Source organism: Notothenia rossii, assembly GCF_949606895.1.
Source record: "Notothenia rossii genome assembly, chromosome: 2".
Taxonomy (NCBI): domain Eukaryota; kingdom Metazoa; phylum Chordata; class Actinopteri; order Perciformes; family Nototheniidae; genus Notothenia; species Notothenia rossii.
This window is the reverse complement of record NC_136904.1, coordinates 63,428,485-63,500,573: the sequence shown is the minus strand read 5'-3', so window position 1 is coordinate 63,500,573 and position 72,089 is coordinate 63,428,485.

Sequence of the window (72,089 nt, the reverse complement as noted above, 5' to 3'; positions counted from 1 at the left end):
GGTTAGTCACAACATCGCTGTTGTTCCTGAAGAATGTGAACCATTTCCTGAGGTACTTGTCTGAGTCAAAGCTCCGGGGGTGCAGGCTCACCCAGTCTGATATGACCCACATCATCAGAGAGGTGACAGCCAACATGAATGACTTGAAAAAGTCTGTCACTGTCCACCAGTTTAAGGTGAAGAGGAACAAGCTGGATCGTCTGCCGAGCCAGGCGGAGCTTCTCGCCGCCATGGCGGCCGCTGAGAAGCGCATCTCTGATCTCCTTGACCTGATGGCTAGCAATCCGACCTCAATCACCCAGTACCTGCTATATGGCTATCTAACCCTCCACTGGAGCCTCCTGTATGGCCACCGTCCGGGTGTGTACGCAAACATGACCAACACTAAGGTCTTTGAGGCGGACAGAAGGGGCACTGCTGAGGGCTACATTATCCACGTGCAGGATCACAAGACTGCCAAGACATTTGGCGAAGCACAGCTGGTGCTTACAGTAAAGGAGTTTAGCTGGGTCATGCGGTGGATGGGGATAAAAGAGGGCTTGTCGGGTCCTCAGAATGAATTCTTCCTTTTCACAACGGGGAAGCACGCCTCCAAGAACCTGAACGCTCACTTGAAGAGGGCTTGGGCTGATGCTGGGCTAGAAACAGCCGTCACCTTCACCATCTTACGCACTGCCCTGGCTGACAATATCAAGCACCAAGATCCAGAAAGCAGGTCCATTCTCGCCAGGTTTATGTGTCACGACGTAAGCACTGCAGACCGGTTCTGCGCGAATACGCCTGGAATAAAGGAAGGATTGAAGATCCGCTTCATGTTCAGGGCGGCAGCAGCTGCAGCGGCATCATCAGAAGGAGGTCTACCGCCGTCAGATACCTCCGAAGAGGGCTCAGGGGCGGAAAGCAGCGATACCTCTTCTTCAGGGCCGGTTGATACTCCTGATGAGGGGACAGGGGCCGTGGACTCAACCTTTTTTCCCCGGTGCACCGTACCGGTTAGACGGCTAATATGGCCCAGGCCCCCGCTAATCATGTTTTTATTATGTTTATTATGTACAGTGGGGCAAAAAAGTATTTAGTCAGCCACCAATTGTGCAAGTTCTCCCACTTAAAAAGATGAGAGAGGCCTGTAATTTTCATCCTAGGTGTACCTCAACTATGAGAGACAAAGTGAGAAAAAAAAATCCAGAAAATCACAAGAGCTGTCAAAGGACACCAGAAACAAAATTGTAGACCTGCACCAGGCTGGGAAGACTGAATCTGCAATAGGTAAGTAGCTTGGTGTGAAGAAATCAACTGTGGGAGCAATTATTAGAAAATGGAAGACATACAAGAGCACTGATAATCTCCCTCGATCTGGGGCTCCACGCAAGATCTCACCCCGTGGGGTCAAAATGATCACAAGAACGGTGAGCAAAAATCCCAGAACCACACGGGGGGACCTAGTCAATGACCTGCAGAGAGCTGGGACCAAAGTAACAAAGGGTACCATCAGTAACACACTACGCCGCCAAGGACTCAAATCCTGCAGTGCCAGACGTGTCCCCCTGCTTAAGCCAGTACATGTCCAGGGCCGTCTGAAGTTTGCTAGAGAGCATTTAGATGATCCAGAAGAGGATTGGGAGAATGTCATATGGTCAGATGAAACCAAAATAGAACTTTTTGGTAAAAACTCAACTAGACGTGTTTGGAGGAGAAAGAATGCTGAGTTGCATCCAAAGAACACCATACCTACTATGAAACATGGGGGTGGAAACATCATGCTTTGGGGCTGTTTTTCTGCAAAGGGACCAGGACGACTGATCCATGTAAAGGAAAGAATGAATGGGGCCATGTATCGTGAGATTTTGAGTGACAACCTCCTTCCATCAGCAAGGGCATTGAAGATGAAACGTGGCTGGGTCTTTCAGCATGACAATGATCCCAAACACACCGCCCAGGCAACAAAGGAGTGGCTTTGTAAGAAGCATTTCAAGGTCCTGGAGTGGCCTAGCCAGTCTCCACATAGAAAATCTTTGGAGGGAGTTGAAAGTCCGTGTTGCCCAGCGACAGCCCCAAAACATCACTATTCTAGAGGAGATCTGCATGGAGGAATGGGCCAAAATACCAGCAACAGTGTGTGAAAACACTTGTGAAGACTTACAGAAAACGTTTGACCTCTGTCATTGCCAACAAAGGGTAGATAACAAAGTATTGAGATTAACTTTTGTTATTGACCAAATACTTATTTTCCACCATAATTTGCAAATAAAGTCTTTAAAAATCCATTTCCATTTTCTAATAATTGCTCCCACAGTTGATTTCTTCACACCAAGCTGCCTACCTATTGCAGATTCAGTCTTCCCAGCCTGGTGCAGGTCTACAATTTTGTTTCTGGTGTCCTTTGACAGCTCTTGTGATTTTTTGGATTTTTTTCTCATTTTGTCTCTCATAGTTGAGGTATACCTAGGATGAAAATTACAGGCCTCTCTCATCTTTTTAAGTGGGAGAACTTGCACAATTGGTGGCTGACTAAATACTTTTTTGCCCCACTGTATATTGTCTATACTGTTTTTGTAAAAATCGTGTGATAATTAAATAAATAATAAAACATGAGTATAACCTTGAAGGTTCCCAGGGGCAGATACAGTGCCAGGTATCCATCCATCCATCCATCCATCTTCTCCCGCTTATCCGTGGTCGGGTCGCGGAGGTAGCAGTTCCAGCAGTTAGCCCCAAACTTTATTTTCCCTGGCCACATCAACCAGCTCTGACTGGGGGACCCCAAGGCGCTCCCAGGCCAGAGAAGAGATATAATCCCTCCATCTGGTTCTAGGTCTACCCCTTGGTCCCACCTAACTAGGTGCCCGAACCACCTCAACTGGCTCCTTTCGACGCGAAGGAGGAGCGGTTCAACTCCGAGTCCCTCCCGGATGACCGAACTTCTCACCTTATCCCTAAGGGAGACACCAGCCACCCTGCGGAGAAAACCCATCTCGGCCGCTTGTACCCGCGATCTCGTTCTTTTGGTCATGACCCATCCTTCATGACCATAGGTGAGGGTAGGAACGAAAATGGCGCGGTAGACAGAGAGCTTTGCCTTCTGGCTCAGCTCCCTTTTCGTCACAACGGTGCGGTAAAGAGACTGCAGTACCGCTCCCGCTGCTCCGATTCTCCGACCCATCTCACGCTCCATTGTTCCCTCACTCGAGAACAAGACCCCGAGATACTTGAACTCCTTCACTTGGGGTAAGGACTCATTCCCTACTTGGAGTGGACAGTCCATCGGTTTCCTGCTGAGAACCATGGCCTCAGATTTGGAGGTGCTGATCCTCTTCCCAGCCGCTTCACACTCGGTTGTGAACCGATCCAGTGAGTGCTGAAGGTCGCAGACCGATGAAGCCATCAGAACCACATCATCTGCAAAAAGCAGTGGTGCAATCCTTAGTCCACCGAACTGCAGACCCCCTCCCCCACGACTACGCCTCGAAATCCGATCCATGTATATTACAAACAGGATTGGTGACAAAGCGCAGCCCTGGCGGAGGCCAACCCTCACCAGAAATGGGTCCGACTTACTGCCGAGGACCCGGACACAGCTCTCGCTTTGGGATTACAGAGATTGGATGGCCCTGAGTAGAGACCCCCTCACCCCATACTCCCGCATCACCTCCCACAGTGACTCCCTGGGAACCCGGTCATACGCCTTCTCCAAGTCTACAAAACACATGTAGACTGGATAATCGTACTCCCAGGCCCCCTCCAGGATCCTTGCGAGAGTAAAAAGCTGATCCGTCGTTCCACGACCAGGACGGAATCCGCATTGTTCCTCCTCAATCTGAGGTTCGACAATCGGCCTGACCCTCCTTTCGAGTACCTTAGAGAAAACTTTCCCGGGGAGGCTGAGTAGTGTGATGCCTCTGTAATTGGCACACACCCTCTGATCCCCCTTTTTGAAAAGGGGAACCACCACCCCGGTCTGCCACTCCTTCGGTACTGTTTCCGACTTCCACGCAACGTGCCAGGTATCAGACTATTTTATGTTTACCCATGATTCAGACACCTTCCCTGGCTTGTAAAATGCGGTGATGCGCCCTGGAGGTATCATACTATTTAAAACATGTATACCCAGGATTCAATCCCTTTTCCTGGCTTGTAAAGTGCGGTGATGCGCCCTGGAGGTATCAGACTATTTTAAACAACTTTTCCCTGCCTTTCAAACACTTATTCCTGGGTTATACATGTAGCCTGTCATTTTTCAAGATATCATTTAACATTGAAACTCTCCTGAAAATGCACAATGTTAAATGATATCGTGCAAAATGACAGGCTAAAACGCTCTTCCAGATGTTTAAAAACACTTTTCCCGACCATTTTAACATTATTTCTGGCTTGTAAAATGCGGTGATACGCCCTGGAGGTATCAGACTATTTAAAACATGTATACCCATGATTCAATCACTTTTCCTGGCTTGTAAAGTGCTGTGAAGTGCCGGCTGTTGAATTAAAACAGTTTAATGCACTTTTAACACTCATGTACCCAGGATTCAGACACCTTCCCTGGCTTGTAAAATGCGGTGACGCGCCCTGGAGGTATCAGACTATTTTAAACAACTTTTCCCCGCCTTTCAAACACTTATTCCTGGGTGAGGGAATGCTCCGGTTTTGGGACAAAATTAACATGGGATCACTCTGGTCATTGTACGTACTTCGTCTCACTGGAATATTAACGGTCAGATTGAATACAACATCGACCCCATTTCTCCGGCCAATGACGGGAGAGTTTTGAAAGTGACAAAACACTGTTCCACACATTTAAAAATGCTTAAACAATTAAACAAGTTAGAGAAAGAACATAAGAAAGTTTGACAAAGATGAGGCTGTTAAACGGCCAGCAGATCCGCTGTGTGTAGAAATAGAGAGAGAGGCGCTGAGCTGCACCATGCAGCGATCAGGTGATACGGAGCATAGAGCGAGAGAGCTGCGGTCCGCGGGGCTCGGCCTCCGCCCCCTGTCTTCACAACTCTTATTAATCCCGGGACCGGACAATTTGTTATTTGTTCCTACCGAGTTTTGCTTCCCAACCCTGCCACTGTGCTTCCCGCTCCGCCCCCGTATAACTGTACAAAAAAGCGGCGAGATGCATTTCCTTAGGAATCAACAGGCAGAACCGAAACTAACTTTTCTAAATGAACAATGGCGGACAGGTACAATTTGCGAATGAGTTCTACCTTTTTTAAACTGAATTTATTAATAATTTGTCAATAAATGAGGGCGAAAAACGTCACTTGTCTGCCAGACAAGTCAATGAAAGATATACTTACTGATATTGTAAATAACACGTCCCAGACGGTGGGGCTCACTGAGAGACTAAGGTGAGCTATAGGACTCTCTGAGTGTTTAGATAGTTAAAGGTGACCTATCATGCAAAATGCACTTTTGTACGTCTTTTATACATGAATATGTGTCCCCGGTGTTCCAGGGAACTCACCAAGTGTCAGAAAACACAACCCTTTCTATTTTCCTACATACCCAAATCTCAAAAAAAGGGGCTGCAACGGATCTGATACAGACTGATCCAGATTTGAACACTTCTATGACGTCACAGAAGTTGCGCTACGGCTATTGGGCCAACTCCACCAATCAGGAGGAGACAGCCACGGACAATTGCCATTCGAAAGGGCTGGATACGCTGTAGTACATATGCCAAGCCTGTAGATGATGCTGTTCTCACAGAATCAGCCAATGAAAAGACAGTGTTAAATTGAGCGAAATGAGGAATGGCTAAAATGCATGATCTGTTTGGTATTCTGAAAAATAAAAAGAATAAATATGCCTTATATAGGTATGGTCCTACACTATATTATTCAAATATAGCATGATAGGTCCACTTTAAATGTAGTCAAAGTTATCTCAGTGGGTCTCAAACGGTTTGGTCACAAATTAAACCTGAGTCTCTCAGAGCCCTTTTGTGAGCCCTTCTGTTCAATTCGCCGGGAATATACATTGCTCTGATGGAGAGCAACGTGTGTGCGCGCCCAGAACAGCAGCCGCCTGTCTGCGTTCAGAAGCTGCGCAGATCGCACTCCTCCCTGGCGATTGAGGTAGGCTGCCTTGGCCTGAATCAACACATGTTTGATTGTACAGCAACGGGCTAAGTACTGGAATACTCCCCAAGACGGAGAGCAGCTCCAGCACATTTACCTCTGACGCACGGGGTCGGTGCACATGCGAATTAACCACCTCTAGTCTGGAGTCTCCTCCTGTGGGGAAGACCCAGGGGGATCACCACGTGACCAGCTGACGTCATGCTGAGCAGCTGTATCACGGAGAGGGCTGTCACCACACCATGTGACACGCCGGAGGAGAGCTGTCAGTTTCTCCACTCTCTGCCGCGAGAACCGCCAGAGCCGCGCTCTTATGCTGGCTGAGTTTAATTCCACTCCCAGATAAATGATTGTTTGGGAGGGAAGAGGACAGATCTTCTTACAATGTATGAAAAAACCCAGGCTTGACAGATGCGATACGAGATGTACCATCTGTAAGCAACTTCCTCCCTGGAGCGAGCCCGCAATAGCAGGTCGTCCAGATCCAGAACCACACTCTCATCCCTCCTCTGTGTAGTGGCTCCAGCCTTCTCTACACACTTTGAAAATGTGCGAGGAGCCAGGGAATATCTGAACGGCAGACGATTGCCTGATCTGATATTCCCTGAAATGAGAAACGCAGGAATTTCCTGTTTTTCTGTATGATATGTACGTGGAAGTATGCATCCTTCAGATGGAAGTGAACAAGTCGTCCTGGTGAACACATTCCAGCACCTGTTTGATCGTCAGCATGTGGAATACTGACAGATCGAGGATGGGTCTCATTCCCCCAGTCTTTTTCGGGGATTAGAAAAATAACGGGTGTAAAAACCCCTGATTTTCCTCCCTTTGAGGAAATAGCCTCTTTCAACAGGAGTTCCTGCAACTCTGAATGGAGCGCAAGACACTGTTCCTGGGATGACAGGAGTGTTTCCTGTATCCCATTGAACCGGGGGGGGGGGGGGGGGGGGGGGGGGGGGAGAGGCGAACTGCAGGGTGTACCCTCTGCTGATCAGCCTGCTCATCCATCTGTCCATCAGATACACGCGCTCACTCTGAGAAACACTCTGAGAGCGGGCGCACATGCTCGAAATGTTCTGTGGTCGTCATGGCGACGAGCCATGCCAGTGAGCCACCACACGCTACGTTTCACTCCGGCTCTCATCATGAGGCGCTCAGGGTTGAATGGAGGTGTGTGCAGTGCTGTCCACATGAGGCGTTATAACGGGGCTCATGGGTTTATTATGACCGTGTGTAGGAGGCGTATCTCGGACAGAGGAATGCCACGAGCTCTGCAGGTTATTAACCAAGGTTAAAACCGGCAGGCTTCTGCAGCGAGCCCTAAACTAAAGGGAACAATCTATTTGACACAGCTGAAGCTCTGGCCTTCCTTAAAAACTAACTAATTTAATAAAAATCATAGTTGTATTACAGACAATGCACTGTTTTTTGAGAACAAAAATTCGTAACTAAGGTAATCTTTACATTCTGACGAAAAATAAAAATGATTATGAATACAAATAAAATAAAAGAAGCCTCCCGTGAGTTACTACAAGCTATAAAGTAGATTTAAAAAATGTTTTATAGAATAAAAGCTCACTGCGGGACGTTGTAGAAATGCGTGTGTGCACCACGACAAAGGAGCCTGATTCCCTTTACACTGGGGTTTTTTGCGTGTTGCCGACACGTAAATGTAAGGCAAGGCAAGTTTATTTATATAGCACTTTTCAACACAAGGCAATTCAAAGTGCTTTACAAAAAATGAAAGACATTAGAAAATGGCATTTAAAATCAGTCATTAAAAAGAAAAGTTAATAAAATAAACATTAAAAGAAAAAAAATACATGGATAAAAGTTACAGTGCAGTCTAAGATATGAATAGTTCAATTAAAAGCAGCGACAAAAGCAAAAGTCTTCAGCCTGGATTTAAAAGTAGTAAGAGTTGCAGCGGACCTGCAGGTTTCTGGGAGTTTGTTCCAGATATTTGGAGCATAGAAACTGAAAGCTGCTTTTCCATGTTTAGTTCTGATTCTGGGGACAGAAAGCTGACCAGTCCCTGAAGACCTGAGAGATCTGGATGGTTCATAATTTAGCAGGAGGTCAGAAATGTATTTTGGGCCTAAACCATTCAAAGCTTTATAAACCAGCAGCAGTATTTTTGAAATCTAATCTTTGACACACAGGAAGCCAGTGTAAAGACTTCATAACAGGAGGTATTTGATTCACTTTATTAGTGTTAGTGAGGACTCGAGCAGCAGCATTCTGAATCAGCGGCAGCTTTCCAATAGATTTTTTAGTGAGACCTGTGAAGACACCATTGCAGTAGTCGAGCCTACTGAAGATAAAAGCATGGACAAGTTTTTCCAAATCCTGCTGTGACATTAGTCTTTTAATCTTAGATATGTTCTTTAGGTGATAGTAAGCTGATTTAGTAACTGTTTTAATGTGACTGTTGAAACTCAGGTCAGAGTCCATGACTACACCTAGATTTCTGGCTTTATCTGTTGTTTTGAACATTGCAGACTGAAGCTCAGCACTAACTTTTATACGTTCTGCATTGGCTCCAAAAACCATTACCTCAGTTTTATCTTTGTTTAATTGGAGAAAGTTCTGACACATCCAGTCATTGATTTGTTCAATGCACTTACTCAGTGTTTGAATTGGAGCATAGTGTCCTGGTGAAATTGTTACGTACATTTGTGTGTGTCATCTGCATAGCTATGGTAACTTATTTTGTTGTTTTTCATTATCTGAGCCAGTGGTAGCATGTAGAAGTTAAAGAGAAGAGGCCCCAAGATGGAGCCTTGAGGTACCCCACATGTCATATTTGTCAACTCAGATGTGTATTTACATATAGAAACAAAGTTGTTTCTGTCCTTTAAGTAGGATTCAAACCAATGTATAACTGTTTCCGAAAGTCCCACCCAGTTTTCCAGTCGGTCTAGTAATATGTTGTGGTCAACAGTGTCAAACGCAGCACTGAGATCTAATAATAATAACACTGAAGTTCTGCCATTGTCTGTGTTTAAGTGGATGTCATTGAAGACCTTTACAAGAGCAGTCTCAGTGCTGTGGTTTGGACAAAAGCCTGACTGGAACACATCGAAACATTTATTTAAATGCAAGAATTTACCCAACTGTTGAAAGACAACTTTTTCATGATTTTACGTAGAAATGGCAGGTTTTATATTGGCCTGTAATTGTTCATTACTGAAGCATCTAGATTATTCTTTTTTAAGAGCGGTTTAATGACTGCAGTTTTCAGGGCCTGTGGAAAAATACCTGAGTGAAGAGATTTGTTTAATATATGAAGTAGATCTGAGGCCATGCAACGAAAAACATCTTTGAAAAATCCTGTTGGAATAATATCAAGGCAGCAGGAGGAGGATTTCAGAAGTTGAATAATGTCCTCTAGGTTTTCATCCTTAATCTGATGGAATTGTGTTGTGATGTCTGAATTGATATTAGGTGGACATAGGGACAACACATTTGCAGTACCTGATGCAGAGGCACTGACTGCTTGTCTGATTTTCTGAATTTTGTCAGTGAAGAAGGAGGCAAAATCATTGCACGCCCTGGTGGATAGAAATTCAGAGGTTACTGACACTGGGGGGTTAGTTAGTCTGTCGATGGTAGCAAACAAGGCATGTGCGTTGTTTTTGTTTTTGGTAATGATGTCAGAGAAGGAAGACTGTTGTGCATTTTTCAATTCCAAATTATTAAGGCCAAGTCTCTCTTTATAGATTTCAAAGTGAACCTGGAGATTTGTTTTTTGCCACCTGCGTTCAGCTTTTCAACATTCTCTTTTTTCTGTTTTCACGGTCATGGCCTTTCTACATGGAGAAATGTTCTTGCCAGACACTTCCTTTACCTTAGTTGGAGCAATGGCATCTATAACATTTTGAATTTTTGAATTAAAATGATCTAATAGCTCATTTAATGAGATGTTGGCAGGAAGGTAAATTCAGAGTAAACATTTCCTTACTATTTTCAGTTAAATATCGCTTTGTGGTTACCTCTTTTTGAAAAAATTTGTGAACAGAAATAGAGCTCTCAAAGAAAACACAGGAATGGTCAGAGAGTGCAACATCAGTCACCACAACCTTAGAGATATTCAGACCCTTTGAGATGATTAAGTCCAGAGTGTGCCCCTTATTGTGCGTGGGCTCCGTCACATGCTGAGTCAGTCCATAGTTATCAAGAACACAAAGCAGTTCTTTAGCCCCTCTGTCCTGGGGGTTGTCAACATGGATGTTAAAATCACCAACAATGACTAGACGGTCAAAGTCAATACACACTATAGACAGCAACTCGGTAAAATCCTCAAAAAAGCTTGCACAGTATTTGGGTGGTCTATAGATATTTAGGAACAGAGCTCGAGAGGAGCATTTCAGCTGAAGGGCCACATATTCAAAAGAAGCAAAGTTCCCATAAGATGTCTTCCTGCATTGAAGGGAATCATTGAACAGAATAGCAACTCCACCTCCTTTCTTATGCATTCTTTCCTGACTCATAAAACTAAAGTTGGGAGGGGTTGATTCGATAAGAACAGCTGCACTGTTATTTTGTTCAATCCAAGTTTCCGTTAAAAACATAAAATCCAGATTGTGCTCAGTGATAAAATCATTGATTAAAAATGTTTTTCCTGCCAAAGACCTGACATTTAATAAAGCTAGTTTAAGTTCGTTAAACACACTATCAGTCAGGTTTTTTGTAACAAGCTGTGGCTGACATGGAATCACTGCTAAATTTGATAAACTCACACAAACGTTTGAGCGCTTCCTGTATCTAAGATGATTCACTGCTCTTAATCTATTAACTATCAACACAGATATCGGCAAAGTTAAAGGCAGGCAGGGCCCCGGCATGTCCTGGAAAAAGTTGAGAGTGCCATACGCCCTTGAGCCTGGACCCAGCAAATATCAGTTTGCAGCGTTTTGTACACACACATCCCTATCAGGCTTTGAAGGGGAGGGAGGACCCGCCACCCTGCTCCTCTCATCATAGGAGGGCAGGGTGAGGGCTACACTGTAGGAAGGGGGGTTTGGAAATCTGCTTCCATCTTCCTTGTATTGTTTTGGTTTGGATGATTGTGTTAGGCATGGTGATGAAGCCGGCTGAGATGGTGCGTGTCTCTGCTTCGGTGATTTTGGTGGGAGTCGTTGAGCGGCGGGGGTAAAGAACATGCTGCCAACCCTGCGTATCGCCTTCATGCGGTCATTGAACTCCAGGGGGGAGGGCGAGGGTGAAAGGGTGAGCGGAGAGTAGAGAGAGCTGGAGGATGAATGAAGAGTATCCTCAAAGGCGTTGACAGGGGGGATGACGGGCAGTGGATACTCCTCCATTTGTGTCATAGGTCTCCCATAATCAGAACATTCCTCAGGCGGGTGCAGTGATACTTCTTCAGGGTTTTCTGCACGATGTGTTGTGTCTTTCTCCTGTTTTGATTCCTCTTGTTGCTTGTCCTTGGTAGAGGGAACAGATTGATGACGCAGGCAGTTGAATATGTTAGAGATAAACAATTTAACTCCTGACTTGTTCAGGCAAACTCCATTTGCCTTATAAAGATGTCTGCGATCCCAGAAAAAGTTAAAATTGTCAATAAAATTGACAGAATGGTCAGTACAGGCAGTTGAAAGCCACGTGTTCAGTGCAAACAGTCTGCTGAATCTCTCCACTCCTCTTCTGGCTGGCGGTAGAGGGCCACTGATGAACATCTCCGCATTTAGAGAGCTGACAGTTTCCAACAGACATTTAAAGTCTTCTTTCAGCATTTCTGACTGTTGTTTCACAACATCATGTAGTACCACATTATTCACAGTCGGATGTTCAGCCCCAATATGCAGGATCTTCTCACCCAAGTCAGAGACCATATCCTTGGGAAAACAGATTACTTTGGTGTTGTTCTTACTACACAGACCTTTTACATCTCTTACAGCAGAGTCAACCACAATCAGAGTTTCAGGCCCAGTCGTTAGCTTTCCCTCTAGCTTTTTACTTTTGGAGTAGCTGTTGGTCCTTACCCTGCTGTGTGAGGAGGACAGGTTATCCAGGTCATCAGAAAGAGATCTCCGGTTCTCGGTCAGCGGAGCGTATCTGTTCTGGATTGGCACACTTGGTGGTTTAGGAGGATTGTTTGTAGTTCTCCCTTTAGCAGCTGTCCACGGCTGTTTCCTAGTATGAATAGGGGTTGAAGAGGCGCTCTTCCTGGGTGATAACAATGCAGGCCAGCCAGTCGCATCATAGATTTCAGAGCGTTTGGCTCTGCCTGTTATTCGTCCTCTCAAATCCCATGGAAATGATTTACTCTTAGGCTTTGCACCCAGAGAGTTCCAGGGAGGACTACCCCTTGTAAATGTATTACCCAGTACACAGCCCTCCTGTTCCTTGGAATCCTTGTAGCTGCTAACTAGCTGTGAGTTAGCATACTCTTTTCCATTATTTTGCAACACTGGTAAAGTGGTGTCATTCCCACGACATAGTCCATTCACTTCCACGTTCACTTCCAACCGTTGTATTTTCATTTCCAACACAGTCATCTTCTGTAGAAGTTTGTGGAAGTCATCTGTAGAGAACGGAAGCATTTTGCTACCAACTAGCTTAAGCTAAATAGCATGCAGTAGCCTACCAGGCTTTAGCTGTCGCTAGGCCACGCTACTGTAAGACTGAGGTCGTCGTAAAAATGTTGAAATATGGCTGAAACCCTCGGTCTATTTACGGAGATTAACTGTCCCAGTGATAAGTTAATGTCCAGGAGCCGCTGCTCGAAATTTTCCGAGAATAAGAATAGGAAAATCAGCATAAAAAGTAAGCAGAGGCAAGAGCAAGCAGAAAAGCGTCTGCACTGTAAGAAAGCGAGAGAGTCTGTAGAACTGGGGTAAAGCAAAGAAAGTGTCTGACAATAGTGACTTTTGAGGCGGCCAGAGAGTCTCTCATCTCTCGGTCCTATCCTCCAGGCAATGTATTTTCAATTCATCCATAAAAAATAATAATCGATTATTATTCGCCAGGGCTGCCGAATAATCGATTTTGATCATGGACAGTTTCTGGCAACCCTACTGTTAACTCCCCTCACTTTCCTCCAGAGGCAGAAAAGGTCTGTTAACTTTTTGGAGATCCATAGAAAAGGGGGGGAAATGAAAAAAAAGTATCCGAAAATAGGGCCTCATAATGCGGGTAGAGTCCCCTATCAACTCCCCTCACTTTTCTCCAGAGGCAGAAAAGGTCTGTTAACTTTTTGGAGATCCATAGAAAAGGGGTGAAAATGAAAAAAAAGTATCCAAAAATAGGGCCTCATAATGCGGGTAGAGTCCCCTGTCAACTCCCCTCACTTTCCTCCAGAGGCAGAAAAGGTCTGTTAACTTTTTGGAGATCCATAGAAAAGGGGTGAAAATGAAAAAAAAGTATCCGAAAATAGGGCCTCATAATGCGGTTAGAGTCCCCTGTCAACTCCTCTCACTTTCCTCCAGAGGCAGAAAAAGTCTGTTAACTTTTTGGAGATCCATAGAAAAGGGGTGAAAATGAAAAAAAAGTATCCGAAAATAGGGCCTCATAATGCGGTTAGAGTCCCCTGTCAACTCCCCTCACTTTCCTCCAGAGGCAGAAAAAGTCTGTTAACTTTTTGGAGAACCATAAAAAAAGGGTTAAAAGTGATAAAAATGTATCCGAAAATAGTGCCTCATTCAATTCAATTAAATTCAAAACCTTTATTTATTCAGGTGAAAACCCATTGAGATCATTGACCTCTTTTTCAATGGTGACCTGCTGCAAGTAGGTTCCAACATGAATACAAACATGACATAAAAACAAAGAGGACATCATATGGCATATTTACATTGACTACAGTTTGTATAGCTAATAGCATTTACAGATACCAACAGTTTCCGATTGGATAGCATTTAATACAACCACAGCATTCGATCTCAGGCAGTAGCCATTTACAATACGCCGTGAGATCAGGCAGCAGATGTAGGATGGAAGTTTCCCTAACATTGCTTTGTAAATAAAAAGATACCAGTGATCGAGCCGCCGTACAGTTAGTGAAAACAAACCTGCCCTTGCATACAGGGTACAATGATGGGTTAATGCTTTACAGTTTGTCACAAATCTCAGTGCACTGTGATAGGCGGCATCTAACTTGATCAGGTAATTGGCCGGTGCATTCATATAAAACAGATCACCATAGTCCAGCACAGGTAAAAAGGTCATAGTGACTTTTCCTGGCCTCAAGTGAGAAACAGGACTTGTTTCTCATAATGCGGGTAGAGTCCCCTGCCAACTCCCCTTACATTCCTCCAGAGACCAGTTCAAAAACTTAAAGAACCATGCCGGGGGGTCTCCGGTCAACAAATGAATCCGAGCCAGAGTGCACATGGAGCGGATACATTCCTCCATGAAATCAGACACCCGTTTTTTTTCTGAGTCCTCTCAAAAACCGGGTTTCCGATTTCGTGCAGACAGTAGTCTGAAATTGATGAATGAATTTTTTTTTATGGAGTAGGGGAGGCTTGGTTTCCCCTCTCCGTTGTAAGCTGCAACGGGGGAGTGGAAAAGTGTCTGGGGCTTCGGCCCGAAGCGCCGAAGGGTTGAGCTTTGTTGACCCCCTTCTCCGTTGGCAATTTTTTAAAACTTCATATTTGATTATTTTAAGATATAATTGACCGTTTTCTTTAATTTTTTCTTCTTTCCAAGGGTGGGGGTGCATGGCAGGCCGCCTATGAGCTCCCAAATTCGGCCTGGAAACTGGTACAATTGTGCTCCGAATGACCCGGAATTCGATTTATATAGCCCCATGATAGTGAATAAAAATCATTTTCATGGGAAAAAAATTGTTAAAATGCCTGATTAAAGCATATGCAGGACCCCAGTGAGCTCCAAACTATGTGCATTATGTTAGGGAACCATATTAATGACAGAATAAATCATTTAAATGCAAAAATAATGATTAGAAATCATTTTTAGGGTGACAACTGTGGAGAGGAGCCTGAAAATGACTCTCCAGCACCCCGGAGAAGCAGGCTGCGAGACCCACAGAGAGCACACCCAGAGGACAGGCTGCTTCATCTCACTTTATTACCCAGGAAAGGAGCTTGAATCCTGGGTACATGAGTGTTAAAAGTGCATTAAACTGTTTTTAACAGCCGCTGATGTGGACAGAAATCTGTCCATTTCGTCCACATTTGACTCGCAAAATGGACAGAAATCTGTCCATTTCGTCCACATTTGACTCACTAAATGTACAAAAAGGTAAAAACAGCAGAGTCACTGCTGTTAGAGTCTCAGACTCACAGGCACACATGCAGAGATCCAGGGTGATGTACATGGTTTTTCTACCCAGCAATAAGTCTCTGAAACCTGGGGGAAAGTGGTGTGAATAGAGGCAGAGCGCAGCCAGAGAACAGGCTACTTCACAGCACTTTACAAGCCAGAAAAAGTGATTAAATCCTGGATATACATGTTTTAAATAGTCTGATACCTCCAGGGTGCATCACCGTATTTTACAAGCCAGGGAAGGAATCCTGGGTAAATATTGTTTAATTGTTTAAGTGTTTTTAAATGTGTGGAACAGTGTTTTGTCACTTTCAAAACTCTCCCGTCATTGACCGGAGAAATTGGGTCGATGTTGTATTCAATCTGACCGTTAATATTCCAGTGAGACGAAGTACATACAATGATCGGAGTGATCCCATGTTAATTTTGTCCCAAAACCGGAGCATTCCCTCACCCGCTGCCACAGTCATGCTTAGTTAATCATGATTACAACACTTGGAATTGCTGTGACTGGTCACAGGTGCGACTTTCGTCTTAGTCTTGCACAAGTGACCTTTCTTAATCCTATGGGACTTATAGTTCAAAATAAAGGGGAGATTTGTCTAATCTAGTTTTGTGAAAAAGGCTTTAGTGATATATAAAGGTAAGTTCTGAAAAAAAAGGTATAACAGAGCTGAGGGAGAAAGATCATCTTCACTGCGTTGATCCTACCTAGTAAGGAAATTGATAGTGTTTTCCAAAACTCTATTTTTGTCTTAAATTTATCTAGAATGGCCACAAAGTTTGCGTCAAATAGCGAGTCAAATTTGTTTGTGATCTCTATTCCTAGATAGGTGAATTTTTCTGAAGCCAATTTGAATGGAATGCTCTCTAGCAAGCTTGTGTCTTTACAATGTACAGGCATCACTTTGCTTTTGGTCCAATTGATTTTATATCCAGAAAAGGAGCTAAACAGTTCTATGGTCTCTAATAAAATAGGCACCGAAGACTGTGGTTCCGTTATAAACATCAAAATATCATCTGCGTATAGTGAGATTTTATTTGTAGTGTAGTTTGTATTGTAGCCATGAATCTCTGTGTTGGCTCGGATTCTTTCGGCCAAGGGCTCTAATGCAAGAGCAAACAGTAGAGGACTAAGTGCACATCCCTGCCTTGTTCCCCTGTGCAGTTTAAATGGTTCAGATATAGTCCGGTTAGTGAGGATTCTAGCATTTGGATTGGTGTAAAGCAACTTAACCCACGAGATGAATCCTGTTCCAAATTTAAATTGTTCAAGAACTTTACATACACTGTAAAATATTACCTTGATTTCGCAATATTTAGCTGTAATATTTTACAATAAATTACTGTTTTACCACTTTACAGTCTTTACCTGTAATGTTCACAATATAATACTGTAATTTTGAATTTCGCAGTGAAATCAATACAGGCGCAGTTAATTACTGTGAATGTACAGGATAAATGATTACCAGGATTTCACAACATGTTACTGTATTATTTCATAGTAAATTACTGTATTAAGACCATCCTCTGTGATAACACAACCAATTAAGAGATTTTCTTGCTTTTATTTTGTTTCATTTTTGGTTTTGTTTTGGTTTTGTTTGTCTACCCTCCCTCCCAAATGTAAACCTTCTTTGGGTTCAAGAAAAACGCTATAGAAATATAAAGTATTATTATTATTATTATTGCTCTTGCTTGGCTTTAAATACTCCTTTTAAATATGTATTTCTTTGGTGCAGGTTTTACTTACATTGAAAGGGGCACCGCTGCATGTAAATTAAAATAAACTATGCAACATATAAATCTATGTAAAATTAAAATTGTTGTCTTGGCTTATTGTTTTCAGGTGCTTCCTGGGCATTAATCCTGAGACGGGCTCGAAAGCCAAAAAGAGGCATGGCAATTTAAACCCCCATGTCAGCACATTCTTCAGAAAAACTGTTGACTTTGAGTGGATGTCTGTGTAGACATGTGTTAAGTGCTCCCCTCCTCCTCCTTCTTTTCTGTCTCCCTGCTGCGCAGGTGCACCTGGTCTGCCCCTGGCTCCACCTCTGCCCAGGTGCACCTGGGCTGAAGTCGAATAGTCCATTTAGCTTAGGAAACTTCCTAACCGAGTGAAATTACCCGGAAGTCCCTCAGTGGCAGCCATGATAAGTGCCGTTCGAATTCTCTAGAATGATAGGAAAGGAGGTTTCAAACTTCCTTTATAACCTCCTTTAGCTTAGGAACCACTGGACCTCCCTAACCGAAAGGAGAGGAGAAAATGCTGCCCCACAATGCCTTGCAGCCGCAGCATTTGAGGTCACACAACAGTCGGCCATTCACGGACACAAACGATTATGACGGAGAAATTATATCATGAAAGTTACGGTGCTTATTAAGCATTTTAAAACGTATGTGGTAAGTTGCCAAAGTGCTTTTTTTTAACGTTCATCAGTATTATAATCAAAAAAAGAAATATGAACGTTAGTTTTTACTGAAATGATCAAATAAAGTAAACATTTCACTGAGTTGTGTGGGGTTTGTTCAACTTTTAAAAGATGTTTGAATGGTGATATAGGTGTTAAAGACTAACGTTTATAATAAATACATTTGTATTGATTTTAAGATATTTTCATAGTTCATACAATCATACGTATTGGGAACATTTGTATTCATGTGGACTGCAGGGAGAGGTTGATAGCATAAGTTTGACTTTTTTATTTCAATTCCAACTTTGGTCATGAAGAATATGTTTCTCTGTTGTTCATAAAGCATAAAGCAACAGCATCAGAGCACGGTGCAGTCTCTAGATGAGTCCGTCGTTATTATTATACATCCATGTTGTAGTCTGCTGTATAGAAAACTATAGTTTCCATAGTTTCCCCACAGCAGCAGACGCACAAAATGACGTCCGCTGGTGCATTATAAACACGTCGGATAGTGAAAGTGCATTCGGATTCTCTAAAGTACCGCAGTCTCTTCTCCTAAATCCTTTTGAATTCTCCTATCCACTATCCCTTAACCCCGTGACCTTTCACTCAGAGGTCAAGGAATAGGAGATAGGGTTAGAACTTAGGAGCTGATTTTTAAACTATCCGAACGCAACCCTTGCGTCCCTCACTTGCGTTGTTTCCCTGCGACTAGTCCCTCCCACCGGGGAAGCATGGAGAGATGCAAGGAAACCACGAGAAGCAGGGAAATTCGTTTTAAGAGCAATCAATGGGACGTCCTTTCCTCCGGAGCGTCACGTGAAGCGACGTCCGTTTGTGATGACGCTGCACAGCTGATCGTCTGACAGCAGCCAGCTCTGTCCCCGTTGTTTCCACACACACACCCGCCTCTGTTAGTAGCCTACCTATATACAGTCTATGGTTAGTACACATTTACTGACACAAACATTTGTATCATCTGTTGTAGACCCAAATAAATAAAAATAAAATAAGAACTCATTCTCAAAAAAGATAAACGCCATTCTTAAAATGTATAAACGAATAATAGTTTGATTAATATTGAAAAAGAGATATGTTATCTATCAAAACCCAGTTAGATTAACATTCTGCACACTGCACACTTTGTTTGTTTGGATATGTCGCACATTAAAATTTGAATAGCACTTAATGACTGACTGAATGGAAATGGCAATAAATGAAAATGTAAAACGAAAAAAGCGATCATGAAAATGTTTCCAAAAAATGAATTAAATGATTTTTGACCACTTTGTTGTTCAGATATATCACATATTTGTAACTAAATGATACATGAATTGAAACAAAACACGGTATAAACTGAGGAGTGACTCACGTGAGGTTCATGTATTGTCTTAACTCCGCTGAGAAACTGCTCTCATGTCAAGAAGCATCAGATCAGTGCATGCACTGCATCGTCCAATCAGTGAGCGATACACAGTAAGGGGCTGGGCGAGTGTCTGAGGATTTCATCAAAGGATGGTCTGGTGGTTCCTCGATTATAGCTCCTCCATTATCGCTCCTCTCTCCTCCGCAAAAATAAGGCCATTGTGACGCTACTCAAGATGGCGCAGACAAAACAACTTCCGATGAGACCGAGACCGAGGAGTGAGGAAATGAAAAATAAGAGAAGTGACAAGGGCCCTAAGTGTGTCATTCAAGCTCGGGAGGGTGTGTATGTGTGGCGCGAGCGGGAGAGAAAGCGCGCGCACCGGTTATGTGTAGTGTTGTTGTTAGCGTCTGGTGCTAGCTAGCTGCGCTAACGGACATAATGAGCTGTCAACAAGGTGGAGGAGAGTCGTCTCCTGTCAGACTCAGAGACTGATAACTACAGATCAGTTGAGGTAAAGGACTCTGAGTGTTTAGATAGTTAACTTAGTCTAAGTTCTCAGTGGGTCTCAAACGGTTTGGTCACCATTTATGTAAACACTATTTCCATTTGAAGGGGGAGTGATTAGTAAAATATGCATGAATAATAGATACAAAATGTTAACTAGGTGAAAAAAGGTAAGATAAACTTTAAAAACTTGTTGAGAGCTAAAACTAGTCTTTGCTGCTGCCTCAAAGAGGAGCAGAGGGGGAGACGGGTAAGGCTGCTTCAGAGGCCTGGGGGGTATACTACGAAGCAGGATTTTCGTTTAGTAAGATAACTTCTGGGATTTCCGGTACTACGAAGCTGGTTCACTTTTTAGCGGGCTAGATGTCCATGGTGACTTATCCTGGAACCTAGTCTGTGCTCCGATGCAGGATATGTTCCAGGATAAGAGATCAACATCGTGAAAGCACCACGCCTGCTGACCAATCAGAGCTCAGTGTGCGGAGGAAATACAGTTTAAACTTCCGTTGCAGGAAATTCGGCCGGCCAAAATCACAGACTGTGTGAAAGTGAAAATGAATAGAATATCACCTCCCATCTTCAGAGCAATCGGACTATTATAACTATTATTATTCTATTATGTTAAGAAAGCTTAATTAAATATCTGCCACAACATAAGTAACCGGATCAAAGTACAGTACGTAACCTACAGTCCGCGGCACTGTGAGTGCGGACGTCGATGTGTCCCATTATCATTCATATCACATCATAATGTATCATATATTTCCTTATCTGAGTCAGCCGAGCCGTATCTGGCCGTGCAACACTCACAGTGTCACATACTGTATGCAGAAGTATTATTTTAAGCAACACATTAAATTGACAAAACACTCGAGTCAAATGTAATTAAAGTCAGATCGTGTCTTAGACGGGGCAGTGATATCATAAACCTGAACGTACGCATTCAAACACTTGTTCTGTTACCAGCTGTATTCACCTTGCAGGTGCAGCTATGTGGCTTTTATCCTGGATAAAGTGTTTAAGTCATGGATGTTTAAACTTTAACTTCTTCATATTTGACTAATATTATAGTTGACTTTTCATTCAGGAAGTATGACGCTGCGCTGTCAGTACGCTTCTCCATGTTTGTGATTGGTCGAATGCTCCAGATACCGCCCCTTTCATGTGAACGTGCACCTAACTAGATAGGACACGGCTTTTATATACAAACAAACAAAATGTCATTTTTCTGTCATTGCAGGTATTGGCAAGGATTGTGTGTCTCGAGTGGCAAGGTATTATGCCCTCGACGCTACAGCCAGACCAGAACTCAGGGGTGGTGCTTGTAAGGTGGCAGAAAATGATGCCAAGAAGCAGCACGTGATGGATCACATCAAACATTTTACATATAGGGCTTGCCATTATGGAAGAAGGGGAGCACCTGGCCGGAAATACCTACCCTGTGACCTCAGTGTGAAAAGAATGCACGAGCTATTCGACCAACAAAACCATGATGTAGTCAGCTACTCCCTGTATTACACTGTTTTTCGACAGCACTTGAACCTTGGATTCGGGCATCCTACCACAGATGCCTGTTCTTCATGTGCCAGGTTTCAACTGAGAGTCAAGGACCCCAGCTTGACTGAAGAAGAGAAACGCAGTGAGTCTGCATCCTACATCCTACACAGGAGACGAGCACGGGTGTTCTATGATTTGCTGGGGCAGGTAGATCATGATGCAGTGACCCTTTGCTTTGACATGATGCAGAATTTGATACTCCCTAAAACCGCCATAGGTCAGGCATACTATTCCAGACGGCTTTACATGTATCTCTTTGGTGTCGTTATTCACCATGGGACGGGAAGTAAGCAAGCAGTGGATGATGTTCATTTGTACACATGGATGGAGCATGAGAATAGAAAATGTAGCAATATGACTGCTTCAGCTCTGGACCACTGTTTACGTCAACAGTTGAGTGGTGCTCTTCACCGTGCTCAGAGGCTGCGATTGTTCAGCGATTCTTGTTTTGGTCAGAACAAAAATATTAACCTGCTGTCCATGCTGTTTTCCTTTATAAAGGAGGCCTTTCCAACAATCAGTACTGAGTATGTGTTTCCTATAAGGGGGCACAGTTTTCTGCCCTTGGATCGTGTGTTTGGGAGGATTGAGCAACAGGTTCGAAAGAAGGATACCATTCTTATGCCAGAGGAATAATATCAGCTTTTGCACAGTCATGGAAATGTACTGTATGGGCCCAAAGCGCATTACGTCACCCGGCGACCCTCCAGGAGTCCGGAGAAACGTAAGCGCATTTACGCCCGGGGAGGGGGTCAGATGCCCACTGACCCACACCCCCCTCACCAGTCCTGTGTTGCCCCAGCAAGCACAGACGCTGAGAAAGAGCCAGACATATCCAAGAGATAAAACTTTATGAAGGGACCTGGCGTTGACCAAGACGCCGCTGTGCATATATCCTCCACACTCACACCGTTGAATAAAGCTGTCGACGCAGCCACAGCTCGTAAGCGTGTGCAATGCCTCCGCAAAGCCAGCCTGCCAGGCGTTTCTTGGACAGAGCTTCTCCAGTCACCCCGCCCCCGAAGCACACAAACAGCTGTTCAGTGCGTCTCAGGGTAGCTGTGCGCTCTAAATAACATGCTAACGCGCGCACCGGGCAGAGGAGGTGTAATTTAGCTTCCCTGGCCCCACCATGGGGTGGAAGACTAAATCCCCCCAACTGAATAGCCCTCGACCTGAACGCACTCCTTAGGCTCTTGGGCACAAAGGAGGGGTTCGGTCTGAGTGTCGCCCCGCTCCGGTCACCCCGAAACAGCTCGGGTGCACCGAGCGGTTAACTCTGACACTCTTTTGGCTGACGTTAAGGCAAGTAGCAACGCTGTCTTCCACGACAGTGCTTTCAGGGAGGAGAGCTTTAGAGGCTCAAATGGCTCTGTGACCAGAGCCTCGAGCACCAGCGGCAGGTCCCACTGTGGGGTGGAGGCGCGCACTACTGGGCGCAGCCTCCTGACCCCCTGTAAAAACCGCAACATCAGTGGATGAGAAAAGGCTGACCTGTCGTTGAATCCCTCATGACAGGACGAGATGGCTGCTGCATACACTTTACAGTAGAATGAGCAAGTCCTCTGTCCACCAATAACTGTAAAAAGGACAAAATAGAGCCCAACTCACAATATAGGGGCTCTATTTTCCACACCATCGCTGGAATCCCAGCCACTTCGGCCTGTAACAGGCTGTGGTGGATCCTGCTCTAGCTGCCTGGATAGACTGAATAACGCTGTCAGACAATCCACCCTGTCTAGACCTGTCCCTCTCAGAAGCCAAGCCTGGAGAGGAAGGCCCACAGTGGGTAACGCCCCGATTGCACCTGCCTCTTGAGACATCTCCCCCCAGAACTGGGGAATCGCCCAGGGCTGGCCCACCTTCATCTGAGTACCACGGAGCCCCAACGCGATCCGGCTCTGCCAGAATGACTGCCAGACGTTCTCGCCTCACTCTCCCCAGGAGAGGGAGAATGAGACGCAGCGGTGGAAAGGCGTATAGCAGCTTCCTTGGCCATGGCTCGTGTGCAAATGCGTCCACCCCTATAGGCGGGTCGTCGCTCAGGGCCATGGAGAACCACAGGGCACAGTGGCTGTTGCGCCGGCTGGCGAACAGATCCACTTCTGCTCTCCCGAACTGGGCCCAGATCTGCTTCACCACCTCTGAGTGAAGCGTCCATTGGCCTGGTAGGGGGCCGCCCCTCACCATGTGGTCCGCCCCCCTGTTCTCCAGTCCCGGGATATGGAGGGCTCTCAGAGATAAAACCACCTCTGAAGCCCATAACCACAGCCTCTCCGCTGTGGCCAACAAGGCGGTGGAGCGGACTCTGCCTTGCCTGTTGATATAAGCCACTGTGGTGCTGTTGTCGCTCCTGACCAATACATGTCTCCCTTGAATTAGGGGCAAGAAATGCTGGAAGACTAACACTACCGTGTTTCTGTTAGAGACCAGCGCCCACCTATAGCCCTCTTCAGGCAGGTCCCTCCCCATCCTGTTCCTGTGAACACTGTGATGTAGGAGGTTACCTGTCCCAGTGGAGACCCCCTCCGGAGGCGCCCGGGAGACCCCAGAACCGGAGGTTGCCCTCCACAGAGGAGGGGGGATGGTCACCAGCCGCCGTTTGTGCCTCTTGGGATCCAAACACAGGCTGGAGAACCACCTCTGCAGGCGGCGCATATGCAGTAACACCTGCGGGACCACAATGTGAGCAGCCGTCATGAAACTCAAAGTCTGCATGACAGTTAAAGCTGTCACTGTCGCCCCCTGTCGCAGCCTGTGAACCACCCGGAGACGGGACGCACTTCTGCTCCCTGACAGGGTGGTGCGTAGCGCGCCTGCATCAAACACCACTCCCAACTACAATGTCTGTTGGTGAGGTATGGGGGTGAGACGAAACCAATCTCCTTCTGGGAAGACAGATTTCCTCTCGCATGCCCATAAAAGGAGGGTGGGACGCTGCAAAACTGGAGTGAATAGCCCCGTTTCAGCGTCCTGTCCATCCACTTTGTTCGTACACAGCTGAGTTTCCATTCCCCATAACATTGTGTTAATGGACTTTGTTTTAGCAACTAGTTTTCTCCTTAAGAACTTCGTGGTCTCTGTGTATGCTGTGGATAACATTAGTGTTCACAAGAACAAGATACACTCCCGTGTTTTGTTTTAGTTGCTCTTCAGATTGAAGTGGCCAGTTTTATATCGACTATATGTGTGATCTCCTTTTTACATCTCGTTGTGTCATTTGAGTTTATTTGCTGTGTGTAGATTCAAGGATTTTGGTTATCTTGTCAATTTGTTTGGTTATCTAGGCACAGCTGTGTGTGACTCCCTCTGGTACACTGGTATGTGTTTTCCTAATGTAGAGAGCATTGATTAATTAATAAACTACACACTGACTCTAGATCCTGACCAAATCCTTTTTTGTTGATCAAATGTTTTTCAAAAATGTATTGTATATTATATAACAGCTGCACATCACAGACCGGAGTCTCTGCTACTGTGGACCACGAAGGAGGCGATCATCATCCCCATCCCCAAAGACCCTGCATGGCATGGAAATCTCCTCCTCCTGGAAAAATTATACACCCAGCATCTGCTCCCTGTGTTGGCCAGTAGAGAGGAGGACATTTAAATAAACATACTCTTAACACCCTCGGACACTGCGTTGTGTTTCGTATGTGTGATGGGGTGTTATGCAGAGGGTAGGAAAACAGGACACAGCAGATTGGGATTGTGGTGGAGATGCTGAGCAGTTATTTAATTGTTGCATATAATTATTATTACACTGCGTGCTTCTTAGTTATTCCATCTTTTGCTGTAACATGGATCTGTATGTAACTCTATATTTACTTGTTATCTACCACACTTCCTTCTACATCATACACCATCATTATACATGATGGTGTATATAGGATATATATATATATAGATATTTGTATACATATCTGTAAATTGTATAATTTTATTTTTCGTATTTGGGATTTCTCTTTTGTCCACTCAAATACAATTGGCCCTTAAACTTCCACCCATAGATGAGCTGCTGCTGTTCCTCATGCACCTGTCAGTGGGCCTACATCTGAGGGATCTAGCAGAACGGTTTGGCATTCACCGCACCACAGTCAGCAGAATTATTTCCACCTGGACACACTTCCTATACCAACTGCTTGGAAGCAAACGTCTGTGGATCCCATGCGAAGTTGTCAGAGCTCACCTTCTACCAGTGTTCAGCTTTCTCTGACACACAAGTGGCGCTTGACTGGACTGAAGTATTCTGCCAGACTCCATCATCTCTCCTGCTGCAAATTGAGGTGTTTTCAACCTACAAGTCACATGCTGCTTTCAAGGCCATGATCGGCATGGTCCCCCATGGTGCCATTACATTTGTGTCTGGCCTGTATGCAAGATCTATGAGTGACCGGGAGATTTTCAAGCTGTCTGGCATCGTGAGCCTGATCACACCAGACATGGCAATAATGGTCGACAAAGGGTTCCTTGTGGACAATCTGGTTAAGTGCAAAGTTTAACGGCGGCCAACCTTTCTGTAAAAAAAAAAACAAATGAGCAGGGAGGATGTCAGGCAGACTCAATCCATTGCACGTCTGAGGGTCCATGTGGAGAGGTGCATCAGAAGGGTCAAAGAGAACAAACTCTTTGACAAAGCCATACCACTGTCTGTGTGTGGAAGCATTGAGGAGCTTTTCAATGTGGCTTGCTTCCTGGTCAACTAACAGAACGGACCACTGGTGAAAGCATGGGCAAGCCTGGGCAGCAATGATTAAAAGATTTGTTGCTCCCAAACCAATTGTGTATTTCATGTGGTCATTACAAAAAGCAGTTATACCATACTATATTTAGGTACTAATGAATTATATCCTCAAAACAAACGCACACATAAATAACATAGGACAATACATTATATAATAAATCCACAATATAACATTTGACAGATTAATTTAATAAACTTATACAAAACATAGATGGATGTTATATCGGGGGGAAAAAATACATACAGTATTTAAACATTTCAATTAGTCTCTGCATATTTAAGTAATGCTACTTTATGTAACAGATGAACAGATCAATGCAAAATAAGTAAGTTAGCATCCACAACTTTTGTTAATGAATAACATAATATGACATTAAATGTCTGCCAATGAACACCACTTTCTTCCTCACATAGGTCCTTTGAGTAAAGGATCTTTTGACTTATAGAACACAGTTGGTTCTGGTTTTAGCAATTGAAAGAACTATATACAGGAACATATTCATGTTAGATCAGTAATGTAGTGTGATTTAGTGTGGTACACTAATGTAGTGTAGTGCATATCAGTCCATGTAAAAATAAAAATAATCTCCCTTCTCCCTAATGGTTGTAGCCACCTCGCAGTCTCTGCAGATACGCTGTATAAGGATATCCTCCTCTGCAAAAACGACTAAATCGCACCACTCTGGAGGACATCTGGGTCTGGCAGCTCCCCCCGCACGGCCTTGTAACGTGTACTCCTTTGAACATGTTTATATGATTATTAGGACTTATTAGGGTATTCGTTATTCTCGCGTCCCAGGAGAGAAGCTTGGACAAATGAGACCAATGGAGTCTCTGGCATAAGGTTCAAATGGGTACTTTAATTAAAATGGCGCAGTAATGTTACAGGCAGAAAATGGTTCAGAGAAAACAGCTGTGTTCTCGGGGTCTCGATACCGAAGAAGAGAGCCCAAACATGCACATCAGCTCCTTAAGTATCCTCCGATGGCCCCTCCTCGTGTGCCGGTTGGCGCTGTAAGGGGTTCGCCCGCCTCCGATCTTCAATGTCCGTTGTTGCGCAAAACAGAGGTCTCAGCCATTGTACATTCAATACATAACTATCCACGCCTTTTCTCCTCATATTCTCTTTCATGACTTTTCATGTATTGCATTTTAACGGCTGTCATTCGTTACTTAATAATACTGGAAATACTTCACGGCAGTTATCATTTACGGTAGTTCCCGATGTTGTCATATGCTACCCACGTCTGTAAACAAAACGCATTAAAATAAACTGTACCTTCATTTCATTTCATTTCAAACCTTTATTTATGCAGGTGTATCCCATTGATATCATTGATCTCTTTTTCAAGGGAGACCTGCTCAAGTAGGTTCCACATGAAACATAAAAACATAAACAGAACAACAAAAAGGACATCATACAGCTTCATTACAGGGTTTACAATTTACATAACTATCCACATGTGCAGGTACCAACAGCTTCCGATTGAGTAGCATCCAACCGAGCTTTAAAAACTAGGGCCGGGACTCGATTAATTTTTTTTTCTAATTAATTAGAGGCTTTGTAATTAATTAATCGAAATTAATCGCATTTTTAATCACATATAAATATTTGACCTGAGAACATTGAGAAGCAATTTTTTTCACATGGATTTTTAGTATACCATTGAATAATGACTGAATACATACAGTAAGCTTAAGCAACAAAGCATTGTTTATTTTTTTCAAGGTGGTACTTAACCAAGACCAACAGAAAAGTTTTGCCATAAAGTGTTGCAATAGCATATTTAGGAATATAGTACATTTCAGAGATTCAGGTAGCCTATAGGTAGGTAGACCTTCTGTAAACTATAACACTTTGTTTTTTAAAGTAAAACACAATACTTTCAAGTACATTCAGAACATTGGAAACCCTGACTATTAAAAAAAATCTCTCTGTTGCTTCAGATGCCATAACAGACTTTGTTGATTTACCAACAGTTGATTTAAAAAATCTAATCAATTTCAGTCCAACTCTCTCAATAACCTTGGCCAAAACAATAAACAGTTCAACATAAAGTGCCAGTTGCACCAACAACGTAATAAATAGTTCAACATAAAGTGTACCATTTAAAATAAAATAAAAAAGTGCCCGTGATTGACCTCAATCCCTCCTATTCTTCCAATATCCTGATGAAAAATGAAATCTCTCTGTTGCATAGGCCACTGTTTGATCAACGCGAATTGGGTGTGGGTCCTTGTACTCCGAGTCGGGCTGACGTCCACGCTAGCTTCCACGCTAGCTGCTATATGTTTTGCATTGAGGTGATACTTGAGGCTTGATGTGCTGCGGTGATATGCGAATTCCTTTTTGCATAATTTGCAAACAACCGTGCTCTTATTGATGCTTCCATCCGTCCGTTTTTTAAAACAAAATGTCCCATCCACGGGGCCAACCAAAGCGGTCTCATCAGCTTCTTCGTTCATGTTTGACTATTGTTCACTGTGGCATGTTGTTGTCTGAAGTCATGAACGTTAGTTGGTGCTCCAGTATAATCGGTACCCCTGAAACTCATCCAGTGAGAAACGTTCCGCGGTGCAAAAATAAGTGCGATTAAAATGCGTTAATTTTTGTGTAATTAATTAATCTTAATTAACGCGTTAAAGTCCCGGCCCTATTAAAAACATTTAGTGGCACCAGATTGCTCAGTTTCCATTTCAATTGCAGACTATTCCATGACAGTGGAGCTGTACATCTAAATGCTATCTTTCCTAAGACAGTCCTAGCAGTTGGCACATTTAATAAAACTACAGCATGCGATCTCAGGCAGTAGCCACTTACAATTCGTCGTGAGATCAGGGAGCAGATGTAGGATGGAAGTTTACCTAACATGGCTTTGTATATGAACGTGTACCAGTGACTGAGCCTCCGTACAGTTAGCGAAGGCAAACCAGCCCTTGCATACAGGGTACAGTGATGGGTTAATGCTTTACAGTTTGTCACAAATCTCAGTGCGCTGTGATACGCAGCATCTAACTTGACCAGGCAATTGGCAGGTGCATTCATATCAATCAAATCACCATAGTCCAGCACAGGTAAAAAGGTCACAGTGACTAGCCTTTTCCTGGCCTCAAGCGAGAAACAGGACTTGTTCCTGTAGAAGAAACCTAGCCTAACCCTCAGTTTTTTAATTAGGTTATTGACATGACGTTTAAAAGTGAGACAATCATCAAGCCAGATACCAAGGTATTTGTAACAGGTAACCACTTCAATTTTTATTCCTTGTGTAGTTCCAATATCTAAAACAGGCTCTGGTGTCTTTTTAGCTTTTGAAAAGAGCATTACCTTGGTTTTATCAACATTTAAAAGAAGCGTTAGTTCAGAGAGCTGAGTCTGAATAATGTTAAAAACAGCTTGCAATTCAACAACAGCCTCCTTAATGGAGGGACCTGCACAATACATCACGGTATCGTCCGTATAAAAATGTAAGGTTGCTCCATCGACATTTTCACCTAAACTATTGATGTAGATGGAGAATAAAAGTGGACCTAAAACAGAACCTTAAGGAACACCATTAGTAATGTTTAACCACTCAGAAGACAGCCCATCAAAGTGAACACATTGGGACCTTTTCCAGAGAGGTAGTTCACAAACCACCCTACTGCATGGCTGGATATGCCAATACTGAGTAGCCTCTACTTTAAGATGTGATGATCGACGGTATCAAACGCTTTGGACAGGTCAATAAATAGAGCTGCACAACTCTGCTTATTATCTAAAATACTCGCCACATTCATTGTGGCAGTGATGGTGCTATGTTGCTTTCTGAAGCCTGATGTTTAGACAGGATGTCATTTGTACATAAAAACACCATTACCTGTTCACTCACTAGGCGTTCAAGAACCTTAGCCAGAGCTGATAATTTAGAGATGGGCCTATAATTATTTAACAAAGTGGCCTCCGCACCTTTTAGGAGAGGCAGAACATACGCTGACTTCCACAATTTTGGAATTGTGTTTGAACCGAGGGAGAGGTTAAAAAGAGTAGTGAGAGGTGGAGCAATAAAAATCTGCAGCTATCTTTAAAAAGAAAGGTTCTACGTTGTCCGGGCCAGCCGGTTTCTTAGGATCTAACTTGGTTAAAGCTTCACGAACAACATCAACAGTAAAAGGAGTAAAACTAAAAGGGTTTACCAAAACACGTTTTTCAGAGTCACAGACTGTGGTGTTCACAGAAGCAGAGTTAGTGACAGAATCAAACAGAGAGCCACAGGACACAAATTGCTCATTAAAACAATTTAACATGGTGGCCCTGTCCGATATAGTGCCAGATGCTGTGGTAATGCACGGAGGTAGCTCATTACGGATATCAGCGGTGGATATCAATTTTATGGCTTTCCAAAATTTTCCAGGATTATTCAGGTTCTTTGTGGTAACTGACAGATAATACCTAGATATCGATTTTATGGCTTTCTAACATTTTCCAGGATTATTCAGGTTCTTTGTGGTAACTGACAGATAATACTTAGACTTAGCACTTTTTATTTGTGATGTGAAGCTATTTCTTAGCTGCCTAAAGCGTAGCCATTCTACCTCTGAGCCTGATTTCCTAGCCTTTGCCCAGGCCTTGTTTATCTCATGTAGGAGACAAGATAATTCAGCAGAAAACCAAGGATTGTCTCGCCCCTTCACTCTAAATGTAAGCAGGGGTGCATGTCCAGGGCCGCCCCTGGCCAACTTGGGGCCCCAAGCGACATTGTGAGATGAGCCCCCCCCCCCCCCCCCCCCAACCGACAGGAGTGAAAAAAAAATGTTTTGGAAACAAAGTAGGCTACTTTGCAAATATGATTCCTGTTTATTATTATTATTATCAACGGTTAATTTTTTATACCGTGAGGTAAATGGTAAATGTGCATGTATGTCGTTCTGTATGCCACTTCACTTCAAGACAATGGTACTTGCGTACCATGCTGCGAATGGATCAGGCCCTTCCTACATCCAGGACATGGAACTGTACACCCCAGCACATGCACTCCTTTCTGCATCAGCCAAACAGCTCGCTGCATCCGCACTGCGAGGGGGACCCAAGTTCCCATCAGCAAAAACATGTGGGTTTGCTATCCTGGCTCCAAAATGGTGGAATGAGCTCTCCATTGACATCAGGACAGCAGAAAGCTTACACATCTTCCGGGGGAGACTGAAAACTCATCTCTTTCGACTCCACTTCGAGTGATAGAATTACTAACAGAGCACTTATATACTAATAAAGGTCTGGCTTATCTAAAACCAGTTGAGTAGCACTTGAAATGTTTTAGCTCTATGAAACCTGATGTACTTATATGATTCTGTTTTCTTCAAGTTTGTATCTTGTTGATCGAACGCACTTATTGTAAGTCGCTTTGGATAAAAGCGTCAGCTAAATGCAATGTAATGTGATGTATGCATTTACAGGTGAATACGTCTGCAATTCCTGCCAAATACTAGCCTCAAAAAGATTAAAATATAATTAATGCAAATAAACTACTTCTACTGATAATGATAATGATAATCAATTCATTAATACAAATACTATATTGTTTTATTATAATATAGTTGTAATATAGTCAAGACAAAACATGGTTATGACCAGTGTTGGGACTAACGCGTTACACAGTAACGCGTTACTGTAACGCCGTTATTTTTGTCAGTAACTAGTACTCTAACGCGTTATTTTTTTAATTCAGTAACTCAGTTACCGTTACTACATGGTGCGTTACTCCGTTATTTTTTTTATATAGTCTCGGCTCCCAGACGTTGGTGAGCGGCGCCAACAGCGAGGCGAACAGAGATGAGAACTGTACTTAAGTACAGTCAGTGGCGGCACCAGGGTATGGCTGGGGTAGGCTACAGCCATACCAAGAAATGGCTTAGCCCTACCTTAGCCCGACCATGAAAAAGTATGTTAAAGTAAGCATGTTGTTAACACGGATTGCGAAAATCTACCGGTCGTGTCCACAACACACAAACTGATCCTGCTGTAACAACAAGTGCACGTTACTGACGCAATATGGTTGATACCATTCGGGCTTATGCTAGAGGGGTGCAAGGAATAGTCTAAGTAGTGGGGGAGTTTATACACTAGGTGTGGAAATTATTTCGCGTTATAATATCAGCGCGGCCGCGGTCAGATCAAAAATGCCTCCGAATGCAATTTGAATAGACCTACAGCCAATCAGAGCAACGAAACGTTGGGTCTGCTCAGAGTCATAGAAATATAAGATTTCTCTCTAGGGATCTGGGTCTGCTGCGTCATGCATTACTGATACGTCACGTTCACAGTGAAAAGTCCCCAAACTCGCGCCGAGTAAATTGCAGACAGACAGCAGAACTTCTAGGATTAATTGTGATATAGTGTGTATGTCATTACATTACAAATACTGATTTGAGAACCACCACTGTATGGGTTAGCCCTACCATAGATTACCCAACAAAGATAATCTGGCGCCGCCACTGGCTGGGACTAAGCTAGTAGCCTAGCTAAAACCACAGACCCAGACTCATCCGACGCCACTCCAGCAAGAGTGACTCTGCTAAGCAACAGCGGCTGGATTTTAACCGAGGGACTGCTAGCCAGGGAAAAGTTGATAAAGCCATTGCCAGGTATGTTGTAGAACACATGCAGGATATTTCTACTATTGCTATTTCTTGATCAACAGATTGTATTATTCTCCAATGCAATAACAGTACTGAAATGAAGGCTATAAGGGCATTAATGGGAGCCCTTTTTTTAAGTAACTAATACGTTACTGTTCTCAGTAACACGTTACTTTTGGGCGTAAGTAATCAGTAAAGTAACTGAGTTACTTTTGAAATGAAGTAACTAGTAATGGTAACTAGTTACTGGTTTTCAGTAACTAGCACAACACTGGTTATGACATGCTCAAAAACTGATATTTCTTAAATCTGTATTCAAATAGTTCCCTCTGTCAGCAATGTATCAACAACTACAAACACATTTCTATCAGTATTTCTCTGTGTTGTGGTTGACAATTTGACTTATACAACATTCGCAAGTTGTACATTTGACTCATACAATAACCCACCTTCGAGTGATGCTCTAGTTTCTTCATGTTTTGTTTTTTGCGCCGGACTGAAATTGTCTTTTCACTGACATCTCTTCACCTGCACTAGTGGCCGTATCAAAGCCGTGATTGGTCAGATCTCGATTCATTGCAACGGTGTCGGGTTACAGACGTGCTCCCCTAGTCACCTCTCACTCTCGCGGGGGGTGCGCGGAGAACTGAGCGGAGAACTGCGCGCAGCAGCTGAGGTCCTCTGGGCGGGGCCCCCTGCACAAGGCGGGGCTCCATGCAGCCTGCGTGATTGGCCTGTAGGGAGGGGCGGCCCTGTGCATGTCTATCTATAATTTCCATAAAACCAAGATACAAATAAGACCATGCAGTTTCTACATCAGCACACAGATCGATTTTACCCCAATCAAAATCAAACAGATCATGTACAAAACCCTGCTCCACAAAATGTTTTTTGTCTCTCTTACTGATAATGCGAGGTTTACCCTTTAGGACTTTTGTGTCCCTAATTATGGCTACAACACAGTGATCACTCAGATCATTTGCAAATACTCCCACAGATGAGTATTTATGGAGAACATTGGTTAAAATGAGATCAATTAGGGAGGATTTATTTGGGGACTTAAAGGTGACCTATCATGCAAAATGCACTTTTGTACGTCTTTTATACATGAATATGTGTCCCCAGTGTTCCAGGGAACTCACCAAGTGTCAGCAAACACAACCCTCTCTATTTTCCTCCATACCCAAATCTCTTAAAAAGGGGCTGCAACGGATCTGATACAGACTGATACAGATTTGAACACTTCTGTGACATCACAGAAGTGGCGCTACGGCTATTGGGCCAACTCCACCAAGATTTGAGTACTTCTACTTTTACTCTAGTACAAGATCTGTGTGCTTCTACTTTTACTCAAGTACAAGATTTGAGTACTTCTACTTTTACTCTAGTACAAGATCTGTGTGCTTCTACTTTTACTCAAGTACAAGATCTGAGTACTTCTACTTTTACTCAAGTACAAGACCTGAGTACTTCTACTTTTACTCAAGTACAAGATCTGAGTACTTCTACTTTTACTCAAGTACAATATATATACTTATACCACCTCTGTTTATAGCCTATGAAAAAAACTATTAGAAATAGAAGGCTAAAGCTAACGTTAGCAGATAGTGACAATGTATGCTAGCTAGCTAGCTCAACGATTCCTTAAATAATATTGCCACAGAAAAACTTTTCAGTTCACATCACGCTCTGCCGCTCCGACAGGGAGCTCTGCTCTGAACACCTGAACAGCCCGTTCTAACAGCTGTTCACCAGCGGTCCAGTCTATGCCACAGTGACTCCGGACGCACAGTTAATATTAACGAACGCACCCGTAGGTAATGTAGCTGCTGAAGCTAGACCATCATCTCGGAGCAGCAGAGCCTTATTATACATCCATGAGCAGAGCCGACAGGCAGGAAGACTCGAGCACACAGCTCGTACTTCATTATAATATATAAAAAAAGAACACCATGCGTGTCATGATGGCACATAACAGCTCACGGCCGCAGATTACTCCGGGTCCCAGCCCCCCCCCATACCCCAAAAATATTTGTATTGCAGATCTACATGAATCACACAAACGACTTATTTTGGATTCAAAACGGCGAATTTCGCCGAAAGGTGACAAGTTTGCATCACTGAACATAGACAGAGCACAACTGAAACATAACATCTGGAACGATGTAACAACATAATACACTTGTGGGGATGCTTGGGATGTGAGGAGTGAGGGACACGGCTTAGAACGGGTGTGTCGCCTGGCAGGACAGGAGAGTGTGTGCACCAGTCTGCCTTGATCTATGAATTAATGTCCGTGACACTCACTGCTGCCCACAGTTGTTTTATAGAAGGAAATTCCTTCACTTCATGAAAGTGTTTTAACCACACACACCTCTACTACACACACATGACGGGTGTTATTTTCCCCATAAGGAACAAGTCGCTGCAAATTATCCCGCTTATTACACGGCCACATTCTCAACAAAGTAACGACATGACTCCCAATATTAATTGAAATGCTTTTATGGATTTAGAAAATGTCTTTTATTGATTTAAAAAATAGTTGTATGTTTTGATTTAAAAAATAGTCGTATGTATTGATTTAAATTGACATGCATCCGCTAAGAAAAATAGTCCGTTGTTACAGTTTTTTAAACAGTCTGAATGAAACGGCAGCTCTCAGCTGTGTATTTACACAACTAATGGCCCATCAACCACAGCTCTCTCCCCCCCTCCCCCCTTGATCTTTCTTCTCCAGCAGCTAAATTAACGGTAGGTTACTCTGAGTGACGAGCTTACAGTTAGACACAACACTGTCATTGCAAGTGACCCTCAGTTAGTTGACTTTTATGTTCAACTGCTAAATTCGTTACTGATAAAAAAGGGCTTCTACTGTACCTAATTACCTTAACACTAGAACCGCCAGAGGTTTTTGTATAGGCCTACCTAAACCTGTCAAATCCCGCTATTAGAATGCAATTTTTAACAACATAGGGTGCTACATAACACACTTTCAGGAAAAGTCACAGACTGGGAGACTTTAATATTTTATTGAAAAAAAGTTACATTGCACACACACAACACACATCACACAAATTGACCCGATTGGCGGTTCTAGTATTAAATAAACTCACTAATTAATTAAACCAGTTCAATACGCATTATTCTTATTCTTATCATTCTTTATGAGCGCAGAAATACTCTTAAAATCAGATCTGTTTTTTAAATGAAATCTGACGGCAGGCAGTTAGCTCTGATCACCTATGACAAATGCGCCGCACCTAATCGCTGGCCATTCAGTCACAGACACTGTTCGAAATGGGGGGGAGCTAGGAGGAGCTTGGCTCCCCCGAAGAGGGAGGGAGCTCCCCTGAAGGCTGACTTTGAGATAAATAGGGGGAGCCCAAAACAATCGTGCATATTTGTGTCACACAGATTAGAAATGTTGAGTTTCTGTAAATAACAGTTCTTGAAATAAATAATAGTTATTGTTCATTACAGTTTCTGAATATTTGTTTTATATTTGTGAATATGTCTGGGTGTTGCCATCTGTATGTGGCGGCGCTGCATTCTTACTTACGTTGCTATGATTATGGCGGTGATGCCGGCGCGGTATTTGAAATGTTGATATTGATATTTTTTTAACTCTGGCTGTGTAATAAAAAAATATGGCAAAACGAAAACAGCCAAGCGTCACAGCTTTTGGATTCACAAGCAAAGAAGCGAAGGAGTCTAAAAATGACAACGTGAACGGAAAATAACTTTTAGTTGGCCGGCTGTAAGCGTCGTTAGGGTCGAGCTTGACAGCTCCACACCGAGGGAGAGGCCTCAACAACGGCCACATCCGCCGGCATAGTGACACCGTCTGTATTAGAAGAGTGTTTTTATAGCAATTGATCGCATCCGCGCTGCTGCGCCAGTCAACAGAGCGTGCGTGTGACATATTTAGTAGCAGGATGTGCTCTGAAAAATAGGGCTCCCCGAAAGCAAATGGGTAATTCGAACACTGACAGAGCTCCCTCTATACAAATCAAACTGTAGACGGTGTGAAAGCACCTATTGTTTTAAATAATGGTCGGAATGTGACTTGTGACTCTTCTGAATTACCGTGGGACAGCACATTCTAAACTAAAATGTTCAATCAATAAAGTAACATCTTATCTTATCTTAATAATATCTTCATATTAATAATAATAATAAATCATACAGTATGTGTCCGAAAGGGAGCAGAAGGAAGCAAACACAAAAATATACAAAAAATATACTGCATATTAAAGCAAACGATTGTAAAGGTAAAAGTATGAGCATAACAAATAAAGAAGTGTAATGTAAACATTTACATTATAATTATGATTATTTAATATATAAAGACTATATATTATTGAATTACAAGATTAGATATACTTTAGTTGATCTAAAATATTGATGTGTTCAAATGCTCTTCAAAACACAACTGAAAGTCCATGAAACTTGTCTTTCTGTATTTGTGAATGAAGCGCCATCTCCTGGTTAAAACCTGAAATTGAAAATCTGGCAACGCCCTCTTGGAAAATAGTGGGAGGGCTTAACATTCCTCTATACTGGTCTTAGGCAGGTCGTAGGCAGGAAGCTGTAAGATGGAGTCTGAAATGAAGTGCTACATCTGTAAACATACATACCGCTCAATTATCAAATCACAATTAATTCGCTTCCATCGCATCTGTTCTCTCCCCCTTCATACGGAAGAAGCACCAAAACTCTGTTCGAAGCTCTCTTGCCCTGTGGCTATTCGAAGCGCTTTTTACGTACCATCAAAAGAGAAGTGTCTGAACAGTTTGCAGTAGAGGAGACTATTGAACCCGAATCATCATCTGACACCAACCTTATCCCTTTCATCACCACCTTTTCCCATCACCTGAGTTCCTTCAACAGGTCCATCAAGCAACATTTTCGCTCCATGCAGTCCACCGTCCCCTCACTCACCCCCTCTAATACTATTATGGCATATCGTCGGAATAAGAACCTAAAATATATCTTGGTTCACACAGCTCTGAACAAGACCGTCATCATACCCTCAAACCTTGATATCTACTTCACACACCTCAAATTCCTCGCCGGCACAGTCCCTGGCCAGGGGGCCCTGATCCGGCAGCCTTTTACCCTCCTCTCAACCAATTTGGTATATGCGATCACTTGCAAGCATTGTAAGAAGATTTATGTAGGAGAAACTGGAGCAACTTAAAAAAAAAAAAAGACTTTATAAACATCTTTACCAAATTAAGAAAATCAACAACAATAAATTACTGTATGCCCACTTCATCCGACACACTATCTCCAACCTGTTGATCTCGGGTCTCGAATCAAACCCCTCCTTGTCCTTCGGCCAAAGGAGAGCAGCTGAAAGAAGATGGATTTGGAGAGTTTCCTCCAAGTCACCTGCTGGTTTCAACGACGCCTAGCCACCGCCCCTGGTCGGAGTCGAACCATGGCCTCCCAGTCACAGTAACGACAGCTTATCCCCTCAGCTACCCTTCCAGTATATGAAGTTGCCCCTAACCCTTATCCTAACCTCAACCCTTACCTTTTACCTTGTCAGCATTTACTTCTCCCTGTCCTAAACCCAACCACTCCCCAGTTTTCTCCTCCCCCTTAGCATTATTTCAACCCCTCTTTCCCGTTTTCCTCCTCCTTCCTACCCCTTAGTTTTTATCTATTGCAATCAGCTCTCTTTGTGTGTTTAAATGATTATTTTAAACTAAATAGCAACAGTGGTTTTATCTTTTAACAGATTCAATGTGAAACATGTGCCCGTGCTCTCCCCTGTCAGCACTAGATGGTGCTGGGTGACCAGCACCATCATGTTTCAGAGTTGCCTTTTATTGTGGCCAGCCACACCTGTGCAATAATCATGCTGTCTAATCAGCATCTTGATATGCCACACCTGTGAGGTGGGATGGATTATCTCGGCAAAGGAGAAGTGCTCACTATCACAGATGTTTTCCGATTTGTGAACAATATTTGAGATAAATGGTTATTTTGTGTATATCGAAAATGTTTTAGATCTTTGAGTTCATCTCATGAAAAATGGGAGCAAAAACAAAAGTGTTGCATTTATATTTTTGTTCAGTGTATATGCTGCTTCTAATAAACATGTTAAAGAAACACATGAGTTGTCTGACTGAAAAAAGGTGGTGGCGTTGCCATTTATGTGAAAAATAAGTTTTGTGTAACCAAGATGGTTTCCAAATCTATGAGTAAACAACTAGATTTTTTAGCCTTAAATATCGAAGTAGCAAAGTCATGGTGGTGGGCTGCTACAGACCCCCCTCAGCTGTCAATGACTCTTTATCTTCTTTGGCAAAACTTTTATCTCAACTTGAATACAAGGAAATAGTGCTGCTTTGTGATTTTAATTGGGACTGGTTAACTTCTGTGTCAGAGGATTTAAAAAACCTTTGTATCTCTCTGAATGTTACTCAGATTATAGACAGTCCTACTCGCCCTAACATTAAAGTGGACCTATCATGCTATGTAAGGGATAATGTGCTGCGACGCGGTCATTATGTGGAAAAGAACACCGACAGGCTGATCAGGAGCCCGACGCGATATTAACAACGTGTCACGTGTTCTGAATTGACCAATCAGAATCGAGTATTCAACTAAGTCATGTAATACATTTGAATAATATAGTGGAGGACCATACCTATATAAGGCATATTAATACTTTTTATTTTTCAAAATACCAAACAGATCATGCATTTTAGCCATTCCTCATTTCACTCAATTTAACACTGTCTTTGCATGGGCTGATTATGTGAGAACAGCACCATCTACAGGCCTACCATATGTACTACAGCGTCTCCAGCGCTTTCGAACGGCAATGTCCGTGGCTGTCAGTAGTAAGATTCATCCCGCTTTCGTCTCATTAGTATGCATAAAAAAGTGACAGGTCACACCTCCCTCCATTATGCAAATGAGCTAAGTCCCGCCTCCCCTTTGATAGAGGTGTGAGATCTCAAGTAGGTGTGATATCCCAAGTAGGTGTGAGATCCGTCGATAGGAGGGGGTTGATGTGTATTCACAGGTGTGAAAAGCCCCCACTGTTGCGCCTTATGGTGTATCATAAAAAATGTTTCAATCACATTAGTATGCATAAAAAGTGACAGGTGGGCCCGCCCCCAAGTCTATTAAAACAAAATGCCGCTTCCATCACATTAGTATGCATAAAAGTGACAGAAGGGCCCGCCCCAATTATGTGATGTCAGAAGACCGAGGGGGTGGAGTGAGATAAAAAAAAAAGAACCCCGTGCAGATAAAAAGCCAGTCATTTCCAATCATCAAGTCATCTTTCCAAAAAGAAAAAATGGCCAAGAGACGCCTCGATATGGGTTTAATCAGCGAGACGCCTGTGACAACTTACCGCCATCCGTCCGGAGCACCAATCAAGAAACGGATGCCGTATCTGTGCCGGGTTCAAACACCTCCGGTCGAAGATCTTGAAGAGAAATGGCTTCTGGAAAATGAACATGTTTGGGGATACGTATTCAACTATATGGCGAATGAACTGCATTTCTACAATCTGAAGAATGGAGAAATGTATGGACCTCACAGTGTTAAAGCGACGTTGACCTCAACAGATTGGGCTGTGTTAACTCTGGTGTCTTCCAGAGATCTCCACGCAACCATTGTATCGGAAGAAGTAGTGCATCAAGAAAATACTGTGAAACCAGCGGTGTACAAGATATTTGCAACAAAAAGCAAAGAAACGCAAACAAAAAGCGAGATCAGAGAAGAGTTTTCACCGTTACCCCCAATGTGGAGGAAGAAGAAGGAAATATCCCCCCGCCGCCAGAAGTGAAAAGAGTCCTGACAAGCACCGTCTGGGAAACTAAAAGCGGACCATCTGGGCGATGGTATTACCGCGCAAGCCGTTTGCTGATGCAGGGGGGAGGGGTTCTCTCTAAAACACAGTGTCCTGCCATCTCTCTCTGTTTCTGCTGATGTGTAAAATATACAAAATAACGTTTTATATACTTACTCTCTTGTTAAAAGGTGATGAAGTTTGTAGCGTAAGCCAGCCATCAGTATTCTAGTTTTAAGGATCGAAGGATCCAATGTATTTTTTAATGGAGCAGAAATAGAACTAGTCTCCCAGTGCAAGTATCTTGAACAGAGAGTGTCATATTGGACTCGCACTTGACTTTTTAAGAAACATATCCAGAAAGTATCCAATACCATGAAATTCAACTTGCAACATTTTAAACAAATTAGACCTTTTTCTTAACTGTCAATGCTGCAAAGTCATACCTCCACTGTATGATTCTATCCCACATTGAATACTGTTTTACAAACTGGTCGTTTGCTTGTGCCACACACCTGAAACCCATAGAACAGCTGTTCAAGAGAGCTATCCAGGTGTTTGACAGAAAGCCACAGTCATACCACCACTGTACCATCCTTGAAAATCACAATTTCTTGAGTTTTTGACATTTTTTATGTCTTTTAAAAGTATGTGTTTTTAAAAAAATAATATTTACATTGGCTGGCCCCCCTCCCCTTGGGGGAATTCATCCACAGAAAACACACTGGACGCAGCACTAGGTCAGAAACCAGAGGAGACTGTGAAGTCCACCACAGACGGACCACCTTTGGACAAAATGTCCTCTCCATTAAAGGCAGCTCATTGTGGAATAGCCCCCCCAACTGAGATATGGGATTGTCCCACTCTCAATAGTTTTAAAGGTCAACTTAAAGAACTGTTGAGCAACAAACAGACGTGTAATCACCGCTAAATAAATGCACTTTAACACAGGGGTATCTCCTCTTGCACTTTATGTAGCGCTTTTATCTTATCTTGCACTTTATATATCATAGCTGCTACATTGTACTGCCATATGGTAAATGCTTGTATGCTGCTCATGCTCTTTCTGCATATCATGTATTTTATTTTTGCTGTATGTATATATATAAATGTCATGTTCTTATATGCTGTATGTGACGGGGCTACAGATGGAAATTAGCTCAAAGCTAAAATCCGGCTCATTTACACTTGTAGGCATTATTTTTGTTTTAAAGTGTTCATCAATGTGCACTATGGTAGCCCTGAAGAAAATTAAACATTAAAATATGTTATCGATGTCCCCATTCCCAGTTTTGTTTTGGGAATAATTGCAATGTTTACTATGTTTTGGTAGCTCTTAACAAAACATAATTTTTGTAAAAGACTGCGACTCTAAAAGGCAAGTTTGTGATTTTAACACTGTTTCGATGAAACAATACGTTATACAATATTACAACTTTTTGCCATATTTTTAACACAATATACTTGTACCTTTTTATTTTTTTTGTGGTTGTAGGGCTTCAAGATATTTTGCATGTCATGCATAAACACGGTGTCATCTTTTCCTTCAAACTGACGTGCTGCCCGTTTTACAAAACAAGTTATTTTTTCTGCTTCTTCATCCTCTGAATTTTCCTCCCCCGTCCCTCTTCCTTCAGCCAGCACAACAAGAATCAAGGTGGATCTGTGAAATGAAACACCTCTTCCCAAAGCGTGACTTCCCTATTGAGAGCATGTGTCTAGGGCAGTAGGGTCTAAACTAATTGGCCAGATAAACTAACATGCAGAACGTACGGTATGTTTGAAGACTAACCATTTATCCAGTTCAAGCTGTCTTTAAGATGTGACATTGCGCTCTGACTATTTCCCGTAAAATGGTGACAAACTATTACTCATTCTTAAATTTGACCTCTTGCTGCTTGGTTGAAAATGATAGTTGAAAAATAACTTTAAAAAAAGAAGACTCAAACAGCGAGGGACATTATACTGGTGAAAAACTCTCAATTCTACAGATGACTCCCCCTCCACTCAACGCAATAAGTCCCTCCCTCCACTCAGCAAAGCATCTAAAACTAAGGACCACACTAAGACGACAGTTTGAAAACTAGCTATGGATCTGAGAAAAACCAAGTCTCCCCCCGCGAGTTGCAGCCAGGAACAAACTCCTGGACTACCATCATCACCACCATTCTGGACACCCGAATCTTGCAGTACTGCTGCTGCTTATTTTGCTCCTTGGGCCAAGACGTCTCTGTTTATGGACACAGTGAAATCAGTGTTGGTTGATATTGTAAAGGGGGTGATACATCGGTACAGAGAAGAAATATGCAACGGATGCCGAGTCAGTCACCCCGGCCAGAGGCAACACGATTGTCTGAATGACATGCCCAATTTTTATTCTTCAGAAACAATTACAACGTGTTAATGAAAAGACTCTGGCTCAGCGACTTCATTACTGAGATCGACCAGACTCTTATTGATAAAGAAATTTTCACGGATGATTGGAGGATCCAAGGCGCTTCGGAGGCTTTTCTGCACAATCTCAAAAATTGTAGACGCCTCAAGGAGAGACTTGAAAAGATCCATGCCGAGTTGGATGGAGAAGAAGAAGACTAATAACCTATGGTTGGTTGAAGCCAGGGATGTTTTCTTTTTCGATACATTGACTTTTTCTTTAAAATAAAAATGGGGAACTACTATGCAAAACGCTCGGTATATATTGATCAGAATGTAGTCAATACCCTTTTAATAAGTGTGGTGATGAGGAAGATTGAAAACAGAGTGAATAGTGATCCCCGTGTAAACAGAATGGCTGAAGTTTGTAAACTAGAAGACATTTTGGATATCGTTCGTTCTGGCAGTACTATTCCTGGTCATTGGGAAACGATTGTAAACGAAACATTTAAAGTGGTCCTGGAATCTTCATTTTCCGAAACATTCTGTAACATTACCGAAGAAATGAAACAAACATCAAAAGTGTATCATGTGCTCTCATTGTATGCTCTGTTTGTAGATGTAATGCATCTTTGTGTCAAAAACAGCATACACATGAATATTTTGACTGAAGTGAAAAAACTCCATCATGATATTTCCAGTAATCTGGGGAATTCTAAGCTGGAGACGGTCTTGGGGATGTTACAATCAGTATAACTATTGATTTTGTGTGTGAACATTTTTAAATGTAAATAGGACATTTTCTTTTTTTTTAAATAAAAAAGTGTTTTTTACATTTTAAAAACTGTTGTCTTCATTATAGCAAGGGGAGCGTGTCTGATACATGTGTATTACAGTCCTTCACATGCACTGTTGTCTTCATTATAACAAGGGGAGGGTAACAGTGAAGATGTATGATACATGTGTATTGAAACGTGCGTATTATACCCCCACAGAAACACAGAAACATGGAAACACAGAAACACAGAAAACACTGAAACCACTGAAACACTGAAAAAACACAGAAACACTGAAACACCGACACACAGAAACACCGAAACACCGAGACACAGAACTACAGAAACACAGAAACACAGAACCACAGAGACACAGAAACACAGAAACACAGAAACATGGAAACACAGAAACACAGAAAACACAGAAACACAGAAACACAAAAACACGAAAACACAAAAACACAAAAACACTGAAACACCGACACACAGAACCACAGAAACACAGAAACACAGAAACACAAAAACACAGAGAAACACAGAAACACAGAAACACAAAAACACAAAAACACTGAAACACCAAGACACAGAACCACAGAAACACAGAAACACAAAAACACAGAAACACAGAAACACAGAAACACAAAAACACAGACACAAAGAAAACACAGAAACACAGAAACACAAAAACACAGAAACACCGACACACAGAAACACAGAAAACACAGAAACACAGAACCACAGAAACACAGAAAACACAGAACCACAGAAACACAGAAAACACAGAAAACACAGAAACACAGAAACACAAAAACACAAAAAACACAAAAACACTGAAACACCGAAAACATCGAAAACACAGAAACACAGAAACACAAAAACACAAAAAACACAAAAACACTGAAACACCGATACCCAGAAACACAGAAAACACGGAAAACACAAAAAACAGGCTTGTGTGCTAGTATGGTTTTTGAATAAACACATCATTATTTTAAAAAGTCAAATAGTATCAGCCTCCCATCGACTTTTTAAAATACTGATGTGTTTATTCTGTGTTTCTGTGGTGCTGTGTTTTCTGTGTTTCTATGGTTCTGTGTTTCTGTGTTTTCTGTGTTTCTGTGTGTCGGTGTTTCTGTGTTTTTGTGTTTCTGTGTTTCTGTGTTTTCTTTGTGTCTGTGTTTTTGTGTTTCTGTGTTTCTGTGTTTCTGTGTTTTTGTGTTTCTGTGTTTCTGTGGTTCTGTGGTTCTGTGTCTCGGTGTTTTTGTGTTTCTGTGTTTCTGTGTTTCTGTGGTTCTGTGTGTCGGTGTTTCAGTGTTTTTGTGTTTTTGTGTTTTTGTGTTTCTGTGTTTCTGTGTTTTCTGTGTTTCTGTGTTTCCATGTTTCTGTGTTTCTGTGTTTCTGTGTCTCTGTGGTTCTGTGTTTCTGTGTTTCTGTAGTTCTGTGTCTCGGTGTTTCGGTGTTTCTGTGTGTCGGTGTTTCAGTGTTTCTGTGTTTTTTCAGTGTTTCAGGGGTTTCAGTGTTTTCTGTGTTTCTGTGTTTCCATGTTTCTGTGTTTCTGTGGGGGTATAATACGCACGTTTCAATACACATGTATCATACATCTTCACTGTTACCCTCCCCTTGTTATAATGAAGACAACAGTGCATGTGAAGGACTGTAATACACATGTATCAGACACGCTCCCCTTGCTATAATGAAAACAACAGTTTTTAAAATGTAAAAAACACTTTTTTTTATTTAAAAAAAAAAATGTCCTATTTACATTTAAACATTTTCACACACAAAATCAATAGTTATACTGATTGTAACATCCCCAGGACCGTCTCCAGCTTAGAATTCCCCAGATTACTGGAAATATCATGATGGAGTTTTTTCACTTCAGTCAAAATATTCATGTGTATGCTGTTTTTGACACAAAGATGCATTACATCTACAAACAGAGCTTACAATGAGAGCACATGATACACTTTTGATGTTTGTTTCATTTCTTCGGTAATGTTACAGAATGTTTCGGAAAATGAAGATTCCAGGACCACTTTAAATGTTTAGTTTACAATCGTTTCCCAATGACCAGGAATAGTACTGCCAGAACGAACGATATCCAAAATGTCTTTTAGTTTACAAACTTCAGCCATTCTGTTTACACGGGGATCACTATTCACTCTGTTTTCAATCGTCCTCATCACCACACTTATTAAAAGGGTATTGACTACATTCTGATCAATATATACCGAGCGTTTTGCATAGTAGTTCCCCATTTTTATTTTAAAGAAAAAGTCAATGTATCGAAAAAGAAAAAATCCCTAGCTTCAACCAACCATAGGTTATTAGTCTTCTTCTTCTCCATCCAACTCGGCATGGATCTTTTCAAGTCTCACCTTGAGGCGTCTACAATTTTTGAGATTGTGCAGAAAAGCCTCCGAAGCGCCTTGGATCCTCCAATCATCCGTGAAAATTTCTTTATCAATAAGAGTCTGGTCGATCTCAGTAATGAAGTCGCTGAGCCAGAGTCTTTTCATTAACACGTTGTAATTGTTTCTGAAGAATAAAAATTGGGCATGTCATTCAGACAATCGTGTTGCCTCTGGCCGGGGTGACTGACTCGGCATCCGTTGCATATTTCTTCTCTGTACCGATGTATCACCCACTTTACAATATCAACCAACACTGATTTCACTGTGTCCATAAACAGAGACGTCTTGGCCCAAGGAGCAAAATAAGCAGCAGCAGTACTGCAAGATTCGGGTGTCCAGAATGGTGGTGATGATGGTAGTCCAGGAGTTTGTTCCTGGCTGCAACTCGCGGGGGGAGACTTGGTTTTTCTCAGATCCATAGCTAGTTTTCAAACTGTCGTCTTAGTGGGGTCCTTAGTTTTAGATGCTTTGCTGAGTGGAGGGAGGGACTTATTGCATTGAGTGGAGGGGGAGTCATCTGTAGAATTGAGAGTTTTTTCACCAGTATAATGTCCCTCGCTGTTTGAGTCTTCTTTTTTTAAAGTTATTTTTCGACTATCATTTTCAACCAAGCAGCAAGAGGTCAAATTTAAGAATGAGTAATAGTTTGTCACCATTTTACAGGAAATAGTCAGAGCGCAATGTCACATCTTAAAGACAGCTTGAACTGGATAAATGGTTAGTCTTCAAACATACCGTACGTTCTGCATGTTAGTTTATCTGGCCAATTAGTTTAGACCCTACTGCCCTAGACGCATGCTCTCAATAGGGAAGTCACGCTTTGGGAAGAGGTGTTTCATTTCAAAGATCCACCTTGATTCTTGTTGTGCTGGCTGAAGGAAGAGGGACGGGGGAGGAAAATTCAGAGGATGAAGAAGCAGAAAAATAACTTGTTTTGTAAAACGGGCAGCACGTCAGTTTGAAGGAAAAGATGACACCGTGTTTATGCATGACATGCAAAATATCTTGAAGCCCTACAACCACAAAAAAAATAAAAAGGTACAAGTATATTGTGTTAAAAATATGGCAAAAAGTCGTAATATTGTATAATGTATTGTTTCATCGAAACAGTGTTAAAATCACAAACTTGCCTTTTAGAGTCGCAGTCTTTTACAAAAATTCTGTTTTGTTAAGAGCTACCAAAACATAGTAAACATCGCAATTATTCCCCAAAAAAAACTGGGAATGGGGACATCGATAACATATTTTAATGTTTAATTTTCTTCAGGGCTACCGTAGTGCACATTGATGAACACTTTAAAACAAAAATAATGCCTACAAGTGTAAATGAGCCGGATTTTAGCTTTGAGCTAATTTCCATCTGTAGCCCCGTCACATACAGCATATAAGAACATGAAATTTATATATATATACATACAGCAAAAATAAATACATGATATGCAGAAAGAGCATGAGCAGCATATTCAAGGATGGTACAGTGGTGGTATGACTGTGGCTTTCTGTCAAACACCTGGATAGCTCTCTTGAACAGCTGTTCTATGGGTTTCAGGTGTGTGGCACAAGCAAACGACCAGTTTGTAAAACAGTATTCAATGTGGGATAGAATCATACAGTGGAGGTATGACTTTGCAGCATTGACAGTTAAGAAAAAGTTATAATTTGTTTAAAATGTTGCAAGTTGAATTTCATGGTATTGGATACTTTCTGGATATGTTTCTTAAAAAGTCAAGTGCGAGTCCAATATGACACTCTCTGTTCAAGATACTTGCACTGGGAGACTATTTCTATTTCTGCTCCATTTAAAAATACATTGGATCCTTCGATCCTTAAAACTAGAATACTGATGGCTGGCTTACGCTACAAACTTCATCACCTTTTAACAAGAGAGTAAGTATATAAAACGTTATTTTGTATATTTTACACATCAGCAGAAACAGAGAGAGATGGCAGGACACTGTGTTTTAGAGAGAACCCCTCCCCCCTGCGTCAGCAAACGGCTTGCGCGGTAATACCATCGCCCAGATGGTCCGCTTTTAGTTTCCCAGACGGTGCTTGTCAGGACTCTTTTCACTTTTGGCGGCGGGGGGATATTTCCTTCTTCTTCCTCCACATTGGGGGGTAACGGTGAAAAATTTCTCTTCAAGATCTTCGACCGGAGGTGTTTGAACCCGGCACAGATACTGCATCCGTTCCTTGATTGGCGCTCCGGACGGATGGCGGTAAGTTGTCACAGGCGTCTCGCTGATTAAACCCATATCGAGGCGTCTCTTGGCCATTTTTTCTTTTTGGAAAGATGACTTGATGATTGGAAATGACTGGCTTTTTATCTGCACGGGGTTCTTTTTTTTTTATCTCACTCCACCCCCTCGGTCCTCTGACATCACATAATTGGGGCGGGCCCTTCTGTCACTTTTATGCATACTAATGTGATGGAAGCGGCATTTTGTTTTAATAGACTTGGGGGCGGGCCCACCTGTCACTTTTTATGCATACCAATGTGATTGAAACATTTTTTATGATACACCATAAGGCGCAACAGTGGGGACTTTTCACACCTGTGAATACACATCAACCCCCTCCTATCGACGGATCTCACACCTACTTGGGATATCACACCTACTTGAGATCTCACACCTCGATCAAAGGGGAGGCGGGACTTAGCTCATTTGCATAATGGGGGGAGGTGTGACCTGTCACTTTTTTATGCATACTAATGAGACGAAAGCGGGATGAATCTTACTACTGACAGCCACGGACATTGCCGTTCGAAAGCGCTGGAGACGCTGTAGTACATATGCTAGGCCTGTAGATGGTGCTGTTCTCATATAATCAGCCCATGCAAAGACAGTGTTAAATTGAGTGAAATGAGGAATGGCTAAAATGCATGATCTGTTTGGTATTTTGAAAAATAAAAAGTATTAATATGCCTTATATAGGTATGGTCCTCCACTATATTATTCAAATGTATTACATGGCTTAGTTGAATACTCGATTCTGATTGGTCAATTCAGAACACGTGACACGTTGTTAATATCGCGTCGGGCTCCTGATCAGCCTGTCGGTGTTCTTTTCCCCATAATGACCGCGTCGCAGCACATTATCCCTTACATAGCATGATAGGTCCACTTTAATGTTAGGGCGAGTAGGACTGTCTATAATCTGAGTAACATTCAGAGAGATACAAAGGTTTTTAAAATCCTCTGACACAGAAGTTAACCAGTCGTCCCAATTAAAATCACAAAGCAGCACTATTTCCTTGTATTCAAGTTGAGATAAAAGTTTTGCCAAAGAAGATAAAGAGTCATTGACAGCTGAGGGGGGTCTGTAGCAGCCCACCACCATGACTTTGCTACTTCGATATTTAAGGCTAAAAAATCTAGTTGTTTATTAATAGATTTGGAAACCATCTTGGTTACACAAAACTTATTTTTCACATAAATGGCAACGCCACCACCTTTTTTCAGTCAGACAACTCATGTGTTTCTTTAACATGTTTATTAGAAGCAGCATATACACTGAACAAAAATATAAATGCAACACTTTTGTTTTCGCTCCCATTTTTCATGAGATGAACTCAAAGATCTAAAACATTTTCGATATACACAAAATAACCATTTATCTCAAATATTGTTCACAAATCGGAAAACATCTGTGATAGTGAGCACTTCTCCTTTGCCGAGATAATAAGGTGTGCCTTAGGCTGGCCACAATAAAAGGCCACTCTGAAACATGAATTTTTGCGTTTATTGGGGGGGGTCTGGGGGGGTCCGAAAATCAGTCAGTATCTGGTGTGAGGGTTAGGTGAAGAAATAGAGGTCACCTGTCTAGATGTCTAGATGGTGCTGGTCACCCAGCACCATCTAATGCTGACAGGGGAGAGCACGGGCACATGTTTCACATTGAATCTGTTAAAAGATAAAACCACTGTTGCTATTTAGTTTAAAATAATCATTTAAACACACAAAGAGAGCTGATCAGTGGCGGTTCTACGGGGTGGCACGGGGTGGCAGCTGCCACCTCAGAAAAATGCCTTGCCACCCCAGCTGCCACCCCATTTGGCAGCTTTGTTTTGAAAGAAAAGTTGTGGCTCATCAGACATTTATGAGAGAAAATCTCTCATGTCCGAATGCAAGTGAATGCAGCACAAGACGCGAGCCTTGTAACCCCTCCCCCCCCCCCCCCCTTGCGATTTCATTTGAACGGGAGGACAGCGCAAAACGAGACGCATTTCGGATACAAGTAGACAGAAGGAATGAGGTATTTGCGGTCAGGGTATGGCTGGGGTATGCTACAGCCATACCAATAAATGGCTTAGCCCCACCATGAAAAATTATGTTAAAGTAAGCAAAATAAAGTCTGCCAACTCGTGCGGAGTAAATTGCACAGACAGCAGTTAGTAAGATTGATTTCAGTAGCCACTTGTCTGGAAATACCGAAGACTAGAAACGGTTTTGAAAACTTTTGTCACGTAGTGATCGTCTTCTCAATAGAACATCTTTGATAATGTCTTCTGGCCAATCAGAATCACGATAACGGCGTGGTGATGTTGCAGGAAGTCCCGACGGAGAATACTTTTGCTGTAGTACATCTCGATATACATCGTTACAACTATAAGACCCCACGGTTTGATGATTGATAGGTTTGTGGGCTGTCTTTCATTTTGACACACAGAACAATAGGGGCTATCCACCCTTATCCACAATGTAAAGTAATTCACACAGCCTCTTCCCTCTCCTCTCTGTGAGGAGCAGCAGGTTCAGCTTTCAGAACAAAGTAACAAAAAACTAAAATGACATTCATTTTTTTAAATACGTCGTGTAGTAATATATATTTATTTATTTTTCTTCTTAAGAGAGCAACAGAATGTGTATTTGATGTTAGTATTTCAAAAAATCTCCTGGGGGGAAATCCCCCCAGACCCCCCAGCAGGGGTTGGGTTTTCAACTCTTTCACCTGTGGGGAAATTCCAGGATTGGCTCCAGGTCGCCCTTTTTATTTAATACAAGACAAATGTGCCTTTTTATTTCATACAGTTCCATTTGGATTGAGACAGGGAAATAATATAAACCTCACGCGTGGCGTTTCACTGTCAAGGGGAGCCTGTATGTAATTACATTGCAAATACTGACTTGAGCCCCACCACTGTATGGGTTAGCCCTACTATAGATTACCCAACACAAATACTCTGGCGCTGCAACTGTTTGCGGTCTACTATGACAAAGAAGAGCCTGTCAAGTTTGGCTGTACTCAGCATTGAATCAAAACGCACCATAGCTTTAAATCTTATTAAGTTTGTGTGGCGTTTTGCTGATCAAGATGGTAATCGCCACATTCAGCTGTTATAGGCATGCCAACTTGATACTCTGCTCACGGATGAGTCGATGAGAATAATAAACTGTTAAGATGATGACCTTACATAAATATAGGTTTCTTCTTTGTGGGGGTCTGCCCCCAAAAAACAGTTTCAAGTCCTGAGAAAGTCAAATAAGACGGTGTGTAAAACTTCACTGCCCAGCCAAAAAAAAGTAAGCACTTTGATTTAACTAGGCCAGTAGGTAAGGGCTTTCCACTGGATAATAACTGCAGCGATGTGTGTTTTAGCTGAATACACAGTTTTTTTAACTGATGCAGTTAGTCATTTCTTTAATGTTTGTTCTTTTTGATGTAAAGTCAAGGTTGTAACTGTTTGCAATGAAGTTGTGTGGCGCTGAACTGTTCCTTTGATTCTTTTGAATTATGATAGTAATTACTGGTCTTTCAAATTTGAAAGAGGGTGAGCAAGCATCTTGAGGAACGTTCATCATTAACTCCTCCAAAAAATATAGTTTATTTAATAATAACACTGAAGATGTGAATCATAACTGTGATTGACAGCTGATAGGAATAATATGGTTGTTAATATTATCATATTCATACAGACACACATCGATGAGACAGTTAATTAATGTATTTATTGCAGCAGTCTGCATATTTGGTACCCCTGCTGGTCTAAGAGTTAAACCAACTCATTCAGTTAAAATTCATTAAATTACGTGTGCCACCTTATATATTTATATTTAAGGCTTTACTGATGTGCCACAATAATCTCACCTAATGTTATTGAGTTAAAATATCAATATTGTGGCTTTCCAAGTTAACATTGATTGATATGACTGCGATTAAATCAGAATATACTTCTGCCAGGGGATGCCACCCCTCAAATTCTCCTGCCACCCTCTTGCCACCCCATGAATATTTGTCTAGATCCGCCCCTGGAGCTGATTGCAATAGATAAAAACTAAGGGGTAGGAAGGAGGAGGAAAACGGGAAAGAGGGGTTGAAATAATGCTAAGGGGGAGGAGAAAACTGGGGAGTGGTTGGGTTTAGGACAGGGAGAAGTAAATGCTGACAAGGTAAAAGGTAAGGGTTGAGGTTAGGGCAGGGGTCGGCAACCCGCGGCCCACGGGCCGCATGCGGCCCTTTAAGCCCTCTGCTCTGGCTCCCTTGAGCTTAGACAAAAAATAAGAAGGACATAAAATAAAAGTATTTGTAGGACTATTTATATTTTGTTGCATGGTTGAAAATGTTTCGTATCTTGTATTTTGAGGTGATACTGTGACACATAAATAAAAAACAAAACGGTTTTAATTAGGTCAACTAAAATATGCGTCACATCCTGCTACGGTCCCGCGCGAGCGCCTTTTCCTGCGGGTGAATAACCTGACCCCCGGCTCGATGAGCGAACTATGGATAAATCAAAGAAAAGTACCGGAGGAACACAGGATTTAATTCTGCGTGGACAGAGTTATATGCATTCACAGCAAACGATGCTGGTTTACCGGTATGTTTGATATGCAGAGAGAAGTTGTCAAAGGTGCTGCACTGCTGCCTTTACGTATCGAGAAACAACGGGAACAACATGGAGAGGAAGACAGCTGACGATCTTCAGTCATAATTCAATGGGGTATGTAATTTATTTCAGAAAACACTTTTTGTTATATTCCATGGAATGCTCTTAACATCCCGATAGCAATGAATATATTAAATGCTTTAACAATAAATACATACAAAAATTAATCTCTGGAAGCCGTAGTGCTGTAAAAAGCACGACCAATCATCTGAGCCGGTGTCGGTACCAGATGTGTTCGGGGTACCATATGTGTTCGGGGGCCGTCTCTTACCAATGACGTCACGCATTGTACGCATTGTGATTGGCTGTACGGTAATTTACCCAGGGGTGCTCGGGGGCAAATCACATCTACAGATCATGACGAACCGAATTGAATTATTCCTATGCTCCTAGCGTGTGAAAATGTTTGTGAAAAACATGTTAAAAAAACATGAAAACGGAGCAATGGCTGTACGCCATTGGCTGTACGGCAACTCAAGAGGACCATCATACACGGTCAAATTCCGAACATTTAAACATAGCCTACACTTCATTCTTTACTTTGTCCGTTATTATATGTAGAAGATGAACTACCTCTCTGAAAGGTCCCAATGTGTTCATTTTGATGGGCTGTCTTCTGAGTGGTTAAACATCACTAAAGATTTTCTGACTTCTGACTGCTTTGGATATATAATTACACCACAATAAGGTTTTACTATCACAGTGCACTGAGATTTGTGACAAACTGTAAAGCACTTACGCATCACTGAACACTGTAAACCAAGGCGGTTTTGCCATCACTTACTGTACTGAGGCTCAGTCACTGGTACATTTTCATTTAGAAAAGCCATGTTGGATAAAGTACCATCTTATATCTGCTCCCTGATCTCTCGGCAAATTGAAAGTACTTATTGCCTGAGATCTCATGCTGTGGTTTTATTAAATGTGCCAAGTGCTAGGACTGTCTTAGGGAAGAAAGCTTTTAGATGTGCAGCTCCACTAACTTGGAACAGTCTGCAAAAAGAATGTAAAATTACCAAGCTGGTACCACTACATGTTTTTAAAGCTTGGTTGGATGCTCCACAGTCAGATGCTGTTGGTACCTGTACATGTGGATAGATATGTAAATTGTAATCCCTGTATTTTTTGCTGTATGATGTCCTTTTGTTGTTCTGTTGTTTATGTTTTTATGTCTTCATGTGGAACCTACTGCTGCAGGTCTCCCTTGAAAAATAGATCATTGATCTCAATAGGATTTTACCTGGATAAATAAAGGTTTTGAATTGAATGTCGAGCATTAACTGTTACAGAAAACATATCCAAGTGTAACAAACATCCAGTATTAACCTTACTGTTTTTTTACTAACAGTAACCGACTAATAATTTTCATGAAGTGCATATTTATTCCAAACTCACAATATATATATATATATGTATATGTAATAAAACATAATGCACAATGGTACACAGTATCCAAACTCTTTAGGCACTGGTCAGAGGCATTCATGTAAAGCAGATCACCAGAATCCAATACTGGTAAAAACGTTGCAGAGATCAAATGTTTCCTTGTCTGAAAGGAGAAACCTAATTTTAAAACAACATTTTCAGTGTGTGACTTGAAAGATAAGTTCTGATCAATAATAAAACCTAGATATGTGTATGTAGTGACCCTTTCAATGTCAATGTCAGTCCCTTGAACAGTACAAATGTTGGGGAGAAAATAAGTTAACTTTTTACGATTTGAGAATATCATGAGTTTGGAGTTGTCTGCATTTAATACTAACTTGAGTTGAGATAAATCGGATGGAATAACATCAAAGGCAGACTGGAGGAAATCAAGACTTGCTCTATAGAAGAGGATGAACAATAAATAACAGTATCATCTGCATAAAAATGGAAAGCAGCATTTGAAAGATTATTCGAGATTATTTACATACAGTATATGGTGAAATTATTGGTCCTAATATGGAACCTTGGCGCACACCCTTTCAAATCAAATCAATCAAATCAAGTTTTATTTATATTCCACATTTATAAACGATTTTTGGTCGAGCCAAAGTGCTGTACAAATAATAAAAAATACCCTACAGTAAAGACATTTTACAGCTAATACAACAGCAGTTTGTTCAGAATATCAGTATGAGAAGAAAACGACACCCTTTGTCCTTAGACCCTCACATCGTACAAGGAAAAACTTCAAGAGAAAACCCACAGTTTAAAGGGAAAAATGGGAGAAACCTCGGGGAGAGCAACAGAAGAGGGATCCCTCTCCCAGGACGGACAGACGTGCAATAGATGCCGTGTGTAAATCGAGGAGATAATACATTTGCAACATAGGTAGACCAAATGTTAGGAAATGCATGCGTCTATAATAATAGGATGAATCCACGAAGATGTCAACAATCCTGTGGGAGCCTTCAGGGAGGCAGCACGACGAGACCCAGGCAGGACCGCAGAGACAGGTTCAGCCACGACCCGAAGTCCACGACTTAATCCAGAACTCAGGATAGAGGATCCAGGATGCGGGACCACAGCAAGAGGATCAGCCTCGAATCAAGATCACATCAAGACACAAAAGAAGAAAAATTTGGCTGGGTTAATCGGAACATGAGAATACACAGATTCAGACAGACAGAAGGAAGAACAAGCACTCCCTTTGGAGTAATTTTTTTAAATATTGAAGTTAAATGCATCAATCTGGTGCACTTTGAGAGCAAAATGAAGAGATATATGGATACCTCTCAACATACATATGAAACAACTGTAAACAGATTTACTTTGTCTTTATGGATTCGATTGTGGACTTGATTGTGATTGCTGCACATTATCCCTTACTTAATAAATACTTTTTTTGATAATCTATTATATAGAAAAGTATATCATATTGATATATAATATATAATTTATTGATAATATATAATATAATCAAATATAACAATCAAAACGAAATAAGTAGTATTAAGTATTAGGGCTAAGAAAATATTGTACATGTGAAATAGTATTTAAATTGACATGCATACGCTAAGATAAATAGTCCGTTGTTACTGTTTGAACTAACGTACCAACGGCACTGAACATATTACATATTACCTACCATATTACGTTTTATACTTCTTACCTTCGATTTCTCTTGTTCTTTCCTCATTCGTCTTTGTTTTTCTTCAAGTTTTATTGTATTTCTTCAAGTTTTTATCTTGTTGGTCGAATGCACTTAAGCGTCAGCTAAATACAATGTAATGTAATGATCAAAAAACCCCTCTATACTCTAGACAGCGTGGGTAAATTACCGTAGAGCCAATCACAATGCGTGAAGTCATTACGTTGTGACGTCGTGACGGACCCCGTGACGGACCCCGAACACATATGGTACCCCGAACACATCTGGTACCGACACCGGCCCGGCTAAAATAACTGGATGACCTACCTGCCTGTCAGCCTGTCAGCCTTCCATCTGTGCACACATTTATCTCGTGCCCTCATTGATCATGTGCGTGTTTGTGTGTGTTGGAGGAGGGGCTCTGTGAGGAAGTCTGAAGGAAGAGGCATATTTTTACCGGTTGTGTATTTTCAAATTCTAGCGCACTCGAGCTGGTTTCTCCATTCTTAACTACCCTACCTTTAACTATTTTTAGGATGCAGCTATATGTTTTATTTATTTCAAAGTGGGCCCATTTTAATAATATTTGTTTTCCTTCAAATGTGCAGAGGACTCCCCAAGTGCTGTGTTTAATTTATTTTAAAGTAGGCCTGTGTATTCTTTTTAATTCTCCTTATAGGAGTTCTTTGTTTCTTATTAGAGGTTAACAGTTTTATATAATGTAATAAATAGCCTAATAAATGCAAAAAAACTGTAGTTTTTGTCTGATATAACAATAAATACAACTTTATTAGCTATCAAGCTATGAAATATGTTTTGCGGCTCCAGACAAAAATATGTTTTGGAAAAAGGAGCAAAATGGCTCTTTTGGTCAAAAAGGTTGCAGACCCCTGGGTTAGGATAAGGGTTAGGGGCAACTCCATATACTGGAAGGGTAGCTGAGGGGATAAGCTGTCGTTACTGTGACTGGGAGGCCATGGTTCGACTCCGACCAGGGGCGGTGGCTAGGCGTCGTTGAAACCAGCAGGTGACTTGGAGGAAACTCTCCAAATCCATCTTCTTTCAGCTGCTCTCCTTTGGCCGAAGGACAAGGAGGGGTTTGATTCGAGACCCGAGATCAACAGGTTGGAGATAGTGTGTCGCATGAAGTGGGCATACAGTAATTTATTGTTGTTGATTTTCTTAATTTGGTAAAGATGTTTATAAAGTCTTTTTTTTTTTTTAAGCTGCTCCAGTTTCTCCTACATAAATCTTCTTACAATGCTTGCAAGTGATCGCATATACCAAATTGGTTGAGAGGAGGGTAAAAGGCTGCCGGATCAGGGCCCCCTGGCCAGGGACTGTGCCAGCGAGGAATTTGAGGTGTGTGAAGTAGATATCAAGGTTTGAGGGTATGATGACGGTCTTGTTCAGAGCTGTGTGAACCAAGATATATTTTAGGTTCTTATTCCGACGATATGCCATAATAGTATTAAAGGGGGTGAGTGAGGGGACGGTGGACTGCATGGAGCGAAAATGTTGCTTGATGGACCTGTTGAAGGAACTCAGGTGATGGGAAAAGGTGGTGATGAAAGGGATAAGGTTGGTGTCAGATGATGATTCGGGTTCCATAGTCTCCTCTACTGCAAACTGTTCAGACACTTCTCTTTTGATGGTACGTAAAAAGCGCTTCGAATAGCCACGGGGCAAGAGAGCTTCGAACAGAGTTTTGGTGCTTCTTCTATATGAAGGGGGAGAGAACAGATGCGATGGAAGCGAATTAATTGTGATTTGATAATTGAGCGGTATGTATGTTTACAGATGTAGCACTTCATTTCAGACTCCAGCTTACAGCTTCCTGCCTACGACCTGCCTAAAACCAGTATAAAGGAATGTTAAGCCCTCCCACTATTTTCCAAGAGGGCGTTGCCAGATTTTGGATTTCAGGTTTTAACCAGGAGATGGCGCTTCATTCACAAATACAGAAAGACAAGTTTCATGGACTTTCAGTTGTGTTTTGAAGAGCATTTGAACACATCAATATTTTAGATCACCTAAAGTATATCTAATCTTGTAATTCAATAATATATAGTCTTTATATATTAAATAATCATAATTATAATGTAAATGTTTACATTACACTTCTTTATTTGTTATGCTCATACTTTTACCTTTACAATCGTTTGCTTTAATATGCAGTATATTTTTTGTATATTTTTGTGTTTGCTTCCTTCTGCTCCCTTTCGGACACATACTGTATGATTTATTATTATTATTAATATGAAGATATTATTAAGATAAGATAAGATGTTACTTTATTGATTGAACATTTTAGTTTAGAATGTGCTGTCCCACGGTAATTCAGAAGGCTCACAGGTCACATTCCGACCATTATTTAAAACAATAGGTGCTTTCACACCGTCTACAGTTTGATTTGTATAGAGGGAGCTCTGTCAGTGTTCGAATTACCCATTTGCTTTCGGGGAGCCCTATTTTTCAGAGCACATCCTGCTACTAAATATGTCACACGCACGCTCTGTTGACTGGCGCAGCAGCGCGGATGCGATCAATTGCTATAAAAACACTCTTCTAATACAGACGGTGTCACTATGCCAGCGGATGTGGCCGTTGTTGAGGCCTCTCCCTCGGTGTGGAGCTGTCAAGCTCGACCCTAACGACGCTTACAGCCGGCCAACTAAAAGTTGTTTTCCGTTCACGTTGTCATTTTTAGACTCCTTCGCTTCTTTGCTTGTGAATCCAAAAGCTGTGACGCTTGGCTGTTTTCGTTTTGCCATATTTTTTTATTACACAGCCAGAGTTAAAAAAATATCAATATCAACATTTCAAATACCGCGCCGGCATCACCGCCATAATCATAGCAACGTAAGTAAGAATGCAGCGCCGCCACATACAGATGGCAACACCCAGACATATTCACAAATATAAAACAAATATTCAGAAACTGTAATGAACAATAACTATTATTTATTTCAAGAACTGTTATTTACAGAAACTCAACATTTCTAATCTGTGTGACACAAATATGCACGATTGTTTTGGGCTCCCCCTATTTATCTCAAAGTCAGCCTTCAGGGGAGCTCCCTCCCTCTTCGGGGGAGCCAAGCTCCTCCTAGCTCCCCCCCATTTCGAACAGTGTCTGTGGCTGAATGGCCAGCGATTAGGTGCGGCGCATTTGTCATAGGTGATCAGAGCTAACTGCCTGCCGTCAGATTTCATTTAAAAAACAGATCTGATTTTAAGAGTATTTCTGCGCTCATAAAGAATGATAAGAATAAGAATAATGCGTATTGAACTGGTTTCATTAATTAGTGAGTTTATTTAATACTAGAACCACCAATCGGGTCAATTTGTGTGATGTGTGTTGTGTGTGTACAATGTAACTTTTTTTCAATAAAATATTAAAGTCTCCCAGTCCGTGACTTTTCCTGAAAGTGTGTTATGTAGCACCCTATGTTGTTAAAAATTGCATTCTAATAGCGGGATTTGACAGGTTTAGGTAGGCCTATACAAAAACCTCTGGCGGTTCTAATGTTAAGGTAATTAGGTACAGTAGAAGCCCTTTTTTATCAGTAACGAATTTAGCAGTTGAACATAAAAGTCAACTAACTGAGGGTCACTTGCAATGACAGTGTTGTGTCTAACTGTAAGCTTGTCACTCAGAGTAACCTACCGTTAATTTAGCTGCTGGAGAAGAAAGATCAAGGGGGGAGGTGGGGAGAGAGCTGTGGTTGATGGGCCATTAGTTGTGTAAATACACAGCTGAGAGCTGCCGTTTCATTAAGACTGTTTAAAAAACTGTAACAACGGACTATTTTTCTTAGCGGATGCATGTCAATTTAAATCAATACATACGACTATTTTTTAAATCAATACATACAACTATTTTTTAAATCAATAAAAGACATTTTCTAAATCCATAAAAGCATTTCAATTAATATTGGGAGTCATGTCGTTACTTTGTTGAGAATGTGGCCGTGTAATAAGCGGGATAATTTGCAGCGACTTGTTCCTTATGGGGAAAATAACACCCGTCATGTGTGTGTAGTAGAGGTGTGTGTGGTTAAAACACTTTCATGAAGTGAAGGAATTTCCTTCTATAAAACAACTGTGGGCAGCAGTGAGTGTCACTGACATTAATTCATAGATCAAGGCAGACTGGTGCACACACTCTCCTGTCCTGCCAGGCGACACGCCCGTTCTAAGCCGTGTCCCTCACTCCTCACATCCCAAGCATCCCCACAAGTGTATTATGTTGTTACATCGTTCCAGATGTTATGTTTCAGTTGTGCTCTGTCTATGTTCAGTGATGCAAACTTGTCACCTTTCGGGGAAATTCGCCGTTTTGAATCCAAAATAAGTCGTTTGTGTGATTCATGTAGATCTGCAATACAAATATTTTTGGGGTATGGGGGGGGCTGGGACCCGGAGTAATCTGCGGCCGTGAGCTGTTATGTGCCATCATGACACGCATGGTGTTCTTTTTTTATATATTATAATGAAGTACGAGCTGTGTGCTCGAGTCTTCCTGCCTGTCGGCTCTGCTCATGGATGTATAATAAGGCTCTGCTGCTCCGAGATGATGGTCTAGCTTCAGCAGCTACATTACCTACGGGTGCGTTCGTTAATATTAACTGTGCGTCCGGAGTCACTGTGGCACAGACTGGACCGCTGGTGAACAGCTGTTAGAACGGGCTGTTCAGGTGTTCAGAACAGAGCTCCCTGTCGGAGCGGCAGAGCGTGATGTGAACTGAAAAGTTTTTCTGTGATAATATTATTTAAGGAATCGTTGAGCTAGCTAGCTAGCATACATTGTCACTATCTGCTAACGTTAGCTTTAGCCTTCTATTTCTAATAGTTTTTTTCATAGGCTATAAACAGAGGTGGTATAAGTATATATATTGTACTTGAGTAAAAGTAGAAGTACTCAGATCTTGTACTTGAGTAAAAGTAGAAGTACTCAGGTCTTGTACTTGAGTAAAAGTAGAAGTACTCAGATCTTGTACTTGAGTAAAAGTAGAAGCACACAGATCTTGTACTAGAGTAAAAGTAGAAGTACTCAAATCTTGTACTTGAGTAAAAGTAGAAGCACATCGATCTTGTACTAGAGTAAAAGTAGAAGTACTCAAATCTTGTACTTGAGTAAAAGTAGAAGCACTCAGGTCTTGTACTTGAGTAAAAGTAGAAGCACACAGATATTGTACTAGAGTAAAAGTAGAAGTACTCAGGTCTTGTACTTGAGTAAAAGTAGAAGTACTCAGATCTTGTACTTGACTAAAAGTAATAGTCCCAGAGTGTAGGAATACTCTGTTACAGTAAAAGTCCTGCATTCAAAATGTTCCTCAAGTAAAAGTAGAAAATTATTATCATCAAAATATAGTGAAAGTAGCGACAGTAAAAGTAGTCATTGTGCGGATTGGTCCATTTCAGAATAATAGATATGATATGTTTTATAATGATTGATCATGAAAGTGTTCTCAAAGCTGCTAAAGGTGCAGCTAGTTTGAATGACTTTGTATACTGCAGGGTGGCTTGTGGATTTACTCCAGGTGGAACTAAAGTCTGATTTAACACTTGATTATATTTCACTTAATTAATCCAGATCTGTGAAGTAACTAAAGGTATTAAATACATGTAGTGGAGTCAAAGTACACCATGTACCTCTGAACTGTAGTGGAGTAGAAGAACAAAGTAGCAAAACATTGAAATACTTAAATAAAGTACAAGTATCTCAAAATTGTGCCCAAGTATAGTACTTGTTGAGTTTATGAACTTAGTTACTTTACACCATGTGGCTATAAAGATAAAAAGACTTAAGCCTTGCACAGAGGCATGAAAATACATTTTCTAAATGCTCAACAGTGCTGCCAAAATTATAAACTGACTGCTCCACAATTTAAAATAAATGCTTTTATATATTTCTATTAGATGTGACTCTTTGGCGTTTCTGTTATTATTAACACTGCTGCTTTAGTTGTTCTGACTGCTAAAATCCTCTGTCATTCCGTGGGGTGGGGGAGCCGGGGGCTCGGATCCTTGTCACCTTTTTCATACCTGATGAGTTTGCATCCCTGTATGTTAAAAAGCCTCAGTCACCTTAATTCATGTAATTAAAAACATCTCAGGTCAGTAACACTCAAAGCTAAATGTGCAATACCATGTTCAGCTATGTTACTATTTATAATGTTATTGTTGTTACATCAGAAGATGTACACATTGAAATGATTTCTTAACTTACAGTAGGCTATTTTTTACAATGTGTGTTGGAAGGATTTATTAAATTACAATGAATATTGTCATTGTTGAAGGCTTTTAGAGAAGGGTGAACTATAAGCCTGAATTACATAAAATGGTATACCTAAAAACATAAAAGCCACAATAAATAAGTCACAATTATTGTAGTTATTTTTACCCCCCGTATTGCTTTCAACCCACCAGTTTTTATGGTGTTGTTACGTCACTAACTGTAAGCTTGTCACATACAGTCTATGGTCACTCAGAGTAACCTACTGTTAATTTAGCTGCTGGAGAAGAAAGATCAGGGGGGGAGGGGGGGAGAGAGCTGTGGTTGATGGGCCATTAGTTGTGTAAATACACAGCTGAGAGCTGCCGTTTCATTCAGACTGTTTAAAAAACTGTAACAACGGACTATTTTTCTTAGCGGATGCATGTGAATTTAAATCAATACATACAACTATTTTTTAAATCAATAAAAACATTTTCTAAATCCATAAAAGCATTTCAATTAATACTGGGAGTCATGTCGTTACTTTGTTGAGAATGTGGCCATGTAATAAGCGGGAGAATTTGCAGCGACTTGTTCTTTATGGGGAAAATAACACCCTTCATCCAGATGAGGATCCCTCCGCTACACTTTGGGATCCTGATCGACCGACGAAGCTCCATTAAAATATACATATTTTTGGTGAATTACTGAGTTTAGGCACGTTAATAACGTTTTAATGAAGTTGAATACAGTATATTCATATGTGTCAGTGATTTCATGTCAATTCGGCGAACATAAACATAAATGATCGTGGTGAAGATGATGATTAAATTAGGATTAAAAATCGAGAGCCGGGCTGCATTTCCTCCCGTTCGTTTTTTTCGAATAACAAAATTATTTTGTTAAATAACAACATGGTGATGTTTTGTAAATGATTACATGTCTCTTATTTAGCACAGTAGTATGATATCCGTGACATATGGATCTTAACAAAGTTCCGCTGTACATCCAGCATACTGTATCTCACTTTATTTCACATGAGCTCCAGTGTGGAACCCCACTGCACCCCCTGGTGGATCAATGATCCATTGCAGCTGGCTTCATTATAATTACATTTATCTATAACGGGGGCGGTCTCAAGTCAAGCTGGAGGTTTTCCCTTGAGCGAGGGCAGATCCCGTACCAATCACGGCCCTCGCGTTTCAAACTGTCTGAAATGAATTGCTACATCTGTATACAAAAACCTCTGGCGGTTCTAGTGTTAAGGTAATTAGGTACAGTAGAAGCCCTTTTTTATCAGTAACGAATTTAGCAGTTGAACATAAAAGTAAACTAACTTGCAATGACAATGTTGTGTCTAACTGTAAGCTTGTCACTCAGAGTAACCTACAGTTAATTTAGCTGCTGGAGAAGAAAGATAAAGGGGGGAGGGGGGGAGAGCGCTGTGGTTGATGGGCCATTAGTTGTGTAAATACAGAGCTGCCGTTTCATTCAGACTGTTTAAAAAACGGTAACAATACATACAACTATTTTTTAAATCAATAAAAACATTTTCTAAATCCATAAAAGCATTTAAATTAATATTGGGGGTCATGTCGTTACTTTGTTGAGAATGTGGCCGTGTAATAAGCGGGATAATTTGCAGCGACTTGTTCCTTATGGGGAAAATAACACCCGTCATGTGTTTGTAGAGGTGTGTGTGGTTAAAACACTTTCATGAAGTGAAGGAATTTCCTTCTATAAAACAACTGTGGGCAGCGGACATGAATTCATAGATCAAGGCAGACTGGTGCACACACCAGAAGACACGCCCATTCTAAGCCGTGTCCTCACTCCTCACATCCCAAGCATCCCCAAAGACACGTCGAAAAACGTCGGAAGAATTGGACGAGTGGAGATTCAGTCGGAGGAGTGTGAAAAACACCGAGAAAAGCTGCAGAAGAGAAAGAAGAGGAATAAGGAAGAAGAAGAAGAAGAAGAAGAAGAAGAAGAAGAAGAAGAAGAAGAAGAAGAAGAAGAAGAAGAAGTAGTAGTAGTAGTAGTAGTAGTAGTAGTAGTAGTAGTAGTAGTAGTAGTAGTAGTAGTAGTAGTAGAAGATTGGTCACATTCCTGGTTGCGTGGCGAACACGGAAGTGGCAGCTCACGACTGGAGAGTCTGCTGTCACGAGGAGCTGTTGACGGAGGGAGGGAGAAACGGACGGAGGAAGCCGGAAGAAGAAGGTGAAGTTGGAGACACGCTGCAGAAAGTTCAGAGAGAGTCGGAAATCATCGAAACATACAGAAACGGTAGCATTGGACTGGTTAGCATAAACTGTACATTGACTGTATCATCATGTCAACCAGCTCAGATGGGACCCAAAGAGCTGATATGGAATGGGAGGAAACCAAAGCTGTGAGGAAGAAAAGGGCTTTGAGGGAAAAAGTTAGCAGACCAAGAACACAAAGTTGGTCGGATTGGTCGAGTGGTGCAGGCTTAAACAAAAAAACAAAAGGCAGTCAAAATGAAAAACAAGCAATTTCGAATACAGAACTAGAGTAGGAGTGGAAAGTTATAATAGAATTCAACCGGGATGGTGGGCATTACCACCCGATTCAACTGACAAAATCAATTGAGAAAGAAATGGGTAAAATCAAATTTGCCAAGTTTATGAACAACAAACGAGTTTTGATACAAGCAACCAGCAAGCAACAGCAGGGAAAAATACTTAAAATGACGACACTCAGTGGGGAAAAAATAAAGGCTCATATCCCAGGAGCAATGGCAATGTTGAGAGGAGTCATATCTGGAGTTCCACTTAATATGTCTATGGATGATGTTAAAAAGGAGATTAAAGGAGGAAAAGTTATTGAGGCAAACAGACTTATGAGCAAAAGAGATGGCACATTGAAGGAAACACTTTCAGTAGTTATTCAGTTTGAGAAAAATATACCGAAATCTGTGCAAATAGGATACATGAACTACAGTGTGAGGGAATTCATCCCAAAACCACTTAGATGCTATGCATGCCAAAGAATGGGACACACAGCAATGCAGTGTAAAGGAAAACTAAGGTGTGCGAGATGTGGAGGCCAACATGAGTATGGGAAATGTGAAAAAGAGGCAAAGATGAAATGCTGTAATTGTGGAGGAGAGCACAGTGCGGCGTTTGGTGGATGTGTAGTGCAGAGAGAAGCCAGAGAAGCTCAGAGGGTCAAAGTACTCAGTAAAGTCTCATATGCAGAAGCTCTAAAGAAGGTTAGGGAAACGGAAGCAAACAATCAGGCTTCTAGTGGAAGGGTTCAAAGAAACTTAGTACAGAGTGGTAGCAACATTTCAGAAAGGCAGGTTACAAATCAAAGCCAAGTACCTGTGGAAATTAAAGAAGATGATAGCATTCTCGTGGTAAAGAAAGTCAACTTTATGACATTCATCTGCCATACCATTAATGTTGCAGCACAGATGAAGAAGAAAAGTGACAGAATCAAAACCATCGTGCAGGCAGCGGAGAAATTCCTTAACATTAGAGATATAAAAGCAGACCAGATACATGAATTACTAGCAACAAAAGATGTGGGAGAAACGGACAACCAGGATGAGGGTTAGCACGTTGTTAATGGTAATTCACATACTCCAGTGGAATGCTAGAAGCCTCATAGCTAATGGACAGGAGTTTAAAAAATATGTCTATGAGTTACAAACATTGCCAGATGTAATTTGTGTGCAAGAGTCTTGGTTAAAACCTCATCTAGACTTTATGATTCCAGGGTTCAGCTCTATCAGATATGATAGAGTTAGCAATCAAAATGGTGGAGGGTGTGTTACTTTCATAAAGGATGGGCTGGCCTATAGGGTAGTCCCATCCCCTGACGACAAGGAATGTGTCATAATAGAAATATGCAGCCCAAGGAAAGAAGGGAACATAAAGCTTATCAATTTCTATAACCCGTGTAAAAATCTGGACATTGAAACCTTACAGACAATAGCAGGGACGGCTCATAGAAGGGAAGTATGGTGTGGTGACTTTAATGCTCACAACAGCCTTTGGGGAAGCAGTCAAACAGACAGTAATGGGGATGTCGTAGAAGAAATGCTAGAGGAAAGATCACTGTTTTGCCTTAATGATGGACAAAAAACAAGAATAGATGTGAATAGGGGGACACAATCATGTTTGGACCTCACACTGGTGACGGATAGGTTAGTTAAATCATGTGAATGGTATGTTAAAAGTGATTCTACCATAGGAAGTGATCATTACCCAGTTTTCACAATCATCAATACAAAGGTATGTAGACAGGAAGGGAGTGTATTTACCAGGTGGTGCTTTGGTAAAGCTGACTGGGAAACATTTAGGCTTTACTGTAAGGAGTCAGCGCAATTGTTAACATTAGAAGGAAGTATAGAGGAGTGCTCAAATCAAGTCACAATGCACATTAAAGAAGCAGCAAATAAAACTATACCTAAAAGAACAACAGAGGGTAGGAAGAAAGTGGTTCCGTGGTGGAATGAGGAATGTAGCAGAGCTATTAAAGAACGAAACAAGGCATTTAGGTCTTTAAAGAAAAACTTGTCACAAGACAATATTTCAGATTATCAAAGGAAAAGGGCAGTAGCCCGTAAAACAGTAAAATACACAAAAAAGACGTCATGGAGAGAGTATTGTTCCACCATTGGAAGAGGAGTAAAGTTAGGGGATGTATGGTCGATGTTTAAACGGATGAATGGGAAAAGGAAGTCGGTTAAAATTCCCGCTTTGATTGATGGGGAGAAAGTGGCAGTGTCAAATGAAGAGAAGGCAGAATGTTTAGGTAGGGCATTTGCTGCGGTGCATAGTGGGGAACACCTTGATGACAAACATAGACAGCAAAAAGAGTGTGTATTAAGAGAAAATGAAAATGTGAGGGAAAAGAGACGGGATGATAATTCAGCTCTTGATGTAGACTTCTCAATAGCAGAACTTAAAATAGCTTTGCAAGGTACAGGATACTCAGCACCAGGACAAGACCAGCTATGCTATGCCATTTTCCGGCAGCTACCAGAGGAAACATTCAAATTAGTCCTGAGACTATTTAATCAAATCTGGAGAAACTGAGTCTTACCAATGAGCTGGAAAACGGCAGTTATATTGCCATTTAATAAGCCAGGGAACGATCCTGCTAATCCCAATAATTACAGACCCATAGCATTAACATCACACTTATGTAAATGGATGGAGAAGATGATAGTGCATAGACTATCACACGTCTTAGAACAGAGAGGGTTAATAAGTCATTTTCAGAGTGGTTTTCGTAAAGGAAGATCCACAATAGATGCTTTGATTAGAGTAAGCAATGAGGTGGAAAAGACAGTGAAAATGAAAGAGGTTATGGCAATAGTATATTTTGATATTGAAAAGGCTTATGATTCTATGTGGAGGGATGGGTTGCTCATCAAATTGAGTAGAATGGGTGTTGGAGGGAGAATGTATAACTGGATCATGGCTTTTTTATCAGACAGAACATTCAGAGTTAAAGTAGGGGCAGAGGTTTCAAAAGAGTGCAGTATAGAAAATGGTATTCCTCAAGGGAGTTCAATCAGCCCGATATTATTTAATGTTATGATAAATGACATTTTTAGTAATTTGGATGGATGCATAAAATCTGCACTATATGCAGATGACAGGGCCATATGGATACGGGGAAGAAATGTTCCATATGTGTTTGAAAAAATAGGGAAAGCTATAAAGAAAGTGGAGACGTGGTCATACAACTGGGGTTTCAAGCTGTCAGCAAGCAAATCTTGCTTTATGAAATTTACGAATAAACGCAAGATGGAGACTGAGAAGCTTACATTATATGGAAAGCCGATGAGTGAGGTCAATGAATTTAAATATCTGGGGCTATGGTTAGATAGTAAATATACATGGAAAACTCATATTAAACATTTGGAAACAAAATCCAAAAAAGTGTTGAACCTATTAAGAGCAGTGGCTGGATGTGACTGGGGGGCAGACAAACAGGCATTAATCGACATCTATCGGGCAATTATGAGGACAACACTGGATTATGGGTGTTTAATATATGCAGCAGCAGCACAAACGTCATTACTAAAAATGGATAGGTTACAATATAAAGCGTTACGGTTGTGTATAGGTGCAATTAAGTCAACCCCTACTAATGCAATATTAGTTGAAGCAGGAGAGACTCCATTGGAGCTAAGAAGAGAGAAAATTGCTCTTGCTTATTGGGTCAGGTTAAAAGGAAGTGGGGAAGGAAATATCACAAACAAAATACTACAGGAGTGCTGGGAATATTCTAAGTTTCAGGGGCGTGGGTTTGGATGGACAAATAAAGAAAAAATAAGGACATACGGCATGCATGAGTTAGAGTTTTCACCATCAAATCCATTCAGTAGTGTACCCCCATGGCTCTTTCCAATAGTAAATATAGATGTGAGTATTGTAGAAAAGAAAAGAGAGTGGCAAATAAATGAAGTAGGACTCAAAACAAGTTTGTACCTCAGGAATAATTATCACAATTACCTCAAAATATATACAGATGGTTCTAAAAACAAAGAAGATTGTGTCGGAATTGGTATATATATCCCAGAATTTAAAGTGTCAATATCAAAAAGAGCATCAGACCAACTTTCAGTGTATACAGCAGAAATGTTGGCAGTAGTAATAGGATTACAGTGGGTGGAAGAGGTCAGACCAGACAGGGTGGTGATATGCACAGATTCATTATCCAGTTTACAAAGCATACAGTCAACAACAACTGCCAGAGAAGACATACTCATAGAAATCAATCACAGCCTGTTAAGACTTCACAGAAGCGGCATAGATCTGCAGTTCTGCTGGGTGCCTGCGCATGAGGGGGTGAAAGGGAACGAGTGTGCTGATAGATTAGCAAAAAGTGCACTACAAAAGGAAATCACATTACCAGTTCAACTTGGAAAAGGAGAAGGAAAAGCAGTTATTAAGAAGAAAGGGATGGAGATCTGGCAGAAAAGGTGGGAGAAAGACCAGAAAGGCAAAGAATACCATCAAGTGCAAAAGACAATTACAATTAATATTTATAAAGAAAGAAACAGAAGGGAGGAAGTAATGATAGCTAGGCTCAGACTAAATCACACTGCATTAAATGGTACGCTGTATGTCATGGGGAAAAGTGACAGTGACAAGTGTGGGAACTGTGGAGTTAGGGAAAATGTGGAACATATTTTATTACATTCTGTCACCTATAGAGTTGAAAGAGGGAAATTAAGGGATACAGTTTTAGAGGCAAAGAGGGAGTGGAATGTAGCGGGTATTCTGGGAACAGAAGGAGAAGGAGTAAGAGCTATCAGAAAAGCACTGTTCACCTTTTTGAGGGAAACTGGGATAGGGAAAAGAATTTAACAGTAGACCATGGATGATTTGTTTTTTGTTTTGTTTTATTTATTTTATTTTATTTTATTTTATGGTTTTCTTTTTGATATGCTGGTTTATTAGAGGACTGACATGATGATACACACGTGTACAGTAGGTGGCGGTATGCAACCAAAAGCTGTTTGCGACCCGCCATTAAAAAAGAGAAGAAGAAGAAGCATCCCCAAAAAGTGTATTATGTTGAATGTTACATCTCAGATGTTATGTTTCAGTTGTGCTCTGTCTATGTTCAGTGATGCAAACTTGTCACCTTTCGGCGAAATTCGCCGTTTTGAATCCAAAATAAGTCGTTTGTGTGATTCATGTAGATCTGCAATACAAATATTTTTGGGGTATGGGGGGGTCTGGGACCCGTAGTAATCTGCGGTCGTGAGCATCATGACACGCATGGTGTTCTTTTTTTATATATTATAATGAAGTGCGAGTTGTGTGCTCGAGCCTTCCTGCCTGTCGGCTCTGCTCATGGATGTATAATAAGGCTCTGCTGCTCCGAGATGATGGTCTAGCTTCAGCAGCTACATTACCTACCTCATTAATATTAACTGCGCGTCCGGAGTCACTGTGGCACAGACTGGACCGCTGGTGAACAGCTGTTAGAACGGGCCGTTCAGGTGTTCAGAGCAGAGCTCCCTGTCGGAGCGGCAGAGCGTGATGTGAACTGAAAAGTTTTTCTGTGGCAATATTATTTAAGGAATCGTTGAGCTAGCTAGCTAGCATACATTGTCACTATCTGCTAACGTTAGCTTTAGCCTTCTATTTCTAATAGTTTTTTTCATAAGCTATAAACAGAGGTGGTATAAGTATATATATATTGTACTTGAGTAAAAGTAGAAGTACTCAGATCTTGTACTTGAGTAAAAGTAGAAGTACTCAGGTCTTGTACTTGAGTAAAAGTAGAAGTACTCAGATCTTGTACTTGAGTAAAAGTAGAAGCACAGAGATATTTTACTAGAGTAAAAGTAGAAGTACTCAGATCTTGTACTAGAGTAAAAGTAGAAGTACTCAGGTCTTGTACTTGAGTAAAAGTAGAAGTACTCAGATCTTGTACTTGAGTAAAAGTAATAGTCCCAGAGTGTAGGAATACTCTGTTAGAGTAAAAGTCCTGCATTCAAAATGTTCCTCAAGTAAAAGTAGAAAAGTATTATCATCAAAATATAGTGAAAGTATCGACAGTAAAAGTAGTCATTGTGCAGATTGGTCCATTTCAGAATAATAGATATGATATGTTTTATAATGATTGATCATGAAAGTGTTCTCAAAGCTGGTAAAGGTGCAGCTAGTTTGAATGAATTTGTATACTGCAGGGTAGCTTGTGGATTTACTCCAGGTGGAACTAAAGTCTGATTTAACACTTGATTATATTTCACATCATTCATCCACATCTGTAAAGTAACTAAAGGTATTACATACATGGAGTGGAGGAAAAGTACAGCATGTACCTCTGAACTGTAGTGGAGTAGAAAAACAAAGTAGCAAAACATTGAAATACTTAAATAAAGTACAAATATCTCAAAATTGTGCCCAAGTATAGTACTTGTTGAGTTTATGAACTTAATTACTTTACACCATGTGGCTATTGTGACGACCCCTGCTTGGAGGTCTCCTGTGGTGCGTAGGGCCCTTTAATGATCCTCCTCTGCTTGTGCCCACACTGATTGAGGACACCTGACGCACTGATTGAGGACACCTGACAGCTCGCCCCGGAGGATTAAAAGGCCTGAGCCAGAGCCTCGAGGTCTCTCCCCGCCAGAGGACTGGACTTCGGAGAGCAGCGGCGCTTATTCTTATTTTGCCTTGCCTTATGTTTGTTTTTTGGCCACATTACGTTTTGCCAAATAAATACCTTTTTATATACATATTCTTGTCCTTCCCACGCTTTTTCTTATGGCCAAGAGCCAGGCCATGACAGATGGGGGCTCGTCACTTCTTTTATCTGTGATACAGCAACGGATAGGTAAGATTTGTGTTGGGAGTTGGTGCGCGTGTATAAAGTTTGTTGGGAGCGCGTGTGCAGGGCGGCCGGTTTCTTTGTTTCGGCTCATTGTGGGAAGGACATTAGATTTCAGATCGTTGTTTGGGGATTGATTAGATCACTTTGTGAGGCTTTGATTTGTTTTGCATTATATTTCAGGACAGGGTTTTCCAGTTGTTCTTAGCCGTGATTAGCGGTTTGCTTTGTTTTTCCTTTCTCTCTCGTTGACACGGATGCGTTGTAGGCCTATGTGGAGCAGTGCGGAGCGGTGCGGAGTTTTCCCTGGCAGGTTAAGCGGCGGTTCCCTTGGGATTGTTGAGCGGGGTGTGTAGTGTTGCGGAGAAAGTGGTTGAAGCTTCGGCTTGGGAGCATGGCCGTGGTCTCAGTAGTGTTGCTAGCCTGCTAGTCGCTTTGCTGGGCCAGCGGTCTCCAGTGCATAAATACCCACCACAAGTAACTGCATGAAGACTAGGGAGGAGATTAGTCAGTGGGATGTTAACAGTTAGTGGGGAAACTCCAATCAATAAGTTAGTGTTGTTCCACTTTGGACGCATAGCAAACGTTGTGGTGTCGGTCCGGTTTGTTTTTGTTTTTTTTGTTTTTTTTCTTCTCTCGGCGTAAAAGGTT